The sequence below is a fragment of the Hordeum vulgare genome, chromosome 3H, assembly GCF_904849725.1.
Source record: "Hordeum vulgare subsp. vulgare chromosome 3H, MorexV3_pseudomolecules_assembly, whole genome shotgun sequence".
NCBI lineage: Eukaryota > Viridiplantae > Streptophyta > Magnoliopsida > Poales > Poaceae > Hordeum > Hordeum vulgare.
This window is the reverse complement of record NC_058520.1, coordinates 132009610-132081698: the sequence shown is the minus strand read 5'-3', so window position 1 is coordinate 132081698 and position 72089 is coordinate 132009610. Positions and strand designations below refer to the sequence as shown.

The 72089-nt window shown below is 46.6% G+C and overlaps 1 protein-coding gene, 1 long non-coding RNA gene and 1 pseudogene across 2 annotated transcripts; 1 reads left to right on the top strand and 2 right to left on the bottom strand.

Annotated features, from left to right (window-relative positions):
* Nucleotides 1-22512: 22512 nt before the first annotated feature.
* On the bottom strand, nucleotides 22513-23637 carry LOC123441570 (tubulin delta chain-like). Its single transcript, XM_045117945.1, has 4 exons — nucleotides 23467-23637; nucleotides 23166-23179; nucleotides 22930-23009; nucleotides 22513-22795 (listed from the first exon to the last, which is right to left on the bottom strand). Exons 1-4 carry the CDS (start codon nucleotides 23635-23637, stop codon nucleotides 22584-22586), a joined length of 477 nt encoding a protein of 158 aa, XP_044973880.1. The 3' UTR covers nucleotides 22513-22583.
* Nucleotides 23638-24085: 448 nt separating this feature from the next.
* Nucleotides 24086-25882, bottom strand: LOC123443240. Its single transcript, XR_006630591.1, has 2 exons — nucleotides 25766-25882; nucleotides 24086-24952 (listed from the first exon to the last, which is right to left on the bottom strand). It is a non-coding gene; the product is annotated as an uncharacterized LOC123443240 (long non-coding RNA).
* An 18899-nt stretch (nucleotides 25883-44781) lies between these two features.
* On the top strand, nucleotides 44782-52383 carry LOC123443239 (annotated as a pseudogene).
* The last annotated feature ends 19706 nt before the right edge of the window (nucleotides 52384-72089 follow it).

Genomic DNA, 72089 nt, shown 5'->3' with positions numbered 1-72089 from the left:
ACTTGGCCCTTACTAGAATGAGAAGGGGTCGGTCGAAACCTAAAGGAAGAGTCCACATTCCCACAAGGGAGGTTGACAACGTTGGAAGGACTCCTCCTTCCTTTCCTTTTAAAGGACTTTTGCCTTTTATATCCACTCCTAGCCGCATGGGGTTTTGAGAGAGCCTTCGTCCAGCCCACCAGGGGCTGGTTCACCTCCTCTCACAGCCCATAAGGCTCTTGGGTCATGCTATGGTAACAAAAGTCCTTCCTTGACACTAGGAATTCTTCTTGCTACTTCTCTTGTTCGCTTCGGTTTTTCCCTTGAAGAGGAAAGTGTGATGCAGCACAGGAGCAGTAAGTATTTCCCTCAGTTTGAGAACCAAGGTATCAATCCAGAAGGAGGGTCTCGTCAAGTCGAGAGTACCTGCGCAAACACAAACAAGCTTGCACCCAATGCTTCAAAGGGGTTGTCAATCCCTTCAAGATTGTTTGCAAAGTGAGATCTGAAGGCGGAAAGTGCAACGAAGTAAAAAGTGTAAGGCTGATTATATGGTGTGGAGTAGACCCGGGGGCCATAGTGTTCACTAGAGGCTTCTCTCAAAATAGCAAATATCACGGTGGGTGAACAAATTACTATCGAGCAATTGATAGAACCGCGCAAAGTCATGATGATATCTAAGGCAATGATCATACATATAGGCATCACATCCGAGACAAGTAGACCGATACTTTCTACATCTACTACTATTACTCCACACATCGACCGATGTCCAGCATGCATCTAGTGTATTGAGTTCATGACGAACAGAGTAACGCCTTAAGCAAGATGACATGACGTAGAGGGATAATCTCAAACCAATGATGAAACCCCCATATTTTTACCCTTGATGGCAACAACATGATGCGTGCCTTGCTACCCCTACTGTCACTGGGTGAGGCCACCCCACGGTATGAACCCAAAACCAAGCACTTCTCCCATTGCAAGAATCATAGATCTAGTTGGCCAAACAAAACCCACAAATCGAAGAGAATTACAAGGATATGAAATCATTCATACGAGAGATCAGAAGAAACTCAAATAAGATTCATAGATAATCTGATCATAAATCCACAATTCATCGGTTCTCAACAAACTCACCGCAAAAGAAGATTACATCGGATAGATCTCCATGAAGATCATGGAGAACTTTGTATTGAAGATCCAAGAGAGAGAAGAAGCCATCTAGTTACTAGCTATGGACCCGTAGGTCTATGGTGAACTACTCACGCATCATCGGAGAGGTCATGGTGTTGATGAAGAAGCCCTCCGTGTCCGAATCCCCCTCCGACAGGGCACCAGAACGTGCCCTAGATGGGATCTTGCGGAGACAGAAGCTTGCGGCGGCGGAAAAGTACTTTCGATGATCTCCTGATTTTTTTGGGATTTGTAGGGAATATATAGGCGCAACCCCTAGGGCAGAGGGCGCCCAGGGGGCCCACAAGCCCGTGGGCCGCGGCCTCCCCCCTGGCCGCGGGGTGGGGGCTTGTGGGGCCCCTGAGGCCCCCCAGCCTTGGCTATCAAGCTTCCCGATCTTCTTCTGTTACAGAAAAAATCTTTTCGGGGATTTTCTTCCGTTTGGACTCTATTTCAAAATCTCCTCTGAAAGGGGTCAAAAACATGGAAAAAACAGGAACTCGCACTTGGCACTGAGTTAATAAATTAGTCCCAAAAAATATATAAAAGGCATGCAAAACATCCAAAGTTTGACAAGATAATAGCATGAAACCATCAAAAATTATAGATACGTTGGAGACATATCAGGTCGTCACACCCCTCCTAGTGGTCTCCCGGCACCCTCCCGACATTCCCGGTACACTAACTTTTCCGGTGACCAAAAAAGGACTTCCTATATATCAATCTTTACCTCCAGACCATTCTGGAGCTCCTCGTGATGTCCAGGATCTCATCCGGGACTCCGAACAACCTTCGGTCACCAACACCTATAACTCAACTATACTGAAACGTCACCGAACCTTAAGTGTGCACACCCTACGGGTTCGAGAACTATGCAAAACATCCAAAGTTTGACAAGATAATAGCATGAAACCATCAAAAATTATAGATACATTGGAGACATATCAAGCATCCCCAAGCTTAACTCCTGCTCGTCGTCGAGTAGGGAAGTGATAAAGAATGAATTTTTTATGTGGAATGCTACCTAGCATAGTTCTCATTTGCAACTTCTTTCACGTGACATGAATGTTCAGATCCATAAGATTCAAAACAATAGTTTGCTATTGACATGAAAACAATAATACTTCAAGCAAACTAGCAAGGTAATCATGAACTTTCAAAATAACAAGGCCAATGAAAGTGATCCCTACAAAATCATATAGTCTAGCTATGCTCCATCATCCTCACACAACTAATGTAAATCATGCACAACCCCGGTATTGGCTAAGTAATTGTTTTCGCACTCTTACTTTCTCAAACTTTTTATAACTATCACGCAATACATGAGCGCGAGCCATGGATATAGCACTATAGGTGGAATAGAGTGTGGTGGTGGTTGTGAGACAAAAAGGAGGAGATGGTCACATTGACTTGGCGTATCAAAAGGATATGGAGATTCCCATTAATATATATCAATGTGAATGAGTAGGGATTTCCATACAAGAGATGCATTAGAGCTATAAGTATGTGAAAGCTCAAAAGGAGAACTAGTGGGTGTGCATCCAACTTGCTTGCTCACGAAGACCTAGGGAAATTTTGAGGAAGCCCATCATTGGAATATACAAGCCAAGTTATATAATGAGGATTCCCACTAGAATATGGTAGTGACAAAGCAAGAAGCTCTCAATCATGAAGAACATGGTGCTATTTATGAAGCACAAGTGTGGAAAAAGATAGTAGCATTGTCCCTTCTCTCTTTTTCTCTCTTTTTTCATTTGGGCTCTTAGGCCTCTTTTTTTCTTTTCTTTTCTTTTCTCCTCTTTTTTTGTTTTTGTTTTTGGGGTCTTTGGCCTCTTTTTTTATTTCTTCGCATGGGATAATGCTCTAATAATGATGATCATCACACTTTTATTTACTCACAGCTCAAAACTCACAATGATGACTCCATAGGAAATGCCTCCGGCAGTGTACCAGGATGTGCAACGATCTAACATGGCGTATGACGTTGAAACATCTCGCTAGCTATCTTACAATCATGCAATGGCAATATGAGAGTGATGTCACAAGTCATGAGACGGAACGGTGGGAGTTGCATGGCAATATATCTCGGAATGGCCATGAAAATGCCATAGTAGGTAGGTATGGTAGCTGTTTTGAGGAAGGAATATGGTGGGTTTGTGCACCGGCGAGAATTGCGCTGGCACTAGTGTCGTGGTTTTGTCACGGCAGATGTCCTCGTGAAAGGACTTAGTGTTGGAGCCATCGCACCTTGGTGGCGACTCAAAGGGGTTATGTGGGAGCGAGACAGAGATTTACCCAGGTTCGGCCCCTCGGGAAGAGGTAAAGGCCTACGTCATGCTTGGTGTTTGTATTGATGGTATTTTCGATTACAAGGGGGCGTAACTCGCCTGACCTATCACTCGATGATTTCTAACCTGGCCTCTCCTTCCCTGAGACCCGCCTTTATATACAGGTCGAGCCCTTAGGGTTTACAAGAGTCCTTTCCTTTACACAAATCGTGATTCTTCCTATCTCTAAGTCGCCATCTTTCCAAGATTTGGAGATCTTCCCAACAATGGACTTCTCCCGAAGGTCCCGAATCGTCATCCGACTCCCGGCCCCGCTGGGCCAAGGCCGGAACCACTTAGAGATGAGTCGCCAACTTGGGTGACCCGACCCAACTAGGGCGGGTTAGCCAACAAATAATACCCCCAACATTAGGCCCCAGATTGACTTGAATTTTTTCACGCCAATGTCCTCACTTAGTTAGGGGCGATTCATCTCACTCTTCTTATGCACCATGCACTTAAACCGCCATCTGTTGCGGAAAAACACAAGTCGCCAAACCACTTCTTGTTGGCGCCTTCTTATCCCTTTATTCTCGGAAGAGATGACGAGGTAATCTCCAACGGATCCTTCGGTATCGATATCCCGAAAATTTTGGGCGCCATCATGGCGAATCTTTATCTTTTGGCAGTTCCCGCTCGTGGCGCCTCGATCTCAGTGCCTGACCCAATAAATAGGCGGGAGGACGGGGCAGGGCGCATTTCCACCTACCCGTCTTGTCGCCCCCTTCTTCCTCGCCATCGCACCGAGAACCTCGTCACCACCCGAGAGCTTCGTCGCCGCCCGAGAGCTCTGCTGCTGCTCGAGAACTTCGTCGCCGCCCGAAAGCTTCGCCGTCATCCGAGCACTTCATCGCCGCCCGAGAGCTTCACCGCCGCGTCGAGAACTTCGTCGCCGTCCGAGATCTTCGCCCCCCGTCCGGGAGCTGCTGAACGCGCGACACTCGCCGCGAATCTTTCTTCGGACGCCTCCAGCCGCATTTACCAGGTCAGCCTCCCGCCATTGAAGGCAGATCTAAGCTTCTCGAGATTCATGTCCATCGTTTCTTTAGAACATCTCGAACAGCTTTGTAATTCCCGGCCAGTTGGTGGTGACGATAGTGAGTACGGCAACATTCTCCATACCCTTAGTTGCTTAGCCTTGATTTGAAGACTTAGAAAGGATTTCACGAGATCAACTGTACTGTTTTCATCTTAGTCATAGGTTGTTTTACCCAGACCTTTCGCATTCATTTCTGCATGTTCTGTGGATCCACGTATTACTGCCTGTCGCGTGAAACCTGTTTATAGATTCATACTTCGCCATCTTGGCGGATATTTCTGAAGCTCTGAACCATTTTTCCTTTAAGTAGTAAGAATTTCATAAGTCGCCCTGGTATTCTGACCCGGCCCTTTATCAGCGAGTCAAAAAACTCCCTCAGCCATCAAGCAAATTGTTTGGCGAGTCAAATGAATCTGTTTCACCATTTAGTAGGTGCTTGGCGAATTAATTTATCCGTATTTTTCCCTTTGTAGCATGGGCACCGTTTTCAAAAATGATTGGCTCCCGACCAAGGTTGATGATACTCTCCTTAACAACTGTGTGAAAACGGGGAATCTGGACCCTCAAGAGGTTATCGGTTGGCGTTCCGGGTTAGGAGAGGAGATCCCCAACCCGAAGGAAGGGGAAATAGTTGTTTTTGTTGAACACCTTGAACGGGGTTCTAAACCGCCCAGATCAAAATTCCTCACAGATGCCATGAACTTCATGAATGTCCGCCTCGAGGACTTAGGACCCAACTCGATATGCAATTTATGCCAGTTCCAAGTGTTCTGTGAGGCCGACTTGCGGATGGAACCTTCAGTTCCTTTATTTTGGTATTTCTTCCATTTGAATCGCCTGACAGAATTTTCCAATGGTCCTAGCTTGGAGCTTGGAGGTGTCAATGTTCAACGCCGTAGGGATAGTTCATTCCCGTCACTCGCCATGCCAAGCCATCCCAAAGGCTGGGGCGAGTCCTGGTTTTACTGCCAGGAAACTTCGCCTGAGGGTGAAAACAAGCTTCTTGGCTATAGGAAGGAGCATCTTCCAACAAATTTCAGACTCCCAGACAAGCTCACCGAAGAAGAGGAGTCAGATTTTATCCCAGTACTGTCCGAGTTAAGATCTCTGACAAACAACGGCCTTACTAGGGTTGACTTAATCCGATGCTGGGTCGAATGGCGTATCCTCCCCTTAAGTCGCCGGGACGGATTAATGTGTGATTTTGACGGTACCTTGGATCACCCCCAGTGCTATTTCCACACAGCACTAACAGAAAATGATATTGTAACCATCATCAAGAAATTGACCGGCGAGCCCATGGCCAAGTGAAGCCAAATAGGTCTTAAGCCGTTCTGCAAGATCAACCCGGCACCAAAGGTAAATAACTTAACCCACTTTTACCTTATTCCTTCCATCTTACTTGAGCTATGACCTCTTATAATAAAAAAATGCCTTTTCAGAAAGGTGACAAATTCTGGTCCAGGAGGCCAAAAAAGATGGCCTTGAAGCAAGCCAAGCCGCCTCCAAAAAAGAAATCCAAGGGCAAGGGCAAAGCCGTCGTTACTGAGCCATCTGACGCCGACGAATCCCAAGTCGGCAACGTACTTTCAGAGGTAAAAAACCATCTTCTTTAACTCGGCATTCATTGTTGATAATTTTGTGTTTACGCCTCTTGTATCTTTTGTGTAGAATGAGGACAATGAAAGCCAGGAAGACTCCGTAGAGGTAATTTATGTTTCCTCCGACTCATCTTCTCCTCCACCTAAGCCGACCAGGCGAATTTGTGGGAAAGTTCCCTTCTCACACCCACATGCTTGTTTGGATCCAAATTTCCTTTTGAAGAAAGCACAACATGCTTCCAATTGGAAAACTCGGAGTCATTCTGGGGACTTGGTGTCCAGGTTACCAACAAAAACCAAGAAAAGGCAAAATGAGGTATCTTTTAACAGCACCTCTTCGTTTCCTTTTGGATTACGTTTATAACTCGCTCACATCTTGAAGTGTTTGTTTTGCAGAGTTCTCCTCCTTCATCAGGCGACTCAGTAATGTCAGCACTTCCACCGATGATCCGCGTCCCCGGGTAAGTCTTTTATAACACTTACCTTATTTTGATGATGGTAATGTCTGTTTCTTTAAGCGCACTCCCTTTTCCTTTTAGGGCTCAGGCGAAGAACAGGAAAACTTGCGGGTCAACTCCCATTACAGCTTCGGAGCCTATTGAAAAATCGGCGCCGATCCAAGATAAACCTGAAAATCAAATGGATCTCCCAAGCTCGCCCAAGGAAACCATGGAAACGCCTAATCGGCCAAGTCCATTAAAAACAGTAGAAGACCCAGACGTTGTGGTCATCACCGGCACTCGCTTTTCTAAGCCGGCCTCAGCAGTTTTGTCAAAGCATGTATCATCATCAGCTCAACCTGCTATTGAGTATGAACTCTCCAAGGCTAAGCTCTCCCAGTATGAAAATATTGAATTCAGAGAACTTTGCTCGGGCTTTGCGAGTCGCCTGGAGGCGAGTTATGAAATGGAATACGAAAAGATGAGCCGGGTCTTAATAGTAAAATGAGTCTGTCAACCTGTAACCCCCAAGGGCCGGGTCATCTGTAAAAAGATGAGCCGGGTCTTGATAATTGAAGAAAACTTTCGACCTGTAACCCCCCCCCCCCCCAGGGCCGGGTCATCTGTAAAAAGATGAGCCGGGTCTTGATAATTGAAGAAAACTTTCGACCTGTAACCCCCAAGGGTCGGGTCATCTGTAAAAAGATGAGCCGGGTCTTGATATTGTATAATTTATCTAAAAAATTATACATTAGCCCCCAAGTGTCAGGGATGTTGCTTGCAATAATTCTGAGACTTGCCCCTTGACCATATATTTTGACACGAATCACTTACCCGAGCTGAATCAGCATTTGGTGATTTGAAGAAAAATTTAACCGATCAGCAGGATGCCCGGGCGAAATCAGAAGAGAAGTGTCAATTGATCTTATCTGAGATGGAGAAGCTAAAAGCCGACTTAAAAAAGGCTCAAGCTGATCAATATGCCCTGATAAAGCGAGCAGAAAAAGCCGAAGCTAAGTTGGATACTGTACAACAAGAGCTGGCCGGCTTAAAGCGACGTATCTCCAACATGGCACAAGCCGTCTTTGGTAAAAAAACCAAACCCTGACCTTGTATTTTGTAAATAGATAACTTAGTATGTAGAAATTGCTGACCATCATTACTCCTTATGCAGGTCTGAGAGCCGCCAATCTTCAGAATGATTGTATCCTGATGCTGAAGGCGATTTACACGTTAATGGAGCAGTTGTATACCGGAAGTGTGCTGACCGTGAAAGCAGTGATGGGTGCCAAGGAACCCATAACATCCATAAAGAAAATGCTTGGCTGCTTATCTACTCGTCCTCCTCAAATTGGTGAGCTAACTCGGTCTGCTGCCCGAAAAGGAGCACTGACTACTCTGAGTCGGTGTCTAGCGTATGCTCTAGAAATAAACCCTGAAGAGGTAGCGGCAGGCTTTCCCCAGCTCAAGGATGACGGGTCAGAATTCGCTGAAGAAGATTACCAGCGTGTTGTCAAAGAATCCCGTTTGGCAGCGACTCAGCTTGTAGCAAGCTTGGATTTATCAAAATACCAAGCCGCCTATGACAACAAGAACAAGAAAGTCAACCCGCCGACCTTTGTGACAACCAGCTTAACTCTGCGTCGACCCAAGAATCCTTTTGACTTGGAGGTGGATCTTTCATGAGTGCTGAACGATGAAGATGAGTTCACCGCGTTATCCAAGTGTAACTGGGTACTGGGCGACTTGCAAATTGAAGTCGGCCAGAGCTTGCAGCAGGCTGACCGAGGACATCAGTAGAATAATCCTTTATGGATTTGGCCATAAGAGCCATGTAATAAGTCCTTTATAGAGATCAAACTGCTTTTGTGATGTCTTGAAAACCCTTATGTCGCCTTTAAGGCGCCTTAGAATGCTTGACCGCCCTCAAGGCGTCTTTTTATGATGCTTGACCCGTTGTGGCTATAATGATTTTGATCATCAACCTGTTAGGCTTAAAGACACATATCAAATCATCTCAGTGAGTAATGGATGATAATAAATAATAACCGACCCAAGATATTTGAGGCGAGTCAGAAAAAAGTCTGAAAGACCTTGTGGCAGTGCCAGGAAGGTAAAAATAGCAATTTTGTCGGCTCATCAGGTCGCGACAGGATAGGACGAGTTATATAAACTCAAGTTCTACCCGAGGGAGACTTTTGTATAAAAAGCTCAAGTATTTAGACCGGCTGATCAGGCGCAAGTCAAGCTTCAGTGAAGCGGGTTCAGTGAACCAATGGTTTCTCTATTTTCCATGTGAGGCGCTAGCCGGTACCAGACATGTTTTAACCAAGGCGAGTTCAGGGTCCATAAGCGGAGTAACTCGCCAAGAGTTCATGGGTCCATATGGCGATTCGGCCAACACACAGTCGAGTATAACCATTTTTAATGCGGTAATTTTTCGCAGGCCAAATGGGTAGTAAGGCTGATCTCGGTGAGAGGAAGCCCCCAAGTGACCTATGATTAAGGGAAAGACCGTCATAGGATTGTAGAAGCGTATACGCTATTACCACAAAACGACTTGAGAACAAACTGCCCTCAAGTAAGCCAGCCTAATCCACAGAATCATATAAGGCGCCTATGTTTGAATCGCGCGCTTGTAGCGACTTCGATCCTCTTTGGCTTATCGATACCCAGTTTTGTAATAAGCGCATCGTGGCGACTTAAGCTCTTTGGTATAGATAGCGTCCATGCTTGGGCGACTTGTTGAAGAATAAAAATAAAGATCCATACTTTCAATAAGATGAATTAGCAGGAAAGCCCCCAAGCTGGGAGGCATCAACTTCATTGCTTCCTAAGAAATGAAAAACTTACAAAAGGCAGAGCTAATAGCTCAAGTGTAATAAGGCCGCAAGTGGACTATGTTCTAGGGGCGAGTTGACTCAGCCTCCGTGGTTGGCCGATCAGGCCGTAGGTCCACCAGATAGTAGGACCCGTTGAGAAGGCTTTTGCTGACGACGAACGGTCCTTCCCATGGTGGTGATAACTTATGCATGCCGGTACGATCTTGTATCAATCGAAGCACTAAGTTGCCCTCCTGAAAAGTTCGGCTCTTGACCCGGTGGCTGTGATAACGCCGTAAGTCCTGCTGATAAATGGTCGATCGGGTTGCAGCCAAATCGCGTGCTTCCTCCAAAGCGTCCAAAGAATCTTGACGCGCCAACTCGTTGTCCTGTTCCACATAAGCGGCAACCCTGGGCGAGTCATGCCTAATGTCAGTGGGAAGAATGGCTTCTGCTCCATATACCAGAAAGAAGGGAGTAAAACCCGTAGAACGGTTCGGGGTGGTCCGGATGCTCCATAGTACTGAAGGCAACTCCTCAACCCAACACCCCGGGGTACGTTCCAGGGGAACCATGAGTCGGGGTTTGATTCCTCGCAACACTTCCTGATTCGCCCGCTCGGCCTGTCCATTAGATTGCGGATGAGCTACTGCAGAAACATCAAGCCGGATGTGCTCACGATGGCAAAACTCCTGCATCGCTCCTTGAGACAGATTAGTGCCATTGTCAGTAATAATGTTGTGTGGATATCCGAATCGGAAGATCAATTTTTTCAAGAATTTGACCGTTGTCTCCGCATCGCAAGCTCCAACAGGTTCTGCTTCAACCCACTTGTAAACTTATCAACCACCACCAGCAGATGAGTTTTTTTGTTGGACGACATCTTAAAGGGGCCAACCATGTCTAACCCCTAGACCGCGAAAGGCCAAGTGATGGGTATCATCCTTAGTTCTTGAGCCGGCACACGGGCATGTCGTCCATAACACTGGCATCCGTCACATCGACGAACTATCTCCTCTGCATCTGCATGGGCCGTCAACCAGAAGAAACCATGACGGAACGCTTTTGAAACCAAGGAATGTGACCTGGCGTGATGCCCACAATCTCCGGAATGAATGTCGTTTAGAATTACGCATCCTTCTTCAGAGGAAACACATCTTTGGGAAACCCCAGAAGTGCTTTGTTTATATAATTCGCCATTGATGATCACCATGGATTTGCTTCGCCGAATGATTTGGCGAGCCAATACTTCATCCAAAGGTAACTCACCTCGGGCGAGATAGGCCAGATACGGAAGAACCCAATCCGGCGTAACATGGAGAGCCGCCACGAACTGAGACTCAGGGTCTGGTATTGCCAACTCCTCCTCCGAGGGTAACCTTACGGAAGGATTATGCAGAGTATCCAGAAAGACATTGGGGGGAACCGGCTTACGCTGCGAACTAGGACGTGAAAGGGCATCAGCTGCTTCGTTAAGGCGCCAGTCGATACGATTGACCTCATAGCCATGGAAGTGACCCGCCACATCAGACACAGCCCTCCTGTAAGCCGCCATCGGGGGTCCCGAGAATCCCAAGTACCTGAAACTTGCTGAGCCACCAAATCAGAATCGCCAAAACATCTGACCCGCGTAAGGTTCATCTCCTTGGCGAGTCGCAAGCCATGAAGTAAAGCTTTGTATTCCGCAGCGTTGTTGGTACATGGAAACATGAGTCGGAGGACATAGCCGAATTTGTCTCCTTGAGGCGATATCAGCACCACACCAGCCCTCGAGCCTTCCAACTGTCTAGACCCATCAAAATAAATAGTCCAGTATGTAAGGTCGGGTCTATCTTCCGGGATCTGTAACTCGGTCCAATCGTTGACGAAATCAACCAGGGCTTGAGATTTGATAGCCGTGCGAGGGGTGTATCGCACATGGTGCGGCCCAAGTTCGATCACCCACTTGGCGATTCGCCCCGTTGCTTCCCGGTTCTGGATGATGTCCCCGAGGGGGCGGAGCTAACCACCGTGATGGGATGCTCTTGGAAATAGTGTTTGAGCTTTCGGCTTGCCATAAAGATCCCATAAACTAACTTCTGCCAGTGTGGGTATCGTTGCTTGCAGAGAGTTAGCACCTCTCTAATGAAATATACTGGGCGTTGCATAGGATATTCTGTTGGAAGACTCCCGGCGGGTTATACCGCCGCTGGTGGTGCACCGGATACTGGCCACTGCTTGGCTGCGGGCCGCCCTGTGCCCCGGGTTCGAGGAAGCCGTCGAAGGGGTTCTGGCGTTGATTAGACGCACCAAACTGTTCCTGCCGTTGGTCCGGTTCGCCGCCTTGCCCTTTTTTGATCGCCTCCGCCCGAAACTCCCGCATCACGTAACAGTCCTCCCAAGAATGAGTCGCTGGCCCGTCTGCCATGGCGTGATGCGGGCAGGGGCCCTTGAGTAACTCATTATAGTTGTGTGGCTTTTTGCCACTGTAACCCCTATTCTTCTTCTGGCGCTGGTTGTCATTGTTGGCGTTGGTGTTGGCGACTAAGTCCGAAGGCTCTTCCTGCTGCCTTCTTTTGCCATTCGCTCCATGATTATGGCGGGCGCGTCCCTGGAACCGGGTGTGGTTTTTGGATGACTCGCCTTTCCTAGGCGAGTTGGCCTTACCACCATCTTCTCGTGGATCTTTGGTGTCGTCCTCCTCAGCGTACCTAGTGAGGGTGTCCATTAGCTCCCCCATATCTTGCACCTTTCGCTTGAGTCGTCCCAACTTCTGCACCAAGGGCTCATAGTGGCAGTTCTGCTCCAGGATTAGCACAGTCTGAGCCGCCGTGATACCATCCGACAAATGAATGATTTCCGTGACCCGCCGCGTCCAGCGGTGGGCCGACTCATCCGGGCATTGAACGCAGTGCTGTAAATCGACTATTGTCATCGGGCGCTTGCAGGTCCCTCGGAAATTTTTGACGAAACGCTCTTTTAATTCGGCCCAAGACTGGATGGAGTTGGGGGGCAAGTTCTTTAACCAAGTACGCGCCATCCCTTCGAGCATCATTGTGAAGTATATGGCGCAGACTGCTTCGCTTACATCGAGCATGTCCATGGAAATTTCATAACTCTCGACCCATGACGCCGGCTCAAGGTCCGGAGTGTAGTTAGGCACCTTTCTTGGTCCTTTAAAATCCTTGGGCATTCGCTCGTTGCGAAGGGCGGGGGCCAAGCATGGCACCCCCACTTGTCTGCCGCTTCCAACAAGAGGCGCTGGGGCGACTTGGGTGTCCGGGTGATCCCGACCTGGCGGGTCTCGGTGATCAGGCGAGTTGACCTGGGAAAGGGTCGCGGTCCGCTGGTTATGGCAGGCTGGTCCTCCGGTCGACTCCTGGTGCGGCTTGCCTGGGGAGTGGAGTGCAGCTGATCTAGGCTGTGTGAGAACTGGACGTTTTGAACCACCACCGTCTTCAACATCTCAATGGTGTTCCTTGCTTCTATCTCAGCTGGAGTGTTGCCATGAATCGGAAGGGATTCTAAATGGCGAGTTGCGGCAAGGACGTTGTCCACCGGGTTGGAAAAGTGACCTCGAGGTGTCTGGAATCGGGGAACGTGATCCACGGCTGGCTGAAACGGCGGGTTTGGTGGCTGGCCCGGCCCTCCCCCGGGGGCGTCTCCTACCCCGGGAGTTCGTGGAGTGTCGAACAGGCGGGTCGGGTTCAGATCAGGGGGTAAACGACTCTGATGCCTCCACTGATGGACGGCATCAGATGCGCGCTGATGCCTTTCGAGCCGCCAGTTTTCGGTATTCACGGCATCAGATGAGCTACCTCAGCGGTAATTTGAGCCTGCCGGGTATCGATCCTGGCGGCTTCCACCGCAGCGTCCCGCTGAGCTTTTGCCACCCCATCTCTTAGTTTTGTTAGCTCCGTGTTTATCGCGTCCTGGTTTTCTGACGTTATGGGGGTCGCCATGAGCCTTGTTATCTCCGCCGCTAACTCCACCAAGATCGCGGCCGGGCTTCTAGACGTTTCGCTAGCCTCATCTTCGCCTACCGGGTTTGGCGATGGCTGAGTCGCCCCTGCCATGTAAACGGCGATCTGACGGCGGGTCCGGTCAAGAACCTCGGGGTCCATGGCTAGTGACAAGCCCCCAAGGCAGCCCCCATGTAGTGACTGAATTGAATCTGAATCGCCCATGGATGATTCGTCATCAGTGTTGACCGGCGTGGTCTCCAGGGTCGCCGATTGTTCTGGTTCCTCAGATCCCTGCGCGAACCCAACAAAGACCGTACGGGTTAGGTTTGGCATCGCGACAGGGCGGACGTACCTGGCCGGCTCGACAATGTCGGAGGAGATGTCCGGCTCAGGCATAGGCAATTCAACCATGCCGACGAAGACGTTGATCTTGCTGAAGGGGATTCTGTAGCCGGATTCGATTGAATCGGCCTCGGGCCCCCATAGAAAGTGATTGATGTAGTACTTCCCGCGGCGGCTCCGAGTCATGAGCCCCGCTGCATAGCTCCCGGACCCTGGTAGGGATCCCTTTGAGAACTCAACTCCACCGTGCGCAGGCCCCAAGGTGGGCGCCAAATGTCGTGGTTTTGTCACGGCAGATGTCCTCGTGAAAGGACTTAGTGTTGCAGCCATCGCACCTTGGTGGCGACTCAAAGGGGTTATGTGGGAGCGAGACAGAGATTTACCTAGGTTCGGCCCCTCGGGAAGAGGTAAAGGCCTACGTCCTGCTTGGTGTTTGTATTGATGGTATTTTCGATTACAAGGGGGCGTAACTCGCCTGACCTAGCACTCGATGATTTCTAACCTGCCCTCTCCTTCCCTGAGACCCGCCTTTATATACAGGTCGAGCCCTTAGGGTTTACAAGAGTCCTTTCCTTTACACAAATCGTGATTCTTCCTATCTCTAAGTCTCCATCTTTCCAAGACTTGGAGATCTTCCCAACGATGGACTTCTCCCGAAGGTCCCGAATCGCCATCCGACTCCCGGCCCCGCTGGGCCAAGGCCGGAACCACTTAGAGATGAGTCGCCAACTTGGGTGACCCGGCCCAACTAGGGCGGGTTACCCAACAAATAATACCCCCAACAACTAGAGAGGCTAGCAATGGTGGAAGGTGAAAGTGCATCTATACCATGGACTCATATTAGTCCTGAAGAACTCACATACTTGTTGCGAAAGTTTTTATTAGTAATCTAAACAAAGTGCTAAACGCATACTCCGAGGGGAAGGGTTGGTAGGTGTTAACCATCGCGCGATCCCAACCTCAACACAAAGGATGACAATCAATAGATCAATTATGCTCTTATTTCCTAACATAGCGGTTCACCATACGTGCATGCTACGGGAATCACTAACTTCAACACAAGTATTTCTAGATTCACAACACCCTACTAACATAGCTCTTAATATTACCAAATCCACGTCTCAAAACTAATTGAGAGGAATCAAAACTTCTCTTTCTACTCAATGCACATGAAAATGGAGGTTTTTGCAACCTCTTTGGGTACCTATCACATTTGGGACTACTTTCATAGCATAAGCCAACTACCAAGTCACGCACCGCCGTGCTCTAAAAGATATAAGTGAAGCACTAGAGCAAAAGTATCTAGCTCAAAAGATATAAGTGAAGCACTATGAGCATTCTAGCAAAACCACGATGAGTGCATGTCTCTCTCTCTCTCTCAAAAAGGTGTGCACCAAGGATGATTGTGACACAAGAAAAGGAAAAGACTCCTACGATACAAGACGCTCCAAGAAAAACACATATCATGTGATGAATAAAAATATAGCTCCAAGTAATGTTACCGATGGATTGAAGACGAAAGAGGGGATGCCTTCCCAGGGCATCCCCAAGCTTGGGCTTTTTGGTGTCCTTGAATTTGGCTTGGGATGCCTTGGGCATCCCCAAGCTTGGGCTCTTTCCACTCCATATCTCTTTGTCCATGAGAACATCACCCAAAACTTGAAAACTTCACAACACAAAACTTAAACAGAAACTCGTGATAACATTAGCACAAGAAAACAAACTACCACTTCTTTTGCTACTATAGAAAACTTGAATTCCATATATATTTGTGTTGGGCTACTATATTATCACTTTTCCATGGCTAGTACCCCCCGATACTAACCATAGTTTCATCAAAACAAGCGACCAACTCAAAAAAAATAGAATCTGTCAAAAACAGACCAGCCTGTAGCAATCTGTATACTTCGTATACTTCTGGTACCTCAAAAAATCTGAACAATTACGACGGCATGGCCAAAAGGCATATCAACCAGCAGCAAAAATAATCAACTCAAAAGCTCTTTCTGAATAAAAATGCAAAATCATCTCGTGAGCGAAAAGTTTCTGTCTTTTTCTAGCAGGATCAAACAACCATTACCAAGACTAGTCATAAAAGTTTTGCTTGGCTCAAACGCAAAAAGAAACACAAAAAACACAATCACGACAGAATTATGAAAGTGTGGACGCAACAAAACAGAAAGAAAAAGATAAATTCATTGGGTTGCCTCCCAACAAGCGCTATTGTTTAACGCCCTTAGCTAGGCATGAAAGCGATAGAATCACGTATAGTCGTCTTTGGTGCTCAAACCATAAGTGACCCTCATCATGGATTCATAAAGCAATCTTATTTTTTTCTAGGAAAGTGTTCCATGCCCTTCCTTAAAGGAAATTGAAATCTAATATTCCCTTCCTTCATATCGATGATAGCACCGATAGTCCTTAGGAAAGGTCTACCAAGAATAATAGGGCATGTAGGATTGCAATCAATGTCAAGCACAATGAAATCCACGGGTACATAGTTCCTATTTGCAATAATAAGAACATCATTGATCCTTCCCATGGGTTTCTTGACAGTAGAATCAGCAAGATGCAAATTAAGAGAACACTCTTCAATCTCATTAAAACCCAGAACATCACATCAACACTAGCACCCAAATCACACAAAGCATTGCATTCATAGTTTTTGATTTTGATTTTGGTAGTAAGTTCCCACTCATCATGAAGCTTTCTAGGGATAGCGACTTCCAATTCAAGCTTCTCTTCAAGAGATTTTATCATAGCTTCGACGATATGATCGGTAAAGGCCTTGTTTTGGCTATAAGCATGTGGAGAGTTTAACATGGATTGCATCAAAGAAATGCATTCAATCAAGGAGAAACTGTCATAATTAAATTCCTTGAAATCCACGGTAGTAATTTCATTACTACTCAAAGTTTTAACATCTTCTACTCCACTTTCAATGCTTTTAGCATCAAGATGGATGGACTCCGAATCGTTGGGGCACTTTTCAACCAAAGTGGATTCATATCCAGCCCCATAATCATTAGGTTTGACAAAAGAAAACAAAGATTCAATGGGAGTCACACCAAGCACTTTAAGATCTTCGTGATTCTCATCACGAGTTTCAGGTTTAGCAGCCATTTTATTGACTAAAGTAGCCTTCTTATTAGAAATCTGGCCTACCAACTTTTCAAGACGAGCAAACTGAGAATTTAGCGCATGGAACTCTTTGGCCATATCATCAACTTCTCTACTCATAAAAGCCAGAAAAGGATTTTGCTCCTTCAGCTCTCTACGAAAGTAACTGTTGTATTCAAACTGCGTAGACATGAAGCCTTTAACACTAGTTTCAATCTCTTCTAACTTCGCATAGTGAGCATCAAAATCCCTTGGTTGGGCCATTTGGGTTTTAGCATGCAGGCAAGCATGCAAGGAGCAAGCGAGAAAGAGGGCGAACGAAAAGGCAAACGAAAAAGGCAAATTGGTGAAGTGGGGGAGAGGAAAACGAGAGGCAACTGGTAAACAAAGTAAATGCAAGAGATGAGTTTGCGACACCTACTTGGATGAGTTCTTGAATTGATCTTCCTCCCCGGCAACGGCGCGAGAAATTCTTCTGCTACGGTAACAAAAGTCCTTCCTTGGCGCTAGGAATTCTGATGGCTACTTCTCTTGTTCGCGTCGGTTTTTCCCTTGAATAGGAAAGGGTGATGCGGCACAGGAGCAGTAAGTATTTCCCTCAGTTTGAGAACCAAGGTATCAATCGAGAAGGAGGGTCTTGTCAAGTCCAGAGTACCTACGCAAACACAAACAAGCTTGCACCCAATGCTTCAAAGGGGTTGTCAATCCCTTCAAGATTGTTTGCAAAGTGAGATTTGAAGGCGGAAAGTGCAACGAAGTAAAAAGTGTAAGGCTGAAAATATGGTGTGGAGTATACCCGGGGGCCATAGTGTTCACTAGAGGCTTCTCTCAAAATAGCAAATATCACGGTGGGTGAACAAATTACTGTCAAGCAATTGATAGAACCGCGCAAAGTCATGATGATATCTAAGGCAATGATCATACATATAGGCATCACGTCCAAGAAAAATAGACCAATAGTTTCTGCATCTACTACTATTACTCCACACATCGACTCCTATCCAGCATGCATCTAGTGTATTGAGTTCATGACGAACAGAGTAACGCCTTAAGCAAGAGTAACGCCTTAAGCAAGATGACATGATGTAGAGGGATAATCTCAAACCAATGATGAAAACCTCATCTTTTTACCCTTGATGGCAACAACATGATGCGTGCCTCGCTACCCCTTCTGTCACTGGGTGAGGTCACTGCACGGTATGAACCCAAAACCAAGAAGTTATCCCATTGCAAGAATCATAGATCTAGTTGGCCAAACAAAACCCACAACTCGAAGAGAATTACAAGGATATGAAATCATGCATAAGAGAGATCAGAAGAAACTCAAATAAGATTCATAGATAATCTGATCATAAATCCACAATTCATCGAATCTTGACAAACACACCGCAAAAGAAGATTACATCGGATAGATCTCCATGAAGATCATGGAGAACTTTGTATTGAAGATCCAAAAGAGAGAAGAAGCCATCTAGTTACTAGCTATGGACTCGTAGGTCTATGGTGAACTACTCACGCATCATCGGAGAGGTCATGGTGTTGATGAAGAAGCCCTCCATGTCCGAATCCCCCCTCCGGCAGGGCACCAGAACGTGCCCCAGATGGGATCTTGCGGAGACAGAAGCTTGCGGCGGCGGAAAAGTACTTTCGATGATCTCCTTTTTTGGGGATTTTTAGGGAATATATAGGCGCAACCCCTAGGGCAGAGGGCGCCTAGGGGGCCCACAAGCCTGTGGGCCGCGGCCTCCCCCCCATGGCTGCAGGGTGGGGGCTTGTGGGGCCCCTGAGGCCCCCCTGCCTTGGCTCTCAAGCTTCCCGATCTTCTTCCGTTACGGAAAAAATCTTTTCGGAGATTTTCTTCCGTTTGGACTCTATTTCAAAATCTCCTCTCAAAGGGGTCAAAAACATGGAAAAAACAGGAACTGGCACTTAGCACTGACTTAATAAGTTAGTCCCAAAAAATATATAAAAGGCATGCAAAACATCCAAAGTTTGACAAGATAATAGCATGAAACCATTAAAAATTATCGATACGTTGGAGACGTATCAGGTCGTCACACCCCTCCCGGTGGTCTCCCGGCACCCTCCCGACATTCCCGGTACACTACCGATGAGACCGAAACTTTTCCGGTGACCAAAAAAGGACTTCCTATATATCACTCTTTACCTCCAGACCATTCTGGAGCTCCTTGTGATGTCCAGGATCTCATCCAGGACTCCGAACAACCTTCAGTCACCAACACCTATAGCTCAACAATACCGAAACGTCACTGAATCTTAAGTGTGCACACCCTACGGGTTCGAGAGCTATGCAGACATGACCTGAGACACTCCCCGGTAAATAACCAATAGCGGGGCCTAGTTTCCCATATTGGCTCCTACATATTCTACGAAGATCTCTATTAGTTGAACATCTATGTCAAGGATTTAGTTAATCCCATATGATGTTCTCTTTGTCCTTCGGCATGTTACTTGCCCGAGATTCGATCGTCGGTATCTCCATACCTAGTTTAATTTCGTTACCGGCAAGTCTCTTTACTCGTTTCGTAATACAAGATCACATGGCTAACTCCTTAGTCACATTGCTTGCAAGGATTATTATGATGTTGTATTACCAAGTGGGCCCCGAGATACCTCTCTATTAAACGGAGTGACAGATCCTAGTCTTGATCCATGCCAACCCAACAGACACCTTCGGATATACCTGTAGAGCACCTTTATAGTCACCCAGTAATGTTGCGATGTTTGATACACACAAGGTATTCCTCCGGTGTCCGGGAGTTGCATGATCTCATGGTCACAGAAACAGATACATTGACATGTAGAAAACAGTAGCAATAAACTGACACGATCATATGCTACGTTTATAGTTTGGTCTTGTCCATCACACCATTCTCCTAATGATGTGATCCCGTTATCAAATCACAACACTTGTCTATGGCCAGGAAACCTTGACCATCTTTGATCAAGGAACTACTCATCTAGAGAACAGTGTGTTGTCTATGTATCCGCACATGTATTTGAGTTTTCAATCAATACAATTCTAGCATGGATAATAAACGATTATTATGAATAAGGAAATATAATAATAACCAATTTATTATCGCCTCTAGGGCATATTTCCAACAGTCTGCCACTTGCACTAGAGTCAATAATCTAGTTCACATCACTATGTAATTGTAATGAATCTAACATCCACTACTAGGAAAAGGCCTGCTAGTGACGCACCTGTTTTGGCTACTAATGGCGCACTACAGGTGCGCCACTAGCATCACGCCATTAGAATTTTTTACTAATAGCGCACCTGTGGTGCGCCATTAGTATCTAGTATACTAATGGCGCACTAGGCAGTGCGCCATTAGTATAGCTCACGGTGCGCAATAAGTATCTGGTATACTAATGGCGCACCAGGCAATGCGTCATTAGTATGGTTCATGGTGCGCCATTAATATCTGGTATACTAATGGCGCACCAGGCAATACGCCATTAGTATGCCTCCCAGAGGCCATATTTACCCATATGCTCTGGCTTACTAATGGCGCACTAGTTGACGATGTGCCACTAGTGTGCTTTTGCAGTGCGCCACTAAAGTGCTGAGTGGTGTGCCACTAGTATGAATATTAGGTATTATTTTTTTATTTTTTTCTGATATTTGCATAGATTACAAAACATATTACTACACAGAATATAAAGAGCACAACATATAAACAACAGATTTATCGAATACAATAGAAGATTAGTCTCCGAATACAATTCATCATATTAATCTCCGAATTTAAAATACCGGACAAAGTTAGAACATTACAAGTCTCGAGACCGTGAGTAGCGAGTTTGTCTTCACATTACAAGTCGATATCGATCATCTAAACTACCATCACATAGAAGAGAGTTGCGATCATCACGAGAAAGACAGGCAAAATTATCTAAAGTACAACATCATCGACACCAAGCATGTTACTGAAGCCGTGCCTCGAGAATCACTTTCGCGTCCTTTGCCTGCTACCCCTGTCCTCGTCTTCTTCCACCTATTGCGGAAAGGTGAGGAACAAATTGTGCTTCGGCAAGAATTTGTGCTTAGTTTAAATTAGCGTATGGCACGATGAAATCAATTTGAAAGAAAAACTAACATTGTGAAACAAATGCATATTTTGGGAGAACCTTTACAATAAAGAAATCATCCAAAGAGCTTTCATAAAGAGAAAAGCATAATTACTGATCCCCCTAGGCCACTACTACTTTATGTGTTGGACAGCAAATCGTACGTGTCAACTGACAAGACAGACAGTAAGATGTGTTCGATTTTATCAATGTTTATAGGCGACATGGTGTATGATGACATCAAGAATATTCATACTCATGTCAAAAAAATCATACCGAGAACAATCGATTTACCTCGGTGATAACCTTCCTAAATTTTTGCCCAATCTTTGAACTTGAATCAAAGTCTGATCGCTTGGGTTTCTTTGTTACTCGCTCTTCCATATAATCTTCATCTCCATCATCTGCAATCATTTTGTATTTTGTATGGAGGTCAGATTTGCAGTTGGCACTACTATGCCAAATAACCATTTGTCCAAATAAATATTTCTACACGGCATACTTAATTAAACAAGTCAGAATGGAATTTCAAGGCCCATAATTTAGAAAATGTAAAGTTTCTTTACATTATCTAGTGAACACAGAAAAATGAAAAGTATCTTCGCAAATCGGAGCACTCTATAACATGCAAAATTAAAATCAGTAGAAACAAGGGAAATGTTTACCATCTTCATCACCAAAGCCTTCAAAATCTTCCATATCATCCATGTCACCCATCTCAAAGATGAGCAATCAGGCAATATCACTGCTCACAACACAATTTTGCACCAGAATTATCCCATGCTGAAGGGAGCAGATAAATACTCTCGTGGACTGAAGAAAAAGTACAACTCATATCTAAATGTCAAAGTTTGCATTTTGTTTGAGATTGTTAATTTTACCAAGGAACTCTAGCAAGGTGAATAGAACCGGCCAATCATACATCAGCAGCGCTTTACCAATTTATTCACTAATGAACACCTAGAAACTCAGAGCATTTCTTATCCCATTGTGGCAATTGTGTTTGTTTGCTAATGTTTGCAATGTAGGTGTGCCAGAAGTTGCCGCTCTTACTTTGAATCGCAATTTGTGTGATTTGATTTTACTTGGTGAAATGAAGCACACGGACTGTAGCAGATTCGCCGAACGCCACTGGAAGGAAGAAACACTTCACACATCAGTTTCAATACAATAGACCAGCTTTAAAAGCAAGGAAGAAACACTTCACACATCCATCTAATCAGTTTCAAAACTAGTTCAAACGCCACTGTAATTAGATGAGCATACAGGTGACCAGGAGCATGTAGCTGCCACGATAGGGCGTACTTACCAATTCTAGTTTCAGCATTGCTAAATACAGTATTAAACTTATTTTTGCATCACTAAATCGAAACTAAGATGTGGCGAGAGATGTTATAGATAGATCTTAACCTGTGTTCTTTGCCCTCAAATTAAGCTCATCGAGCCGCTCGAGCGGACAGTCAGAATTGGATGACTGAATATATAACATCTACTGTATGTATAACATCTACAAGTACTGGGGTTGGGTTGGAGTTGGTCCAGATTCATCCAGCATGTAGCTCCTCTTCTTTCTTCTTCCTCTCCGAGCTACCGCACGAGGCAGAAAAGAGCTTCTCTTAGTGACACAAGCAAAATCCTACTAAAACATATCCTGAAACAAAACAGGGAAATACACTCGGATGTATCATCGTCTTGTCAGTCGCGAGCTACGCAGATGATTATACTTGTAAAACAAAAAATAACAAACAACAAACTATCTTGTCTGATCTGAGGCTGCGGGCGGCAGTAGGGGAAGACAGACAAGGTGAGCATCATGCAGTCCAGGTACTCCTCCCGGATGTTGGAGATGAGCAGCACGCCCATGTTGGACCCCGTGCCGCCGCCCAGCAATTGGCACACCTGGAAACCTACACCCGCACATATCCGTCAGCCACCATTTCTCCTATGCTCCAGATCCACGCCGCCGATGCGGAGCACGGATGAACGGAACAGAGGAACATGAGAAGAAATAGGGAAAGGGAGAAGAGGAAAAAGCAGAGACCTTGGAGGCAGTCGCGGTTCTCGGCCTCCTTGCAGACGACGTCGAGGATGGAGTCAATGAGCTCGGCACCCTCATTCACTCTTCAGCAAAAGCTCACCCTATTCTATTCACAAAGAAATAAGCAACATTCAGAAATAAGAAAGAAAAATGAAAGTCAAAGCTAACATAGATGCAGAGCAATTCACACTGTAATCTTATTTTGTGTAATCATAGATGCAGAGCACAACATACTGTACCGCCAATGACAATTCTGAATGCAAGTATCAAATTTAACGACAGAGTGCCACCATTTCTAACTTTAGGAACAATGAGCTAGCTGCAGGTGTCTGAACATAGTTACTCCTGTATGATAAAACACATTCAGAATAAATCAAACAATGAATTGGTATTCCTCTTGATGGAATATTAGCAGTAGAACAAAATTTTGAAGAACCCCAACACAAAGTATAGACTACCTGAGGAGTTTGATTTGGATTCGTGCTAGTGGGAAGAACCGAGGGTGGATGGGTCAAGGGAGGGAGAGGGAGGGGCTGCTACCTGTTGCAGCATGCGGTGGTTGAGGATGGTGGCCTTGTCGAGCACCTTCATGTCGACGGGGACGCCCGTGTCGGCGTCGACGGTGAACTTCACCTTGGCGAAAGACCCGTGCCCGATGGTCCACCCCACCTCGTACCGCCCCACCATCTTCTTCCTCGGTGCGCCCGCCATTCCCTTCGCCTCTCCTCCCAGCTCCCGCGTCGCACCAAAGCCGCCGGAATCGGGGCCCCTGCAAGGTCCGTCTTGGAGAGCGCGCGCACTCCGCTCCTCTGGGCCGGACGGATGGACGGGCGTGCATGCGTGCGAGGGAGGGAACGAGCTGTGGTTGGGGTCCTACGGGCGGGCGAGATCGGCAGCGGTGCGGGGATGGGGATGGGATTCGCGGTGGCGCTCCTGCCCCTCTAGCTTTGGCCTTGCAAATCAGGGGCGGGGAGCGGGGGAGACGAGGTCACCTCGTCGGCGGGCGGGGAGGTGGACCAAAACTGAAGCGAGGGAGAGGGCCGGCGGCGGGCGCAGCAGAGGGGGGAGGGAGGGAGGGAGGGAGGGAGGAAGAGGGCTAGGGTTTGGGCTGCGGGTGGGGTTATCCTTTTTTCTTTTTTTTCCTGTAGATACATGGATGGATGGATGTGAGATGGTGAGATAGATGGATGGATGGATGGGCGCCATGTCATCGATCCGTGGGAAGAGTTCTGAGTAGATCTACGCATATCCGGAATATAGCTTCTTGAGATATACTCCTTGATATATAGACAGTAAACGTATGAGTATTTAACTCTAGCTTTTGTTGGTGGAGGAGATATCTGTGTAGCAAAACAATATGTTCAAGTTTGGAGTAATATCGTCGATGTTGTTCTTGGCAGACTTGAACATAACTGATGCAGGTTATCATCATGGGTTGGCTAAAACTCCAAATGTTCTTCCTCAAATGTAGTCTAGCAAAACACACACCACTTCTAATTTTGATGGTACAATTTGACGTATGCACAACAATCTATTGTTGTCTTCATTCTTGACACGTACATTCAGGGTGCTCCTTTAAGTGGAAACTCCCTTGCTACCAGTACGGATGAGATTGTCACTGTGGACGCCCCATCAGAAGTAGCTGGGGCAGTCATGGTCAGTGTCGGCAACAAAACCGCTACAACAGACCCCACCTTCCAGGCCTGTTTCGTTGGACAAGGCTAAAAACAGGTGACTGACACCCAATCAATGCAATGTTCCACATTAGAATTGTGTACAGGAACTACTGAAACAACATGTCATGTTTGAATTTCTGCAAGTACAGTAAATATATGCATCTTGAAAGGGAAGAGAATGGATGCAGGCATGGAGCTTATGGAAGGATGGGAACACAAAGGATTTTGTTGACTCGCCAATTGTGGGGAGCTGCTCACTGGATGAAACTTTACGGTGCATCCATATCGGACTCTTATGTGTTCAAGGCAGCCCAAATGCACGACCACTCATGTCATCAATTGTGTCCTTTCTGGAGAATGGAGATATATCACTTCCAACTCCAAAAGAGCCTATGTATTTTATAGAACATAACTATGGTGCCGATGGAGCAGCACAAAATACTGTGAATTTTGCAAATACCATGAGCATTACAGTGCTAGAGGGACGCTAGTACCTTGCAGTCAAATTTCTGCATATGTGAACTGGTATTTTTCTTGAAGAACAAGAAGCTTTGTTTTAATATAGACAATGTTAGATCATGCTTAATTTCTATCCCGAGAGAGCAGAAGTGTCAACATCATACACATAGGACATATTTTGCTTGGGTGTTTTCCATCAAACTAGTACTTACGAGTTAACAATGAATGGTATTATCACATACTAGAACAGAAGCACTAAACCTTTAACAAATACAGGGTCAAAAGGCAATAACTTACATTGAAAATATAATCCTACAGACGCAAATATATCATAGTTCCAGCAAATATATCATAGTTCCAGCAAATATATCATAGTTCCAGGACTAGGCCTACGACCAAAATCTTCTAGCAAAAGGTCGTGAATGTTTAACACCTACTGATTCGATTCAGCTACTTTTACTGATGTCTATAATCCTACAACAGTTCAGATTCCTAACTGAAACAGATTAGCAGCAAAAGGTTCTACAATCAGACTACTGTAAAAGGTTCAGGCTGTTTTTCAGATTAGCAGCAAAAGGTTGAGCAATCGATTCGAACACTGTTTCCCAAGCACGGGCAGATTAGCACAGACAAGTTGAAGACTAGTGCAAATATAAGAGTTTGTTGCCAAAGGAGAAGAGTTAGGAAGTGGAGGGGGCTCTCACGAGGCGTCCCGGCGACGATGACGACGATGTGGAAGCTCTGGCGTCCTCACCTGGTTGTAGCTGCGCTACTCAACGCGGAACCCACGGTGGCCTACCGGCGCCGGCCCATCCGTGGCGGCGAGGTACCTACCGTAGGCGGCACTGTGGAGGAGCAGGTACGGCACCTGCGAGCGGGGGGGGCTGGTACACGTGCACCGCCCAGGCCGCGTTCATCGACACCCGGCGGTGGTGGAGGGAGACGCCACGCCCGTCCTCCTCGGCGTGCAGGTACGTGCCGAGCTCGCGGCTCCGCAGCCGCACGTGCTGGCCGTGGTGGAACTGCTCCATGGGTCGCTTGAGCTGGACCGATGCGGAGGGGAGGGGGTGGGCTCTGCGCGGCGAGACGGATAGCGGGTTCTTGGTTTCTTGGCGCTCCGGCGACGGGGAGAAGAGGAGGAGCACGGTGGCCTTGCCTGGCAGAGGTGGTGGTTCGGGCCAGGGGAGGCCATGTTGCGGCGGCGATTGCGATGCAGTGGGGCGCAGGAGGAGAGGATGAGGACGAGAGAGGGCTCGCTAGGTTTGGGGTCGTGGGTGGCAGGGAGATATTTTTTTTTTTTAAAGGTTACTAACGGCGCACCAGCTGGTGATGCGTTATTAGTAGTTTTGTAAAAAAAAATTATAGTAGTCGCGCACCATCTACAGATGCGCTATTAGTAACCAGGGTTACTAATGGCGCACCAGCTGGTGGTGCATCATTAGTAGTTTTGCAAATATATATATATAGTAGTGGGGCACCGAGTGTGTGGTGCGCCATTAATATCCATCACACTAATGGCACATCTGCACATGGTGCGCCACTGCTATATAGTAGTGGCGCACTACTTGTGTGGTGCGTCATTAGTGTCTATATCATCTATAGCCCTTTTCCTAGTAGTGATCCATATAGTTATGGGGCTTGATCATGTCTTGCTTGTGAGAGAGGTTTTAGTCAAGGGTGTGAACCTTTCAGATCCGTGTGTGATTTACAAATCTCTATGTCAACCTATAGATGTTGCTACCACGCGTCATTTGGAACTATTTCAAATGACTGCTCCACTATACGAATCCGGTTTACTACTCAGAGTTATTCAAATTAGTGGCAAAGCATGCATCGACGTAACCCTTCACGACAAACTCTTTAATCACCTCCATAATCGAGAAAAATTCCTTAGTCCACTAGTTACTAAGAATAACTTTGACCGATGTTCAGTGATTCAATAATGGATCACTCTTTGTACCCCTTGACAAATTCATGACAAGGCACACATCAGGTGCGGTACACAGCATGACATACTTTAGAGCCTATGACTAAGGCATAGGGGACGACCTTCGTCCTTTCTCTTTCTACTACAGTGGTCGGGCTTTGAGTCTTACTCAAATTCACTCCTTACAACACAACCAAGAACTCCTTCTTTGTTGATCTATTTTGAACTCCTTCAAAAACTTGTCAAGGCATGCATTTTGTTGAAAGTTCTATTAAGCTCTTTGATCTCTCTCCATAGATCTTGATGCTCAATGTTCAAGTAGCTTAATCCAGGTTTTCCTTTGAAAAACTCCTTTCAAATAACCCTTTATGCTTTCCAGAAATTCTACATTATTTCTGATCAAAATATATCAACCACATATATTTATCAGAAATTCTATAGTGCTCCCACTCAATTCTTTGGAAATACAAGTTTCTCATAAACTTTGTATAAAACCAAAAACTTTGATCATCTCATCAAAGCGTATATTCCAACTCCGAGATGCTTGCTCCAGTCCATAGAATGATCGCTGGAGCTTGCATACTTGTTAGCATCCTTTAGGATCGAAAAAAAAATCTGATTGTATCACATACAACCTTTCCTCAAGGAAACCGTCGAGGAAACAATGTTTTGACATCCTATCTACAAGATTTCACAAATAATGTAGCAACTGCTAGCATAATTCCAATAGACTCTTAGCATCGCTACGAGTGACAAAGTCTCATCGTAGTCAACACCTTGAACTTGTCGGAAACATCTTTGCGACAAGTCGAGATTTCTTAATGGAGATACTTCCTGTCACGTCCAAGATGCGACCCTATCCTCAATTTGGCAGGAGGGCCTTGTCAGGGATAGAAGCGCATCTCGTCGTGTCACAAGAATGGATATCGTTACAAGTACATGTACTGAAAAGAAGAGATATATATATAATTGGCTTACACTCGCCACAAGCTACACCAGAGTCACAACAGTACAATATATCAACATCATGAATTAGAGCGGGGTCCGACTACGGACGAAAACAAACGAGAAAATAAGAACGATGTCCATCCTTGCTATCCCAGGCTGACGGCCTGGAACCCATCCTAGATCGATAAAGAAGAAGAAGAAGCAACTCCAAATGAACAATCAACGCACTCGCGTCGAGTAACCTTTACCTGTACCTGCAACTGGTGTTGTAGTAATCTGTGAGCCACAGGGGACTCAGCAATCTCATTTCCAAAGGTATCAAGACTAGCAAAGCTTAATGGGTGAGGCATGGTTAAGTGGTGAGGTTGCAGCAGTGGCTAAGCATATATTTGGTGGCTAAACTTACGAGTACAAGAAATAATATGGGAGATCTACGCATAACGGACGTGAGCTACTAATGATCAAATGAATGATCCTGAACACCTACCTACGTCAGACAAAAACCCCACCGTGTCCTTGGTCGGAGAAGGAACTCACGAAAGAGACAGTCACGGTTACGCACATAGTTGGCATATTTTAATTAAGTTAACTTCAAGTTATCTAGAACCAGTGTTAAACAAAGTTTCCACGTTGCCACATAACCGCGGACACGGCTTTCCGAAAAGATTTAACCCTGCAGGGGTGCTCCAACTAGTCCATCACAAATTACCACAAGCTGCATAAAAATCCTCAATCACGAAGCTCGCGATCTCGTCGGATTCCCTAGTGGAAAACCTCAACTCTGAGATTACCCAAAGCATCACCGGAATCCCGATGCACAAGATATCTCGTCAAAGGTAAAACTAATCCAGCAAGGGCGCCCGACGTGTCGACGATCCCGATAGGAGCCGCGTATCTTGTTCTCAGGACACGACGGATGAGCTAGACGTCGGGATCGCGAAACCTCCGGGTGACCAGAGGGGCGCCGGACATCGCTCAGGTGGGACCAACACTCATGAGGAGCACTGGCCCGGGGGTTGATTAAATTTCCTTGGGTTAATTACTCCATATGCAGTTCATTAGTTATTAGGCAAATGTAGTACCAAAGTTGGGCCTTGCCAGACCAGCTTTAATCTAAAACGAATTATCAAGGGGGTCCCCATAACAACCCCGATCGTGTTAGGAGCGCTCAATTATGGAACATAACACCGGTAGCCGAAACTAAGGGGGTAAAGGTGGAACAAAACACCGGGCTAGAAAGGCCGAGCCTTCCACCTTTTACCAAGTATATAGGTGCATTAAATTAAATATCATTTAATATGGTGATATGACAATGGACCCATGTTTTCACATGGAAGCAACTACACCTGCAACTAGCAACGCTAACAACAGGGTTAAGCAAGCGATAACATAGCCAATCAGTGGTTTGCTAGGTTGAACAGTTGAAGGTTTCATGGCATTGTTGAGAGGCTCATATATAACATGTGGTAGGCAATGAGACGTAAACGGTAGAAACGGTAAAACTAGCATGGCAATGATAGTAATGGTATATGGGGAAATGGTCATCTTGCATGAGATCCCGCTTGGAAGAAGAACAACTCCGTGAAGTCGGTGAACCAACGTAGTCGAACGGGTCCTCACATTCCGACACGCTTGCGGAACTCTATCGAGACGGAGCAAACCGGAAACAAACATCAACACATATATTCACCACACGATGCACAACATGATGCACAGCCTACTATGATGCATGATCAGTTCAATGATGCAAGACATGGCATGGAAATTCACCTCACGCAAACACTACACATTAAGTGAAGCTCGATATGCAACGAGTTGCATATCGACGAAACTCCATGTTTAATTGTTTAGTTCACTACCGTTAATTTACACAGCAATATTAAATTGTTGTTAACATGGCAAGGGGTGAAGCGGGTGATTCTATCAGTCATCCTAGTCGGTTGACACGCGGAACATAGAACGGGGCTACGTACAAGAGACATGCAACACAAGACGTTATGCCATGAATGTGTCATGCATGCTAGTTCACAACAACAAGGGAACCATGGCGACAAGACGGAAACGGTGCCACGACAACGTTCCTATCCTGATAACTCGTCGAGATATCGTGCCAACGTATAGGAAACGTGTGTGGGAACGTTAAATAAAGATGGGGTGATCCCGCTACCGGGTTCCCATGTGTCGAGGGCGCGACGAAAGAGAGACAACGTGCAACGGGCAACATAAGGCGCAAACATACAATACATCTCATACATCATATGCACACGGTTCACGACACGTTCCAACGGTATACCTTCGAAGCGTGCCTATCGGAGGGGTTCGGTTCGTAGCGGTGTGAACATATGTCGTCGTGGAAGTCGTGGTACTCAGGTCTCGTCGACGGTAGTCATACTCTGGCGTCGGTGCACGGGTCTTCTCGTCGGTAGTCGAACACGTTCCAAAGATGTCCGGGGGTCGTCGCGGACGTCGTGGACTCGGCGAACTTGTCGACGACCCACGGTGGGGGGATGGTGCACGCGGCGACGGCAAGCGGCATCACAAGCAAGCAACGCGACTACATCAGCAACAGCAGCAAGCAACGGCGACACAACGGAAAGCAGCAACGGCATGCATCGGCACAACAATCAGCAAGCCTAGCAACTAACAACAGCAAGCATTAGCAGCTAACATCTAGCAATCGGCTCAGTAGGCAAGCTACATCATGCAGCTAGCAAGCAGCAAAGCATCTACAACAAGCAACTAACAGCAGCTACAACTCTCGGCAACAGGCAAGCACAGCAAGCAGCAGCCGGATACGCAACAACACAAGCAACATGGCAAGCAGCAGCTCGGCAGCATAGCGGTAGCAAGACGCGGCAACAACAACAGGGCATCGGCAGCTGCGCAGGCATCAGCAGCTAGCCAGCATCTACAACCGGTAGCAGCAACATCAAATCGGCAGCAGGAGCAGCATGCGGCAACAGGGCGGGCACGGGGGCGCGTGGGACCGGCGACCAGCTCGGGAAGACGAGGCGAGCAACCGGCGCACGGGCTCCTGCCGGCGGAGGCCATGGCCAGGGCGATGCGGGGCACCATGGGGCCGGCGCGCGGGGAGACGAGCACCTGCTGGCGAGGCTAGCACGAGGGGCACAGCAGCGGGGGCAGGAGGAGCCATGGGGAGGACCTCGGTAGGGGAACGCGACCGCAAGCGGCAGGGGGGCCTGACCCAGGGCGGCGGACGGCGGAAGGCTGAGGCCGACGGCGGCGCGCGGCCATGGCGAGGCAAGGCGAGGCCGAGGGCGAGGCACGAGGGCGAGGCCATGGCGGCGAGGCCGAGGGGAGCACGACGCAGGGAGGCGAGGCCTGGCACCAGCGGGGAAGAGGGCCATGGCTAGGGATCGGGGCGAGGTCGAGGGAAACCGGGAGGAAGCTAGGAGGAGGGAGGAAGAGGGGATCGGGCAGGAGGACGAGGGCTGCGCTAGGGAGGAGATGGGGAACGAGGAGGGGAGGAGAAGGCACGCAAGGGAGACGAGAGGGGATCAGCTCCTGGCTGCGCTAGGGTTGGGCCAGTTGGGCCTTGGGCCTTGGCCGGGTGGCTCCTCTCCCTCTCTCTTGCGTTTTTGTTTTTTTTAAACAGAAAAACTCAAACAAAAGAAAAGCTTTTAACAAATAAAAAAATGCTTTTGGCTCCTTTAAAACAAACCCCAACTATAAAATAGATTGGGCATTTTTTAAAAGAATAAAAATGAAACCTTTTGAAGAATAAAAATAAACCCTTTTATAAATAAAATGAGTCTCTAGTTTTAAAAAAACAAAAGGAAAAAAATAAAGGAAACCCAAGGGTTGCCCCCACATTTAATGAAAGGGCTTTTTTTAAAAGAAGACGAATGTTTTGAAGGGGTTAAAACTGAAACTTTGACGCAGCCACAAAAATAGAATGGAGAGGAGAGAAGGGTTTTACGTCCACGGTGCAACAGGGTTTTGAAGTGGCTCTGTTGCACCCACTCTCATCACTCCAACAAAACAACGCCACTCACAAGCATAACACCCAACAACACGGAGCAACAAGCAACACTGACAAAACACAGTTGACATGATGCCATGCATGATGCCATGATGCAAACTAAATGATGATGCAACAAACAAAAATAACCACATGACGGAAACGGAAATAAAGGGGAATCTTCTGGGGCATCGGCATCGGGCTGTCACACTTACCATCATCATCCGTCTCCCTTTTAAAAATCCATCTGTACTCAACAGCCTTACGACCATCAAGTAGTTCTTCCAAAGTCTACACTCTGTTTTCATATATGGATCCTACCTCGTATTTCATGGCGTCCAGCCATTCGTCGGAATCCAGGCCCACCATCGCTTCTCCATAGCTCGTAGGTTCATTGTTGTCCGACAACATGACCTCCAAGATAGGGTTATCGTACCGCTCTGGAGTAGTATGTGACCTTGTCGACCTACGAGGTTTGTAGTAACTTGATCCTGAAGCTTCATGATCACTATCATCAGCTTCCAGTTCAATTGGTGTAGGCGTCACAGGAACAACTTTCTGTGCCCTGCTACACACTGGTTGAAGTGACGGTTCAATAACCTCATCAAGTTCCACCATCCTCCCACTCAATTCTTTCGAGAGAAACTTTTTCTCGAGAAAGGATCCGTTTCTAGAAACAAACACTTTGATTCTGGATCTGAGATAGGTGGTATACCCAACTGTTTTGGGTGTCCTATGAAGATGCATTTATCCACTTTGAGTTCGGGCTTATCACACTCAAACTTTTTCACATAAGCATCGCAGCCCCAAACTTTTAAGAAACGAAGGTTAGGTTTCTCCAAACCATAGTTCATACGGTGTCATCTCAACGGAATTATGTGGTGCCCTATTTAAAGTGAATGCGGTTATCTCTAATGCCTAACCCGAAACGATAGTGGTAGTTCGATAAGAGACATCATAGTATGCACCATATCCAATAGGGCACGCCTATGACGTTCGGACACACCATCACACTATGGTGTTCCAGGTGGCATGAGTTATGAAACAATTTCCACATTGTCTTAAATGCGTACCAAACTTGCAACTCAGATATTCATCTCTACGGTCATATCATAGATATTTTATCCTCTTGTCACAACGATCTTCAACTTCACTTTGAAATTATTTGAACCTTTCAATAATTCAGACTTGTGATTCATCAAGTAAATATACCAGTATATACTCAAATCATGTGTGAAGTAAGAACATAACGATATCCACTGCGTTCCTCAGCACTCATTGGACTGCATACATCAAAATGTATTACTTCCAATAAGTCACTATCTAGTTCCATCTCACTGAAAACGAGGCCTTCAGTCATCTTGCCCATGTGGCATGATTTGCATGTCTCAAGTGATTCAAAATCAAGTGAGTCCAAATGATCCGTCTGCATGGAGTTTCTTCATGCGTTTACACCAACAGACATGGTTCGCATGTCTCAAACGTTTAAAAATGAGTGAGTCCATAGATCCATCAGTATGGAGCTTCTTCATGCGTTTTATACCAATATGACTTAAGTGACAGTGCCACAAATAAGTGGTACTATCATTACTACTTTGTATCTTTTGGCATCAATATTATGAACATGTGTATCACTACGATCGAAATTCAATAAACCATTGAAGGTATTTATTCAAGCAAATATAATAACCATTATTCTCTTTAAATGAATAATCGTATTGCAATAAACACGATCTAATCATGTTCATTCTCAACGCAAACACCAAATAACATTTACTTAGGTTTAACACTAATCCCGATGGTAGAGGGAGTGTGTCATGTTTTGATCACATCAACCTTGAAATTTCTGTCAACACATCATCACCTCGCCTTTAGCTAGTCTCCGTTTATTCCATAGCTTTTATTTTAGCAACCGAACCGGTATCTAATACCCTCGTGCTACTAGGAGCACTAGTAAACTAAACATTAATATCATGTATATCCAATATAATTTGGTCAACTCTGGCAGCCTTCTCATGTGCCAAGTATCTAGGGTAGTTCCGCTTCAGTGACCGTTCCCCTCATTACAGAAGCACTTAGTCTCGGTTTTGGGTTCAACCTTGGGTTTCTTCACTACAGCAACAACTAGTTTGTCGTTTTATGAAGTATCCCTTATTGTCCTTGCCCTTCTTGAAACTAGTGGTTTTACTAACCATCAACAATTGATGCTCCTACTTGATTTCTACTTTCACGGTGTCAAACATTGTGAATAGCGCAAGGATCATCATATCTATCCCTGATATGTTATAGTTCATCACGAAACTCTGTAGATTGGTGGCAGTGGCTTTGGAGAAATATGTCAATCACTATCTTATCTAGAAGATCAACTCCCACTCGATTCAAGCGATTGTAGTACTCAGACAATCTAAGCACATGCTCAACGATTGAGCTTTTCTCCCTTACTTCGCAGGCTAAGAAACTTGTCGAAGGTCTCATACCTCTTGACGTGGGCACGTGCCTGAAATCCCAATTTCAGCTCTTGGAACATCTCATATGTTCTGTGACGTTCAAAACGTCTTCGGTGCCTCAATTCTAAGCCGTTAAGTATTACGCACTAAACTATCACGTAGTCATCAAAACGTGTATGTCAGATGTTCGCAACATCCATAGGCGATGTTTGGGGTTCAGCACACCGAGCGGTGCATTAAGGACATAAGCCTTCTATGCAGCAATGAGGACAATCCTCAGTTTATGGACCTTGTCCGCATAATTGCTACTATCATCTTTCAACTAAGTTTTCTCTAGGAACATATCAAAAACAGTTGAGCTACAGTGCAAGCTACAACATAATTTGCAAAGACCTTTTGACTATGTTCATGACAATGAGTTCAATTAATCATATTACTTAAGAACTCTCACTCAAATTGACATCCCTCTAGTCATTCGAGTGTCGCATGATCCAAATTCACTAACTGAAGTCCGATCATCACGTGAGATGAGTATAGTTTCAATGGTGAACATCTCCATGTTCATCATATCAACTATATGATTCATGCTCGATCTTTCGGTCTCTTGTGTTCCGAGTCCATCTCTGTACATGCTAGGCTCGTCAAGTTTAACCCGAGTGTTCCGCGTGTGCAACTGTTTTGCACCCGTTGTATGTGAACGTTGAGTCTATCACACCAGATCATCACGTGGTGTTTCGAAACGATGAACTGTTGCAAATGGTGCACAGTCAGGGAGAACATAGTTTTATCTTGAAATTAGTGAGGGATCACCTTATAATGCTATCGTCATCCTAAGGAAAAAAGGTGCATAAAAGGATTAACATCACATGCAAATCATAAGTGACATGATATGGCCATGAACTTGTGCTTCTTGATCTCCATCATCAAAGCACCGGCATGATCTCCATCATCACCGGTGCCACACCATGATCTCCATCATTGTGTTCCCATCGAGGTTGTCGCGCTAACTATGTTGTTACTACTAAACTACTACTAGCGATAAAGCAAAGCATCAACAAGCGCAAAAAGATTAAAGACAACCCTATGGCTCGTGCTGGTTGCCGTAGCATCGACGTGCAAGTCGATATTTAACTATTACAACATGATCATCTCATACATCCAATATATCATATCATGTCTTTGGCCATATCACAATTCATGCATACCCTGCAAAAACAAGTTAGACGTCCTCTAATTTGTTGTTGCATGTTTTACGTGGCTGCTATGGGTATCTAGTATGATCGCATCTTACTTACGCAAAACTAGAACGGTAATATGCAAGTTGCTATTTAACCTTCTCCAAGGACCGCCTCGGTCAAATCCGATTCAACTAAAGTTGAAGAAATAGACACCCGCCGATCATCTTTATGCAACAAGTTGCATGTCAGTCGATGAAACCGGTCTCTCGTAGTCGTACGAGTAAAGTTGGTCCGGTCCGCTTCAATCCAACAAAACCGCCGAATCAAGAAAAGACTAAGGAGGGCAGTAAATTGAACACCAACGCCTACAAACTCTTTTGTGTTCTACTCGAGATATCATCTACGCATGAACCTAGCTCATGATGCCACTGTTGGGGAACGTAGCATGGGAAACAAAAAAAATCTATGCACACGCAATACCTATCCATGGTGAAGATCATCTACGAGAGGGGAGAGTGAATCTACATACCCTTGTACATTGCTAAGCGGAAGCATATATAGCATGGTGGATGTAGTGGAACATCTTCGCGATTCAAATTGCAGCCCGTCCCGCGATCTCATCACGATCCGTCCCGCGATCCCATCACAGTCCTTCACGATCTAGTGCCGAACGGACGGGACCTCCGCGTTTAGCACACATACAGCTCGATGACGATCTCCGCCTTCTTGAACCAGCAATAGGGGCGGAGAGGTAGATGAGTTCTTCAGCACGGTGGCGTGGTGGTGGTGGTGAACTAATCTAGCACGGCTTCGCCTAAGCAGTGTCGAACTAGACTAGAGGAGAAACAAATCTAGAGAAAGAGAGGCAGTTGTCACTGATTTCTGTGTTGTCCAAAATCCCTCAATCCCTCTAGTATATATAGGAGGAGGGGAGAGGAGGTAGACTTGTCACCTACTCCAAGGAGAAGGGGTTGGACGAACCCTAAAGGAAGAGTCCACCTACCCACAAGGGAGGTGGACTACTTTGGGAGGACTCCTCCTTCCTTTCCTTTTAAAGAACTTTTGCCTTTTATCTCCACTCCTACCTGCATGGGCTTTTGAGAGAGGCTTCGGCCCGCCCACCACGGGATGGTCCACCTCCTCTCACATCTCATAAGGCTCTTGGGTCGTCACACCCCTCCCGGTGGTCCCCCGACACCCTCCCGGCACTCCCGGTACACTACCGATGAGCCCGAAACTTTTCCGATGACCAAAACAGGACTTTCTCTATATCAATCTTTACCTCCAGACCATTCCATAGCTCCTTGTGACGTCCAGGATCTCATACGGGACTCCGAACAACCTTCAGTCACCAACACCTATAACTCAACTATAACGAAACGTCACCGAACCTTAAGTGTGCAGACCGTGCGGGTTCGAGAACTATGCAGACATGACCTAAGACACTCCCCGGTCAATAAACAATAGCGGGGCCTAGTTTCCCATATTGTCTCCTACATATTCTACGAAGATCTCTATCGGTTGAACCTCTATGTCAAGGATTTAGTTAATCCCGTATGATGTTTCCTTTGTCCTTCAGTATGTTACTTGCCCGAGATTCGATCGTCGGTATCTCCATACCTACTTCAATCTCGTTACCGGCAAGTCTCTTTACTCATTCCGTAATACAAGATCCCGTGGCTAACTGCTTAGTCACATTGATTGTAAGGCTTATGATGATGTTGTATTACCGAGTGGGCCCAGAGATACCTCTCCGTTACACGGTGTCACAAATCCCAGTCTTGATCTATGCCAACCCAATAGACACCTTCAAAGATACCTGTAGAGCACCTTTATAGTCACCAAGTACTTTTACGACGTTTGATACACACAAGGTTTTCCTCCGGTGTCCGGGAGTTGCATGATCTCATGGTGATAGGAACAGATACATTGACATGCAAAAAACAGTAGCAATAAACTAACACGGTCATATGCTACGTTTATAGTTTGGGTCTTGTCCATCACATCATTCTCCTAATGATGTGATCCCGTTGTCGTGGTAACGATTCCGACAATAGAAAGAGGGTAGGATAACGGAGCATGATCTATCAAGATGCACATGGGTGACATGGTGGTTTTAGCGAGTTCAGGCCTCTCACAGTGGAGATAACGACCCTACATCTCGTGCTCCGGAGAGGCTTTGTTTTATCTGTCATGGACATGAGTTACATGGTGTAGAGAGAGAGAGAGACAGAGCTCGAGGGAAAGAATGAGCCCGAAGGAGGAGAAGAAGATGTCCCTAGCTATGTGGAGGGGGGTGGCTTATATAGAGTGTGCCACCTCCTCACCTCTTATGTTACAAGATGGGGCATTGATGCCATAATGTCAGCCCACTACAGATGTCTTGCCGACTGTTGGTATTTGCATGACCGAGTGAGTCATACGGCCGAGTGGTTGACTATCATCCGAGTGGATGGAATGTACTTGTCTGAGTGGATCCGTATCGAGTGGATTAGATGTTGTCACGATGCAGTAGGAATTTCCCTTGTAGTCCTTAAACTAATAATGAGGTGCCCTTGGGTAGGACGTACTGGTCAGACCTATGACCCTACCGTAGGGCTATATCCCCGTCATTAGCCCCCGAATGGATCAGGGTCCGAGTGGTGAAGGTGTCGATGTTAATCTTGTAGCAGCAGACCGAACTTGAACGTGCTTCAGGGCCTTGCAAAATTATGCGTTGATTGAAGTCTTCATCATTCGCCTTGATCGATTCCGCTGAGTAGTACGTCCGAGTGAACTTAAGAATTGAAGTAGATCCGAGTGACCAACAGGATCTTGAGACTCTGACTGACTGCTGGTAGTCGGTTGGAATCTGTTGAATCTGTTGAACTTGGATGTTGTTGGTGGACCTGACCAAGCAGAATGCTTCTTTTTTGTTCTTCTCTTCTAGTGGGGGCACGCTAAGTGCACCCACTGGGTGTAGTCCCCGAGCCTCTGTCGGACTAGATGAGTCCGTCAGAGGGTTTAAGTCATCCAATGCTCGTCATGTTGAATGTTTGTTGTATCTGCATTATATGATTTCTGGATCAAAGTCAAGTCTTCGAGTGTATTTTTTAACTTAGGCGATACGGGGTCGCAGCTAAGTTCCCGAGTGTGGAGCATGTCTGTACTCGGAGTAGTTTTAACTTAGGCGATACAGAGTCGCAGTGAAGCCCCCGAGTGCGGAGCATGTCCGCACTCAGAGTTGTTTTTAACTTAGGCGATACGGAGTCGCAGCTAAGCCCCCGAGTGTGGAGCATGTCCGCACTCGGAGTAGTTTTTAACTTAGGCGATACGGAGTCGCAGCTAAGCCCCCGAGTGTGGAGCATGTCCACACTCAGAGTTGTTTTTAACTTAGGCGATACAGAGTCGCAGCTAAGTCCCCGAGTGTGGAGCATGTCCGCACTCGGAGTAGTTTTGAACTTAGGCGATACGGAATCGCAGCTAAGCCCCCGAGTGTGGAGCGTGTCCGTACTCGAAGTAGTTTTAACTTAGGCGACACGGAGTCGCAGCTAAGTCCCCGAGTGTGGAGCATGTCCGCACTCGGAGTAGTTTTGAATTTAGGCGATACGGAATCGCAGCTAAGTCCCCGAGTGTGGAGCGTGTCCGCACTCGGAGTAGTTTTGAACTTAGGCGATACGGAATCGCAGCTAAGCCCCCGAGTGTGGAGCGTGTCCGTACTCGAAGTAGTTTTAACTTAGGCGACACGGAGTCGCAACTAAGTCCCCGAGTGTGGAGCATGTCCGCACTCGGAGTAGTTTTGAACTTAGGCGACACGGAGTCGCAGCTAAGTCCCCGAGTGTGGAGCATGTCCGCACTTGGAGTAGTTTTAACTTAGGCGACACGGAGTCGCAGCTAAGTCTCCGAGTGTGGAGCATGTCCGCACTCGGAGTAGTTTTGAACTTAGGCGATACGGAATCGCAACTAATCCCCCGAGTGTGGAGCATGTCCGCATTCGGAGTAGTTTGAACTTAGGCGACACGGAGTCGCAGCTAAGCTGAGCGGTGGCGCGCGGGGCAGCCGAATGATGAAGACGTGCCACACGGAGTGGCGATGCGCATGGCATCCGAGTGAGGTAGACGATTCTGGCTGAGTGGCAACGCGCGGGGCGGCCAAGTGATGTATGTCGAGGAGGCGTCCGACCCACTGACGGCACACGGGGCGGCCGTGTCCACTACGTCATTGCGGGGGCTTCCGAACACGTGAAAACGCATGAATGATCGTTGCGGCGACTGAGCCTGAGCAGCGACGAGGATGGCGCATGGATGCGTCGAGTAACCTGTGTATGAAAAATAGCACAAGCCAGAATAAAAAATTATCAAAGTAATATGATCTTTTCTAAAATAGTTCGTGTAAATTGCACCCACAGACACCCACTGGGTGTGCCACGTGATTGCTGGTTCGGAACCAGCAAGAGTCTAAAACAGTGAAGGATCCGACTGAACTCGTTTGAGTACTGGACCCAAACGAAGCGGAAGTGAAGTGTTCCCACATAAAAATAAACAACCGAGTGCAGAGGTACACTCGGTGGCGTGGCATCCGAGTGAACATCATGTGAGACTTCCTCGACACTCGATAATGCGGAAGCAACTATTTAATTGAATGAAGCGTATGGAGAATGACTTAGCTTTCTGACGGTGCGGGAGCAGCCGAGTGATGAAGGAGCGACCAACTGAGTGAAGGTGCGCGGAGCGACCGAGTGATGCAGGTCTGTCTCGCCCAGTGGCGACGCGCGGGGCGGCCAGGTTACGAAGGAGCGTCCAGTCAAGTGGCGATGCGCGGAGCTCCCGGGCGACGAAGATGCATCATGTTCGTTAGTTGACCGAGTGAAAAGGAGAATCGGCCGAATGAACCACAGCTGGGCCGCGATCCGGTCGCCACACCATCAGCCGAGTGTAATAAATGATGAGTCGGCTGGGCGGCGTTATTTGTCTCAGTAAGCCTGCAAGTTTAGCAAATACACGTACATCCAAAAATATTTTTTGTTGGACTAAAGTGTCCACATATGGATGCTATTTTGCAAGAAGTAAAGACCACGGATGGCTGTGCATGCATGCACGAATTAATCGGTTTGGAAACTGAAAGGTAAGCAATTTCAGACTTCATGATGAAATAACATCTACGTTACTCATTTTAAGAGCGTGCAATTTAGCGTGGGTGTTAATCACCACATAACTAAGACCAGCATGCTGCGTATTATACACATGTAATGGTGGGCCGGTCCTACCCAGGCACTCAAGCCGCGAGCGTTGCTGCATGCTTTCCTTACATGTGCACATCCTGCTTCACAAACTGACGCGATTTATGGGCAGAAATTGGTAGAATGGAGGAAGGTACCGTCCTGGTAGAAATTGGTGGAGCGGACTGTCCTGGTTGTGGCGTTGTGCCAGCCCTATGCCTCCACCGTAGAGGCGGCCGCTGGACCATCAACGTCGAGGACGCCGGTTGACTCTGTGCCTCCCCGGCGCGTGGGCCACTACGGCAGGGGAGACCCACGTACCGGTTGCTACGACCCGTCGCTCGAGGAGCCAGAGCGCCGGTCGGGCCGGCGCCGTCGAGCATTTGCCCAGAGGAAGGGAAGTGTCGCGGTTGAGCACGAGCGGCCAGCACCGGCACGCGCGCGCATCGAAGTCGTGTCTCTACCACAGAGATTACCGTCTGCAGTCGACCGTATGGGGAAGTGCCACGGTCGAGGACGCGACTAGCCTCGACGCCGGCGCCGCGTCGGATGGTTGATGCTATAGGGAGGATCTGCCAAGTGTAGATACATGGCAAGTCCCGACATTCGCACCATGTCGGGTCCACGCTCCCATCGAGGAATCCGCCATTGTGTAGTCGACTGGAGGAAGAGGCCATCGATAATGGTGCTTGGACGCTCGGGAGCTGGATCATCGATCAAGTTCCAGCTGATGGCCGGAGGTTCACTGATTGAATTCTTCGTTGACAAATGGCTTGTCTCCGGTGGAAAATACCGAATCATCGAGGTGTTCCTGTTCTTGATAGAAGTAAGATGCATCAAAAACAGAAAAAATAGATATAAGAGCGAACACAAACCGTATGCATCATGGCTCGATAGATGCCATGCCCCACGGTGGGCGCCAAATGTCGTGGTAACGATTCTGACAATAGAAAGAGGGTAGGATAACGGAGCATGATCTATCAAGATGCACATGGGTGACACGGTGGTTTTAGCGAGTTCAGGCCTCTCACAGTGGAGATAACGACCCTACGTCTCGTGCTCCGGAGAGGCTTTGTTTTATCTGTCATGGACATGAGTTACATGGTGTAGAGAGAGAGAGACAGAGCTCGAGGGAAAGAATGAGCCCGAAGGAGGAGAAGAAGATGTCCCTAGCTATGTGGAGGGGGGTGGCTTATATAGAGTGTGCCACCTCCTCACCTCTTATGTTACAAGATGGGACATTGATGCCATAATGTCAGCCCACTACAGATGTCTTGCCGACTGTTGGTATTTGCATGACCGAGTGAGTCATACGGCCGAGTGGTTGACTGTCATCCGAGTGGATGGAATGTACTTGTCTGAGTGGATCCGTACCGAGTGGATTAGATGTTGTCACGATCCAGTAGGAATTTCCCTTGTAGTCCTTAAACTAATAATGAGGTGCCCTTGGGTAGGACGTACTGGTCAGACCTATGACCCTACCCTAGGGCTATATCCCCGTCACCCGTTATCAAATGACAACACTTGTCTATGGCCAGGAAACCTTGACCATCTTTGATCAACGAACTAGTCAACTAGAGGCTCACTAGGGACAGTGTGTTGTCTATGTATCCACACATGTATTTGAGTTTTCCAATCAATACAATTCTAGCATGGATAATAAACGATTATCATGAATAAGTAAATATAATAATAACCGATTTATTATTGCCTCTAGGGCATATTTCCAACACCTCCACCACGTCGTCCTCGACCACGAGCTCGTCCATTTTGTTGTTGGAAATATGCCCTAGAGGCAATAATAAAATAGTTATTATTATATTTCCTATTTCAAGATAATAGTTTATTATCCATGCTAGAATTGTATTGAATGGAAACACAAATACATGCGTGGGTACATAGACAAAACACAGTCCCTAGTAAGCCTCTAGTTAACTAGCTCGTTGATCAAATATGGTTAAGGTTTCCTAGCCATAGACAAGTGTTGTCACTTGATAACGGGATCACGTCATTAGGAGAATGATGTGATGGACAAGACCCAAAATATTAACGTAGCATGTGATCGTGTTATTTTATTGCTACTGTTTTCTGCATGTCAAGTATACATTCCTATGACCATGAGATCATGTAACTCACTAACACCGGAGGAATGCCTTGTGTGTATCAGACGTCGCAACGTAACTGGTTTACTATAAAGGTGCCCATTGAATTAGCATGGATCAAGACTGGGATTTGTCACTCCGTATGATGGAGAGGTATAAACGTCTTATTCGGCCACCGGGCGGGGCCAAACCGAATGACTCCTTCCAAGTTGTATTGGAGGACTCCTCCCCCTCTCCTTGCGCCTGCCGAACTCTAGGACTTGTCCCTGGGGCGCCACCCCTCTACTCCCTCCTATATATAGTGGACGTGAGAGAGGCTTTTGGCACCTCAAGCCAAGGCGCAACCCTCTTTCCCTCCACCACTTCGTGACACCCCGTAGCTAGTTTGGTACGGTACGTCGAAGCCCTGCCGGAGTAGCTCCACCACCATCACCGCCACGTCGTCATGCTTCCAGAGAATTTAGCTACCTCTTCGTCTCTCTTGCTGGATCAAGAAGGTGGAGATTGTCATCGAGCTGCACGTGTACTGAACGCAGAGCTGCCGTCCGTTCGGCGCTAGATCGGGATGGAGTTCGTGGCACGCTTGCGATTTGGATCGCGAAGACGTTCGACTACATCAACCGCGTTTCTTAACACTTTCGCGGAAGAAATTGAATCACACTTTCGCGGAAGAATAAACACACTTTCACGGAAGAATAGACACACTTTCGCGGAAGTTTTTCCGCGAAAGTTTTTTTTTCAAATTATATAAAAGTGTTGGTGCAAAACTATATAAGAGGCCCATGTGTCACTCCGTATGATGGAGAGGTATAAAAGTATGATTGCAATTTCTTCCGCGAAAGTTTTTTTTTTTAAATTATACAATTTTATATACGGGGTCTATTCTGCAGCGTACAATTTCACAACGTAAAACATACCTTCGTCGAACTATAAACGTCTTATGCGGGTTGACATTATACGGGATGTGCTAGAGAGGTTCTTATATTGTTGCCTCCCACTCTAGACTCTCCCGTTTCGATGGATATTGCAAGGTTTGTCCTTTCAGGTATCTAAGCTATGCCGTGTGTTGGTATGGTTGAGGTCACTTTTACATCCACTGCATACTAAGTTACTCAAAGGATATATCACGTCCTTCAATCTTAGCTTCTCAATGTGACACGGTCATTGGTCGCGGCATATGGTTTTTTGACCTGGGCGATGATGCTACCCAACTACCCTAGTTGAGCTCCATGTGCGATTATGAAGATCATTTCTACAATTAATGTAATATACTCCCTTCATTTTTAAATATGTATTTTTTAAAAGATTTTACTAAAAGACTATATACAAATGTATATAAACACGTTTTAAAATATAGATTCACTCATTTTGCTTCGTACTTAATTTTCTAATAATTTTTTTAAAATAACTTATATTTAGGAACAGAAGAAGTACATGATTAATTATAATTAATGCAATACATATTTTTTTCCTAAATAAATTTATTAAAAATCGGTGTTATTTTCAAAATCAATCTCAATTAATGTTGTTTTAAAATCAATAATGTTTTTTTTGCAGGGGAAATCAACAATAATTAATTGAAACAATTAATGTTGTTTTAAAACCAATACTAATATTTTTTGCGGGGAAAATCAACAATAATTAATTGAATCAATGTTGTTTCCAAATTATCGCATGTGTATATCATTGAAGCGGCATAAGCTGTTGGATACGTGTGGTTGCATGTATGAGATTGTGGAAATTCACGCGTCTCATGCTGGTGATTGGCAAATCTGTTTTGGCTCGAGAAAAAGATTCCCCTTAACACCTACGGAACTGGGACTCGTGCCTCTGCAATATTTGCAGTCGGTAGATGGTGCTCCACCGAGTTGGTCCATTCACGCAGCGCAGTCGCCAGCGCTACGAGTACGGCGCCAGAACGCACGCTCGTCCCGACGACATGGCCGTCTCGCCTCTTGCACTCGTGCTCCTCCTCCCCGCATTCGCCGTATCTCTCTTGTACATCCTTCGTAAGCCCGCCCGTCTGCGCAGCGGCAGCGATGGAGGACGGTGGCAGCTTCCGCCGTCGCCGCGCGGCCTTCCTCTGCTCGTCCACTTACATCTCCTCGGCTCGTTGCCGCACCGGGCCCTGCGGTCCCTGGCCGCCGCGCACGGCCCGGTTCTGCTGCTCCGGCTTGGCCGCGTGCCTGCTGTGGTCGTGTCATCGGCGGCCGCCGCGGAGGAGGTGATGAGGACCCGCGACCTGACCTTCGCGAGCCGGCCCCGGAGCGTCATGGCCGAGCGGCTCCTCTACGGGCGCGACGTAGCGTTTGCGCCCTACGGCGAGTACTGGCTGTTGAGTAAATAGACAATTTTTCGAGTACATTAATCCATAAAATAATAACTAGCATGGCATTGACTAGACTAATGACATACTGATCTTGAGCTAACCTAGCACATACTATGCATATAGTGGATACATCTATGCAAACAAGTAGTACTGCTAGAATAAATACGAACATGAGGATAAACGAGTCATACCCTTCAATCGGCCAGTTGGCCGTAGCAGCAGCGGCGGCGGCAGCAGTATCCTCTGCCGTCTTCTTCTCGGCTTCCTCGCGGAGACGATCAGCTTCGCTTGGTGAAGACATGGCGATGACGAGGGTGACGCGGACGTAAACGAAGCAGACGGACGGAGGCGAGCAGTCGCGTGATCGCTCCCCAAAAACCTAATCGCCCCTCTCCCGTACAGGAACCGGAGAGGCGAGGTTTCGGAGGCCTGCTTTTCCGTCGACCGTGTACGCGGTAAACGGGACGGAGTCGCCGGCGGCAGCAGCAGTCAAGGAACGAAGGCGTGAGGCAGATGTGATCTGATTTTCGTGACGGCTAGGGTAGGCGATCGCGTGCTTATAAAGGCGGCTGGGTGGAGAGACGTGGGACAAGCCCACGTCCGAGTCGGTAACAGCCACGATCCGACGTCTCGGATCGTTCCTTGTCCGTTACGTATTCTCCGTTCCTGACCGGCAAAAATAAGCGCGTAGGTATGAGCTCGGCTCGGCTCATTCCCGCAATCCGCGGCGCGGCGCGTCGTGGCGAGGCGTGGCGGGCGGCGGAGGAGGAGTGCGCGAGGGCACCTTCTCTTCTCACTCTCCAATAGCATGTGGAAGAGAGACCCTTATAAAGGGGTCTAAACTCTCCTCCACTAGCGGGGTGGGACTAAACTCCCACCACCTTGCCATGCCACCACCTACATGGGCCCTTGTAGATTTTCTGAAATTCTCTAATGGGCCTAAGGCCCACCTCCAAATTTCAACAATCCCCCACCAGATCTCAAGGGCACATCGTGTTCCCTCGTTCCAATCACTGTTTTAATATACCAGCATTTCAGTGAAGACCTATTAAGGTTGAGCTTCACCTAGAACAAGTAGCTACACTCCTTTACAACTGAACAATGAACTATGCCTTGAATTGTCAGCTTGGCGTAAAAGAGCTTCACCACAAGTCTTACTAGTACTAGACTGCCGAAGGTGACCCCTCGGGTGGAGCATATTAGTCACACTCCTGGCCTATTCATGAGTTTACTAGAGATCACCCAAACCTCATAGACTGTGACCAGCAGTCAAGCTCATATAGGTGTGTTCCTCCAAAGATCGCTCTGTAGGACAGCAGCTTGCTTACATATAAGCTTTAGAACACATTAAGACAGTAGTCATCCTACCGTACAGTATCCGAGAGTATTGCATCTCCAACGGAGTGGGTTAGTAAAGTTACTCTCCTCAGTTCACCACTGGCTTGTTTTCCCAGGTCCTACTTCACGGGATCTCCGATCATATAGGTTGGGTTACTACCATGGCAACTCATGTGGGTCTCATACCCATCTCCCTCGATGCACTATCTATCACAACACGTGATAGCCCTTTAGTAAAGGGATCTGCCAGATTCTTAGCCGTTTGGATATAATCCAACGCTATCACTCCGGAGTTTCTCAAACGTCTGACAGCCTTCAATCTCATTCTTATATGTTTGTTGGACTTCATATTGTCCTTTGAACTCTTCACTTTAACAATAACCGTCTGATTATCGCAGTTCATAAGGATAGCCGGAACCGGCTTCTCAACCACAGGTAAGTCCATCAAAAGATCTCGAAGAAATTCTGCTTCGACACCAGATGTGTCTAATGCTGTTAATTCTGCTTCCATTGTCGATCTTGTTAAGATCGTTTGCTTGCAAGACTTCCAGGAAACAGCACCACCTCCAAGAGTAAACATATACCCAGTAGTGGCCTTCATCTCATCAGCATCAGAGATCCAATTCGCATCACTATACCCTTCAAGTACCGATGGGAATCCCGTATAGTGAAGCCCGTGGTTGACAGTACCTTTCAAGTAGCGCATAATTCTTTCAACGGCACGCCAATGAACATCGCCTGGGTTTGCAACAAACCGGCTAAGTTTGCTCACAGCAAACGCGATGTCAGGCCTCGTTGCGCTAGCTAGGTACATAAGTGAACCGATAATTTGAGAGAATCTCAATTGATCTATAGCTGTACCTTTAAACTTTCGAATAAGCACACTAGGATCATACGGTGTTTGACAAATTTTGCAGTCTGAATATCCAAAGCGACTCAAAATCTTATCAACATAGTGGGATTGCAGAAGTGTAATCCCACCCTCATCATCTCTCAACAGCTTGATGTTCAAGATAACATCAGCCACCCCAAGGTCCTTCATCTCAAAGTTTTTAGACAGAAAAGACTTAACCTCCTCAATTACTTTGAGGTTGGTTCCAAATATCAGTATGTCATCAACATACAAGCACAATATAACTCCTTCGCCCCCACCATGGCGATAGTATACATATTTGTCAGCTTCATTAACAACGAAGCCAACAGATGTCAGAGTTGTATTAAACTTCTCATGCCATTGCTTAGGTGCTTGTCTCAGACCATATAAAGATTTCAGCAACTTACACACCTTTCCTTCCTGACCTTCTATCACAAAGCCATCTGGCTGTTGCATATAGATTTCCTCATTTAGCTCTCCATTCAGGAAGGCCGTCTTAACGTCCATTTGATGAACGAGAAGACCATGAGAGGCCGCCAATGAGAGTAGTACTCTAATGGTGGTCAGTCTAGCCACAGGTGAATAAGTATCGAAGAAATCTTCCTCTTCTTTCTGGGCATAGCCCTTGGCCACAAGCCTAGCCTTGTACTTTTCAATCGTACCGTCGGGCCTAAGCTTCTTTTTGAACACCCACTTGCATCCCAATGGTTTGCAACCATAGGGACGATCAGTGATTTCCCATGTCCCGTTAGCCATGATGGAGTCCATCTCGCTACGGACAGCAGCTTTCCAGTAATCAGTATCTGGAGAAGCATACGCTTCTGAAATAGAAGTGGGATTATCATCCACGAGGTATACGAAGAAATCATCACCAAAGGTCTTTGCAGTCCTTTGTCTCTTGCCCCTACCACGGGCTTCCTCGTCATCCTCCTCAGGATTTTCATCATGTGTTTGTTCATAATATTCCATAGGAATGGCAGGCTCAGGAGTTATCTCAGATTCCTGTCTAGAAGTGCTTTGCATATCTCTCATGGGAAATATATCCTCAAAGAATGTAGCATCCCTCGACTCCATTATTGTACCAACCTTCACGTCAGGTACCTCAGATTTCACTACTAGAAATCTATAGCCTACGCTATTCTTAGCGTATCCCAAATTAACGCAATCCACAGTCTTTGGTCCAAGCTTACGCTTCTTGGGGATCGGTACATTGACTTTCGCCAAGCAGCCCCAAGTACGTAAGTACGAGAGTGTCGTCCTTCTCTTCGACCACTCCTCGTAGGGAGTGACCTCATTATCTTTTGTAGGAACTTTATTCAGGACATGACACGCGGTCAATATAGCCTCCCCCCACCATGCCTTGGATAAACCCGATGTATCTAACATGGCGTTAACCAAATCAGTTAGAGTACGGTTTTTCCGCTCGGCAACCCCGTTTGACTGGGGTGAATAGGGAGGCGTCCTCTCATGAATAATGCCGTGTTCCGCACAAAATGAATCAAATTCGTTTGAGAAGTACTCTCCACCACGATCAGACCGGACTCGTTTAATTTTCTTTTCAAGTTAATTCTCAACTTCTGCCTTATAGATTTTCAAGTAGTGTAGAGCCTCATCTTTAGTATTTAACAAATACACATAGCAAAATCTAGTGGAATCATCTATCAATGTCATGAAGTATTTCTTTCCACCTTTAGTCAACACACCATTCATCTCACAAAGATCAGAATGTATGAGTTCTAATGGTGCCAAGTGTCTCTCCTCTGCAGCCTTGCGAGGCTTGCGAGGTTGCTTTGCTTGCACACACGAGTGGCACTTAGAACCTTTGGCCAAAGTGAAAGTTGGGATTAAATTCAGTTTTGCTAGCCGCGACATAACACCGAAACTTATGTGACAAAGACGTGAATGCCAAACTTCAGATTCATTAACACTCGAATGAATATTGTTCACGACTTTATTACAAAAATCTGCTAGAGAAAGGCGGAACAGATCTCCGCATTCATAACCTTTTCCAACGAAAAGTCCATATTTCGTAACTACTACTTTATTAGACTCGAACACCAACTTAAACCCTTCTCTACACAGAAGGGAGCCACTAACGAGATTCTTCTTGATGGCGGGGACATGCTGCATGTTCTTCAGCTGCACGATCCTTCCCGAAGTAAACTTCAGATCGACCGTGCCAACACCAAGAACAGAAGCACTCGCGGCATTCCCCATCAATACGGACCCGCGACCGGTGGCCTGATAAGAAGAGAACAAAGATAAGTCAGCACACACATGAATATTTGCACCCGTGTCCACCCACCAATCGGTGGACTGACAAACTGTAAATACAGTAAGTAAATTACCGTACCCAGATGCACCACTTTCATTGTTGCCCACAATCATGTTTGCAGACTTGGAGTCCTGCGCCGGCTTCTTGTACTTGTTTGGGCATTTATTCGCCCAATGTTCCTCTGAACCACAAGTATAGCAGCCATCCCCCTTCTTATTCTTCTTGAAGGGCTTCTTCCCCTTCTTCTTGAAGTCGGTATTCTGTTGGACAAAGTTCTTTCCCTTGGGCTTGTGAGAATTGAAGTTCCTCTGATGTACCATATTGGCAGCAGAAGAGCTTTCCACCGCTTTTCCATTGGAGTCCTTTGCTCTTGAGTTCTGCTCAACACTCAGATGGCCGATGATGTCCTCTACTGAGAACTCACGCCTCTGATGTTTCAGAGTAGTAGCAAAGTTCCTCCAGGAATTAGGGAGCTTAGCAATTATACAGCCCGCGACAAACTTGCCCGGCAAATTGCACTTAAGAACCTCAAGTTCCTTAGCTATGCATATTATCTCATGAGCTTGTTCCAATACAGAACGGTTGTCAACCATCTTGTAATCGTGAAACTGCTCCATAACATACATCTCACTCCCAGCATCGGTGGCCCCGAATTTAGATTCGAGCGCCTCCCACAAGTCCTTGGCAACATGCATATGTAAATATGCATCAACCAGCTTATCTCCGATCACGCTAATGACTGCTCCAAGGAATAGGACGGTGGCCTCCTTAAACATCTTCTCCTGTTCAGGAGTGATAGTTTCCGTAGGAGTGACACCGGCTACCCAGAACACGTTCATAGCCGTGAGCCATAAGGTGGTTCTCGTTTGCCAACGCTTGAAAAAAGTACCGGTAAACTTATCCGGTTTCAGTGCAGCAGCAAAACCATTACTCGAAAAATTCCTACAGACATTAGGTTTTTGGATTGTTGAGTAAATAGGCAATTTTCCGAGTACATTAATCCACAAAATAATAACTAGCATGGCATTGACTAGACTAATGACATACTGATCTTGAGCTAACCTAGCACATACTACGCATATAGTGGATACATCCGAATCGGTAACAGCCACGATCCGACGTCTCGGATCATTCCCGCGGCAACCCACGGCGCGTCGTGGCAACCCGCTGGCGGGCGGCGAAGGAGGAGTGCGCAAGGGCATCTTCTCTTCTCACTCTCCAATAGCATGTGGAAGAGAGAACCTTATAAAGGGGTCCAAACTCTCCTCCACTAGCGGGGTGGGACTAAACTCCCACCATCTTGCCATGCCACCACCTACATGGGCCCTTGTAGATTTTCTGAAATTCTCTAATGGGCCTAAGGCCCACCTCCAAATTTCAACACTGGCGCCAGGCGCGCCGAGTGTGCGTGGTCCACCTCCTCAGCTCGCGTCGCATCCTCTCCTTCCGCGGGCGTCCGGGAAGAGGAGGCCGCCGCGCTAGTCGAGCGCGTCCGCGGAGCGGGGGCGGGCGGCGCCGTCGTGGACCTGTGTGAGCTCCTCATCGCCTACGCCAACACGGTGGTCTCGCGCGCCGCGTTCGGGGACAACAGCGCGCGCAGCCTGTACGAAGAAGGCGACAAGGGACGCGAGCTGAGGAAGGTGTTCACCGACTTCCAGGAGCTGCTCGGCACGGCGCCTTTTTGGGAGGTCGTGCCGTGGCTGGGCTGGTTGGACGCCGTGAGGTGGGTGGAGGGGAAGATCAGACGGACTTTCGAGGCGCTCGACGGCGTGCTCCAGAAGGTGATCGACGACCACCGCCGGCGGCGTCAAGCCGGCGGGCAGACGGGAGTTGACGCCAACGATCACAGGGATTTCGTGGACGTGTTGTTGGACGTGAACGATACTGACAAAGAAGCTGGCATGCGGCTCGACACGACCGAAATCAAGGCCATCATCCTGGTACGTGTTTTCATCTTGGTGCCGTGCAGCTGTGCTAGTTGTTAGTTGCTGACATGTTCCTTGTACATACGTGCATGCGCAGGACATATTCGCTGCGGGCACGGACACCACGAGCACGGCAATGGAGTGGGTCATGACGGAGCTCGTCACACACCCGGACAGCATGCGTAAGCTCCAGGACGAGATCAGGGCGGCCATCGTTGGCTCCGTGCAGGTCATCACCGAGGACGACCTGGACAAGCTGCACTACCTCAAGGCCGTGATCAAGGAGACCCTACGCCTGCACCCACCGGTTCCGCTCCTCGTGCCCCGAGAGCCACAAAATGACGCCGAGATACTCGGCCACCACGTCCCGGCGCGCACGCGGGTAGTGATCAACGCGTGGGGCCATCGGCCGGGACCCGGCGACGTGGGAGCGCGCGGAGGAGTTCCTGCCGGAGAGGTTTCTTGATAGCGCGGTGGACTACAATGGGCATGACTTTGAGCTGATACCATTCGGCGCCGGGCGGAGGGGGTGCCCTGGGATCGGGTTCGCCGCGCCGACCATGGAGGTGGCGCTCGCGAACTTGTTGTACAATTTTGACTGGGCGCCGGCGGGCGGGACGCCACTGGACATGCGCGAGGTGAACGGGCTCTCCGTGCGGCTCAAGTCCGGCCTGCCACTTGTCGCTAAACCCTGGTTTCCTTAAATAAACTTGTTGCGTATGTCGGGTTCTATTCATCTCTGTTGCAAAACACATGGTGTGCTGTTTGTTTTGAAGGTCTAAAAAAAAAACTTTGGTTCCTTTGAGAGCATGTATAATGATTGATAAGATGGTTCTATCCTAGGTCTTGCATGTAATTCAAAAATGACAAAAAAATGTGTTACAATGGGTCACCTCTTAGCATTATCTTCAATAGCTAGTTATTCGTAAAAACATTGTGAGATATATTGTGCTAAGAGGTCATCTCTTGTTCTCTCTTAAATAAGAGAAGACAAACCTTATCTTATGAGTTCTCTCTTACGAAGCACCAATATTTCAGAAATCTGTGTATCGCCGTTCAGTACTTTGTCGATACTTCGATACGCCAGATACGTCTTCGATACGGGTATCCCCGAACTATCGCCTTTTTCAATTAAAAAAAGGAAAAAATGGTGATACAGGTATCGTTGAAGTATCGCCACTGAGTATTGCTCATAACATGATGTATCGTTGATCTGTTTATATAGATAGTGTACTAATATAGTAGTTGGATAAAAGTGTTTCCTAAGAATGTTGTTTGTTGGATAAAATTGCTTGTTGATGCTGTTGGCTTGTTGCTTGTTGATTTTTGTGGCATAAAATTACTTGTTGATGTTGTTGCTGCCTCCTATTGCTAGTGAAGAAGATACAAGTATAAATCATGGCATCTTTTAACTTTCTCCATCACCCTTTGAGCATTATTGATGTGTATTGCTTGCTGATTTTAATTATCGTCACGTTCATATGTGAGAGTTTTTATATATTTATTGTTATGAGAATAAAGAGCTCAATGAAGATTGTGCTCTCTATATCACCATTAAGAAAAAACTTTTAAAATGTTGGAAGAAGAGTAGTACCCCCTCCATTATTTGGTCAACTCGTGCAATCTAAGGTTGCTCTTTATATATGTTTGTCATTTGACAATCTTAAGTTTTTAACTCTAAAAGATTTGTTGATTTTATGTTGTCATGTTAAGATGTATTACAGTTCAAATTAGATTGTGGCAGTCTATGACCGATTGGCTGTGTTACCCCATTGATGATAGTGCGATTTTTAGAATGAGAAACACGAAGGTATGGAATCAATTAGACAACCAATGATGCGGTATTTTGATCTCATCTCATACATTTTATTATGTTAGCTTTTCTATATGTCATTTTATCATTATTTATATATGCTTGACGTATCGTCGTATTGCTGTTCTTATAAATTGTTGTATCCCTGTATCGTCATACCTGTATCGTCATACCCGTATCGTCGTATCAGTGTCGCCGTATCGGTGCTTCGTAGGTTCTCTCTCCTCCACTTTGTCATTTATCCTACATAGCATTACTAAAATAACATCATTGTACATGCCCTAAAACGCATCTAGATGTGCTTTAAATCCCTACTAACCAAAGGTTCTGTGCGTTATAAGGAGATTTTTTTATAATCTCAAATGGCCATGACTCTATTTTCTTGCATCACCGAAATATACTATCACTCTCAATTTCACGTAATCATGAATAATTTTTTAAACTCATACACATATTTGAAATCATAAACATTTTTGAACTCGTGAACATAAGAAATCATGACCATTTTTCAAATTCATGAACACTTCCAAATTTTCAAACATTTTCTGAATTCATGAACATTTTAAGCTATTTGCAAACTTTTTAAAAAATAGTGAAGATTTTTTAAACAACTTCCTGAATTGGCAAACACTTTGTAGAATCGACGACATTTTTTTGAAGATTGGTGGAACATATTTTTAAAATTCACAAACATTTTTTTGATTTTATGAATTTCTTTTTGATTTAAACAAAAACAAATAGAAATGCATTATAATTTTTAAAGTAGCTAACATTTTATGAATGAATAAATTATTTTGCAAGTCATGACATTTTTAAGAAATGTACGATAATTTTCAATTCATGAACATTTTTTGAATTGGCGAGTTTTGTTCGATTTCATCAAAAAACATTCATACACGAACTTCTTAAAAACTTATGAACACTTCTAATTTCTTCAAATTTTGTTTTCAATATTTTAAAAAAATTAAATAATAAAACATTTTATAACGAAATCACGAATATTTTATAAATCTACAAACACTTATGATTTACTAATTTTTTTATTTCAATGTGCACATTTAAAAAAATCTGAACTTTTTTTAAGACCCAAATTATTTAAAGTAGAAAATACGAAAATAAAATAGAAAATATAAAAGTAAAAAGGGAAATTTAAAAAAGAGACCGCAGGACATGGGCCAGCCAAACGGCACATTGTGTCTCCTCCCAACGCATAGAGTGTAGTATAGGAGATCTATACATGGACGGTCGGTCAGGGGATTTTCTCGTGTGAAACGTTTCTTCATCATTTATAGATGACATATGTGGGTAATATTTTGTAACTTTGAGGGCAATTTAAATAACGTACCGTCAGAAGCAGTACCCTCTTTATTATTAGGTATAGACTCATAAAGGGTGTGTTGGTAGCCGGCGTTTCACGGTTTATTTCATTTCTCCTTTCACCTTAGTCTGTTTCTTTCGCCTCTTCACCCACAATCCTCTCTCATCTTGATGCATCGGTTTATTTTTTCTCCACTCTTTATTACAAACAACATTTCTCTAACGTATAACAAATCAGAGATCTAAATTTCTGATGTTATCCAAATCAATTGATCCTTCTCATTAGTGCAATTTGTTTTATGGAACATTTCTGAAAACAAATACCAGTTTTTAATCTAACTTTCCTAACTTATCTGGATCAACTAATCCCTCTATTATACTTGCCTCAAAAATTACTCTCTATCATACTTAATACTCTATGTGACACCCCTAATTAGTAGCTACAGTAACCCCTGTAATCAAGCTACAGTGATCACATGATCAAGCTTAATTATTTTGCTAAACAATGCTTGACCACTTTGAATTTCATATCTCATTTCAAATACCACCGCCTAAAGCCATTGAATTTTATTGTGACAAAATAAAACCTCAAACAACAAAGAGAAAATGTTGCGCACTTGTCAAAAATTCCAAAACAATTGTTGTTAAGGAAAACAACATCATCTTAATGATGTTGTGGACTCCACCATCCAAAATAGATCCCAACTGCAATTTAAAAACATTTTAAATTAATGGAAAATATTCTGACATATTCAAATGGGTCCAAATATTTTCGTGGCAGTGCATAATAATGCATGTGTTATAATAAAGCAAGTCACACATTTTTGCTGAAGGAAAGTTGGTCTAAAAATACATCGAACAAAAACTATAAAAGGAAAATAGAAATGAAAGAAAAAGACCTACTGGGCCGTGAGGCCCAAGTGCTACAGGATGGCCTGGCCCAAGTCGGCCAGCCTTTCTCCTTCCTCTCGCCAGCAATAGGAAAAGGCCGGCGTGCCATGGCCGCCGACGCTCGCGCACAGACATCGAGCACCAAACCTGGATAAGAACGAGCCCCCCTAGAAACCTCTATAGCCCCCCTCTATCTCTTCCCTCCTCGGATTCGAGCTCGCCCGAGCGCATCCATGGTGGTGTCGTGGTGAAGCTAGTGGCCACTTGTGTCCCGACGTCCCTTTGCTGTGTTGTGCAGCTCCGCGGGCCTCCCCTTCGTCTACCTCGTGCACCAATTCGAGCCGTGTCTCGTTGCGCCGTCATCCCCGAGCACTTCCCCCTTCTAGGTCCCGGCGGACATCTCCGACCAATCCACTCGACTCAGACCTCCTCACGCCTCCCCGGGCCTTCCCTGCAACGATGTAAGCTCCCCCTCGTAGTCCCCTCCCTCGTTGCACTCCCATAGGCCCGCTAGCTAGCTGCCGTCGTTCCGAGCTCTGGCCGCCGCCATGGTTGGCCACCTCGAGCTCCCGAGTGTAAAACGTAATGTTTGGGAAGTGCTCGACACCCTAAACGAGGTGTGGCTATCTCATTATATAAGGGTATCCAATGGGTAGAATACAATGTACAGTATATGTATATAGGGCTACGTATATACAGTCTAACACCCTCCCTCAATCTTAACTATGGCCTGAAGTACAAAGCAAGTTAAGATTGCGTCTACAGCCTACAAACTGTGGTTGTGGAAGAGGCTTCGTGAAGATGTCAGCAAGTTGATCCTTTGATGAGATGAACTTGATAGAAAGTAGCTTCTGTGCAACGCGTTCCCGAACAAAGTGATAGTACACTTCAATGTGTTTAGTCCTAGCATGAAACACCGGGTTGGATGAAAGATAGGTAGCACCGATGTTGTCACACCACAGAACCGGAGGATAAGCTTGAGTAACATGCAACTCTCTCAATAGAGACTGTACCCATATAATCTCAGCAGTCGCGTCAGCAACAGCTTTGTACTCAGCTTCAGTACTACTGCGAGACACTGTTGCTTGCTTACGAGCATTCCAGGCGATCAAGTTAGAACCCAGAAATACCGCATATCCCCCCGTGGATCGCCTGTCGTCAGGACTACCAGCCCAGTCCGCATCAGAGAAAGCAGACAACTCCAACGAAGGTGCCGGCTAAAGAAGCAAGCCATAGGAAGCAGTAAGGCTGACATAGCGCAAAATACGTTTTACTGCTGACAAATGAGATGTCCTGGGCGCATGCAGAAATTGACACACACGGTTGACTGCGTAGGAGATATAAGGCCGAGTAATGGTGAGTTATTGTAAACCACCAACAAGGCTACGATACTTAGTAGCATCATCAGAGGATAGAGAATCACCATCAAGAGCAGACAACCGATCAGTGGCAGACATCAGGGTGATAGCATGGTTGCATTTGAGCATACCAGCACGTCGCAACAAGTCCAAGGAGTACTTCTTCTGAGTGAGAGTCAGCCTAACAGAATAACGTGAAACCTCCATACCTAGGAAAAAATGTAGAGCACCTAAATCCTTGACAGCAAAATCAGCACTAAGGGCAGTCACAAGACGATCAGCAGCAGAGTCAGAGGAACTAATGAGAATGATGTCATCAACATATACCAAAAGATACATCGTAACCTCAGGGCGCTGGAGTAGAAAGAGCGACGTATCAGCAGTGGAGGGAGTAAACCCAAGAGCCCGAAGAACAGATCCAAGGCAAGCATGCCACACGCGAGGAGCCTGCTTGAGTCCATACAATGCCTTAACCAGACGACAGAGATGATGAGGGCGAGCTGGATCAACAAAACCAGGTGGCTGACGCATATAAACCTCCTCCTCCAGAACTCCATGAAGAAAAGCATTCTGTACATCAAGCTGACGAAGGAACCATCCTCTAGTAACAGCAAGAGACAGTAGCAACCGAATGGTAGTGGGCTTGATGACTGGACTGAACGTGTCTTCATAATCAAGACCATACCTCTGTTTGAAGCCCTTGGCAACCAACCGTGCCTTGTAGCGTTCAATGGAGCCATCAGCATGTCGTTTGACTTTAAAAACCCACTTGGAATCAATAACGTTGACAGCAGAAACTGGAGGAACAAGGCGCCAAGTGTTATTCTTGTGGAGAGCCTGAACTTCCTGTTCCATTGCCATATGCCAGTGTGGAATACTGAGTGCAGCCTGAAAATGACGAGGCTCGGCAGTGGGATCAGCAATAGCATGAGCCATACACGCAGCCAGCCACGCAACCATACCATCCGTGCGTTCCTTTGGACAAAGAACACCGGATTGGCTACGTGTGCGAGGATGATGCGTGACAGCAGGCAGTACAGGCGGTGTTGGTGCAGGAGATGATGGAGCCGAGACCGTCGACGCAGAGCTGGTCGGCAGCCCGGGATCCGGCGAAACAGCAGCCAACCCAGGTGAGGCCGGCTGGGAGCCGGGCGTGGCAGCGGCCGACATAGGAGAGGCCGGCTGAGCACCGGGCGAGGCAGCCTCGGCTGGCCCGGCGAGACCAGCATCGTGGAGCCACGCGTCGGGGTGACGGGATGGCGGGCTCCACCCGCTGTGCATGGCGCAGGCACGTCGCGCAGGACGGAGGCCACGAGCGAGGCGCAGTCGGGCTGGCGGGCGGGGCGAACGCCACCCACGATGCATGGCCCATGCACGTCGCGCAGGGGAGCCACCACGGGCGAGGCAGGAACGGGTGGGCGAGCGGGGCGTACTCCACCCGCTGTGCATGGCCCATGCACGTCCTGAGCAGGAGGCTCGTCCGAAATCCTCTCCTCAAGTAGTTCCAGGCGAGGGCCACGTCCAATACCTGCAGCATGATTAGGAAGCAACGCAGGGGTATATGCAACATCAACAAATTGGTCTGGCGAAGGTATAGGCATGGGCACTTGTGAGGGAGGACAGGTAGGGTGGGTCGGAAGTGTGCGAAGGGGGAACACGTTTTCATCAAACACAACGTCACGAGAGATGTAGACGCGATTGGTAGGGACATGTAAGCATTTGTACCCTTTGTGAAGAGAACTATACCCTAGAAAAACACACTTCTTGGACCGAAACTCGAGCTTATGTTTGTTATACGGACGGAGGTGAGGCCAACATGCACACCCAAACACTTTGAAAAAGGTGTAGTCTGGAATTTCATTAAGTAGGAGTTCAAGCGGGGTTTTCATTTTTAGAAGTCTCGAGGGAAGCCTATTTATAAGAAAACAGGCTGTGGAGAAGGCATCACTCCAACAACGAAACGGGACAGAAGCATGAGCTAGTAGGGTTAGTCCTGTTTCAACAAGATGACGATGCTTAAGTTCGGCAGTTCCATTTTGCTGATGTGTATGAGGACTTGACACACGATGCGAGATCCCAAGCTTGTTAAAGAACAAGTTGAGGTGGTGGTATTCACCCCCCAGTCGGATTGCACATGAATGATTTTGTGCTTAAGGAGACGCTCAACGTGGGCTTCAAACTGAACAAAGACATCAAATACATCAGACTTGCGCTTAATAAGATATAGCCAAGTAAACCGACTTTAAGCATCAATAAAACTGACATAATAATTGTGACCACTCACGGACGTCTAGGCATGACCCCATACATCGGAAAACACAAGCTCAAGAGGATGTTTCACAACACGACTAGAATCTGAAAACGGAAGTTGATGACTCTTGCCCTGCTGACAGGCATCACAGATAGTTTCAGCATTTTTATTGGACGCAACTGGTAGATCATGACGATGCAATATATGTCAAACTATGGGGGCCGCCGGGTGACCAAGGCGTGCATGCCAGTGTGTAGACGGCACACGTACACTAGTGAACACCTGGGGAGAAGACGACGTGGAAGATGGTGGCAGCGCATCAAGAGCATATAGGCCATGCCGAAGGCGACCGCTAAGCAGAATGGCCCTCGTTTCCCAGTCCTTGATAAAGAAACAAAAAGGGTGAAACTCAGCAAGGACATTATTATCACGAGTAAGTTGAGGAATGGACAACAAACTGCGTGTAGCGGAGGGAACTCGAAGGACATTGGAGAGATGCAATGGGCGAAAATTATGTGTAAGGAGAGAGGCCTAACCAACATGTGAGATGTGCATACCTGCTCCGTTTGCAGTGTGAACCCGATCATGACCGCGATATGGCTCCTGAGTAGAGAGCTTGCTCATCTCGCTGGTGAGGTGGTTGGTGGCGCCAGTGTCCATGTACCAAGCAGGATCAATGGAGTAAGATGGCGTGCGTCCAGAATCATGACCCGTTACCGCAGCAGCAGCCTGCTTGTCATTCCCTTTGCCATTGTTGCCAAGGCCAAGGAAGTCTTGCTTGTAGCGTCGATGGCAGCGAGAGGCAATGTGCCGCTCAATTCCACAGAGCTGGCAGGCGTGCGGGGCGCCACAAGAGGAGCAGCATGCCACCGGCCGATTGCCGCCCGTGATGGTCGGAGCATTGCCCCGTGAAGCCGGTTGTGGGGACGACGCCGATCTGTTGTTGGAGGAAGATGACCGCGGGGGCTTGCCACGAGTCGCGGGATTGGCAGAGGCGAAGCCAGGGGAGACGCGGCGCGCCTTGATGCGCTGTTCACGGCCAAGGAGCCGTGCATAGAGCTCACGAGATGGTAGCGGATCATCACAGCCGTGGACATTCTCAATAAGATTGTCATAATCATCATCAAGCCCGTTAAGCACAAAGGTGGTGAACTCCTCATCCTGTAGTGACTGACCAACGGAGGCCAACGTGTCGGCTAGACCTTGCATCTTGTTGAAGTAGTCCGTGATGCTGAGGTCACCAAGCTTAGTCTCACCCAGCTCGGTGCGTATAGAATGAGCACGCGCCTGAGACTGGGAGGCAAAGCTTGTGTGAAGCGCCGCCCACGCCTCCCGGGACATAGCGGCGAAGATGACCAGCGAGGAGACGCTCGGGGTGAGCGAGGACTGGATGGCGGAGAGGATGGCTTGATCCTGAGCCACCCATGTGTGATACGCCGGGTGATGAGGCGGCGGACACGGGATAGAGCCATCGACGTAGCCCTCGAGGTGGCGACTCCTTAGAAGGGGCAGCACCTGGGCACGCCAGGACAAGTAGTTGTCCATCGCAAGCTTCACCGGCAGGAGATGCGAGAAGTAGAACGGCGATGGCAGCGCAGCCGGGTCAGCATGCACCGGTGGCGGGGCATAGAAGCCCATCGACGGGGCCGCCCCGGGATGACCAGCAACCACCGAGTAGGGCGGGGCTCCAGAGGAACCGATCGCGGGGGCACCGTAGGGTTCCACGGCAGGAGCCCCGTAGGGAAACGCAGCCGCAGCTCCCTGGGACGGCTGAAACGGCGCAGGGTAGACCGTCGGCGGCGAGTAGTGGTGCGGTGTAGACGTGGCGCAGATCGGCGGCGGCGGCACAGACTGGTACGGCGAAGGCGTGCCATAGTAGGGAAGAGGGGGCACAGCGTAGTGCTGCGGCACAGACGGCGCGCCGTAGGGGACCGGCCAGGACGACGATGGCGGCGGGGCGCCATGGACGGGTTGAGGCGCGCCAGAGGGGGCAGCAGCCCCAGGCTGGGCGGTGGGATCCGATCCAATCGGATGGCGGGGCGATGTCGGGTCCCCATAGGCCATCGCCAGAGGCCGGGAGGCGAGGAACGGCGACGCGGGGGTGAGGGCCGGTGCCACGGCGGTTGGAGCGGCGCCAGAGGCTGGTGCGGCGCCAGAGGTCGGCGGCGGTGGTGGCGGCGGCGTAGCAGCGGAAGACATCGTAACCTAAACTGATACCATGTAAAACGTAATGTTTGGGAAGTGCTCGACACCCTAAACGGGGTGTGGCTATCTCATTATATAAGGATACCCAAGGGGTAGAATACAATGTACAGTATATGTATACAGGGCTACGTATATACAGTCTAACACCGAGCCCCTCCGTCTCGGTTGGGAAGCACCAACGTTGTCCTGGTGAGCTTCAGAGCCTGCGTCGCTGTTGCTTTGCTCATTTTGCTTGATGTAGACGCGCACCCATGTGGGTCCGAAAGCAACCGCCGTCGCGGCTCGTCGCGAGCTAATGCCATCATTCGACGCACCATGCTTGGCTCGTTCGAGAGCACCCAACCACACGCGAAATGATGCCCCATAGCGCGAGCCCGAGCAACTCGGTGGACTTTCGTCGCGGATTTGGTCGTCACAGGCCAAGTCCGGCTACAACTGATGTGTCCAACATCATTTTCCACTAATGACACCCCTAATTACCCTCCCCTTGCGTGTAGCTGACACACGGGGCAAGGCCATTAGGTTAGTCTACATAAACGGGGGTTAATTATAATCCCCCTCTGTGCCCGTGACAAGTGAGTCCCACTAGGCCCACTAACGAGTCAACAGTAGTTGACTTGCCCCATCGGTCTCGCATACCCCGCTAGGTGGACTGGATTGGGTGCACCTAGCACTATTGTTTTTTTGTTTGAATTAGTATTAATCATAGGAAATTTCAAAAAATCTTGAAAACTTTGAAAATAAATAGAAAATACACTCTAAGTTACATGAAAAATAATTTATATATGAAAATTGATCAGAAAAATCCCACAAATCCGAATATGCTATCCATTCAGCTCTCACATGCTCCTAGCATGCTGAACATGGAAATTTGCTCCCTGATTCATCTGTCCACTAGTAGTGAGAGACCCAGGAAATATCGTGAGATATTTTCCCGGTCCATCCATGACGTGTAGTACTGCGTTAGCTCGTGCCTAACACTGCATATTGCCATGTCATGCATCGTGATGCATGTGTCTGCCTTTATTTATTGTTTCTTCCCCCTCTTCTCTCTGGTAAATGCCGAAGCTGACGCTACTGCCAAGTACGACTACCCTCCTGACGACCAGCCTTTTGCAGCAGAGCAACAAGGCAAGCAACCCCCCTCTTGACCATTCCTATATTGCCCATTCTTTCTCCCTCATGCTTGCATAGATTTCGCTGCTGTTGTAGATAGCTCCTATTCTGATTCATAACCTATTTTTGTTGAACTCCTATTATACTCTATTGCACATTAAATGCTTAGTATAGATGGAGCAGTGATCCCCATTGACCCCTTATTCCAGTTTCCCCGCTTTATCATGGAACTATCGATCAAATGATCGACGGGCCAAGACCCGTCACATCACTTCACACCCCCTTGTTGTATGACACTGTAGAGCTACTATCGAGTACCGAGGGTGACACCTCGTTACATAGTCCTGATGTTAGCTTTGTAGTGTAGTTAACCAGCGGTGGCTTATCGAGGGTGATTCCTCCTTCACCACCTGTGTTAACGACCATGTTGTGCAACCCCTCAAACATGGACCATCAAGGGTGATTCCTCCCTAGTCACCTTGATGGTTACATCATTCGGAATCCATCGAGGGTGATACCCCGGATCCCTCTGATGTTAAGGCCACAGGGTTACTTGACCTTACTACTGGGAACATGATGACAAGTGTGTTGCGGGTGGATTCGAGCGTGAATGTGATGAGGCGCGGCCGGGCATTCTTGGACCTTTTCACACATCCTCGAGACGGGGCGATGGGACCACATATCGTGGATTGCTGATCGTCGCCGGAGTGTTAATTAAAATTCTAAAGGGATTTCGGTATTTGATCTGAGTTTGTCGTTGACCTTTTCACACTAACCTTCACGTGGGAGAAGTTATGGATACTCGACATCGTGGTATCAGCTGAAGCTCTTGAGACGTTGGCAATGGAGCGACGCGTGCCGAGTGGTCTGCGGAAGAATTGATCTTGTATAAGAGGTGCCAAGACTAACATCATCGGCCCTCACATAGTGCAGGAGTGCAAAGATTGATGGGCCCATGACCCCTGCGCGCTTAGGATTTAGACCGACGGGCTAGCCCCTGTGTTGAGCTTAGGTAGGGCTACGACGTGTCGATTTTCCGAGGCCGGGCATGACCTAGGAATGTGTGTCTGGCCAGAGTGTGATTGAGCGTGTTGGGTACTATGGTGCACCCGTGTAGGGATGAAATTAACCATTCGAATAGCCATGTCCACGGTCACAAGACGACTTGGAATTGTATCCCAATCTAATACAACTAGAAGAGTAACTTAACTGGAATGTTTCAGCTCCGAGATTGCTTTCTCGCAGGGAGTCGAGGAAGAATATTTGTGCGTGACTTAATTAAATTTGCTACAACAATATGACTATATATGTGTTACTGATCTCTATTATAGATGGCACCACCCTTACTTCTCTTACCCACATGGTGAGCCGATAACCTACAGTTCCACAAGATCGAAACCTGACTCTCCTGTACATTCTTTGACTCCAAAGTATCCTTTGCACTTGGCTTCGTGTGAAATTCCCAAGCCACCGTCCAATGGGACGATCTATTCTTATATCAGACGCAATATTTATTTTCGTTGCTCTAAACCCCCTTTCACCTCTACATAGGCATCAAGCGATTGCCTTAACGTTTGAAACATTGGTATCATCGCATGTTACTCTTAATGAATTTTGTGAGTTACAACTTTAAGAATAATTCATGTCCTCTTCCTTGAGTTCGCAGTTAGATGCCCAACTTTGTGTATTACGTTCTTCCAGAATTTTCCCTCTTATCGCATTTGTAGGGCGATGAAGATCCCGAAGGAAGGATGACGACTCCATGAGATTGACCAGAATCAAAGTATTGAATACATCAATGAGTAGGACCAACCTCTTCTGTGAGAGCAACAAGTACAAGAAGATTCAATAGATTTTCATAACCAAATTCTTTTCCGCCTTATTTCCACCTCTTAATTCTGAGGCCGAGAATTTCTTTTAGTGGTGGATAGCTGTAACACCCCCTCATTACCAGCTATAGTAACCCATGTAATCAAGCTATAGTGATCACCATGATCAAGCTTATTCATTTTGGTGAATAGTGCTTGACCACTATGAATTCCATATCTCATTTCAAATTCCACCACCTAAAGCCATTGAATTTTATAGTGACAAAATAAAACCTCAAACAACAAAGGAAAAAATGTTGCACACTTGTCAAAAATTCCAAAACAATTGTTGTTAAGGAAAACAAGATCACCTTAATGTTGGTGTGGACCCCACCATCCAAAAGAGAGCCCAACTGCAATTTAAAAGCATTTTAAATTCATGGAAAATATTCTAAGAGATTCAAATGGGTGCAAATATTTTCGTGTCAGTGCCGAATATAGCGTGTGATTTAATGGAGCAAGTCACACATTTTTGCTAAAGGAAATTTGGTCTAAAAATACATAGAACACAAACTACAAAAGGAAAACAGAAATGAAAGAAAAAGGCCTGCTGGGCCCTGAAGCCCAAGTGCTACAGGAAGGCCTGGCCCAAGTTGCCTAGCCTTTCTCCTTCCTCTTGTGAGCAACAGGAAAAGGCCGGCGCGCCATGGCAGCTGACGCTCACGCACGACCATCGAGCGCTAAAGCTGGATAAGAACGAGCCCCCTCACTCTCTCTCACTCTCGCAAACCCTATAACCCTCTCTAACCCCCCATGTCACTTCGCCCCCTCGGATTCGAGCTCGCACGAGTGCATCCATGGTCGCGCCATGGTGAAGCTCACGTCCACCTATGTCACGGCGCCCCCTCACTGTGTTTTGGAGCTTCGAGGACCTCCCCTTCATCCACCTTGCGCACCAATTCGAGTTGTGGCTCGCTGCACCATTGTCCCCGAGCACTTTCCCCTTCTCGGTCCGAGCGAACGTCTCCGTCAGATCCACTCGACTTCCACCTCCTCACGCCTCTCCGAGCCTTTGCTGCAATGATGTGAGCTCCCCCTCGTAGTCCCCTTGATCCCTCGCTACGCTCTCGTAGGCCCGCTAGCTAGCTGCTGCCATTCCGACCTCTGGCCGCCGCCATGGTTGGCCAGCTCGAGCTCCCGAGCCCCTCTGTCTTGGTTGGGTAGTACCAACTTCCTCCCGGTGAGCTTCAGAGCCTGCGTCACCGTTGCTTTGCTCATTTTGCTTGTTGTAGACGCGCTCCCGTGCAAGTCCGAAAGCAACCGCTGCCGCGGCTCGTCGCCGGAGCCCTTGCCAAGCCCCCTGCACGAGCTAACACCATCATTCGATGTGCCATGATTGGCCCGTTTGAGAATACCCAACCGCACGTGACATGGTGCCCCGTAGCGCGAGCTCGAGCAACTCCGGCAGACTTCCGCCGCGGAGTTGGTCACCGCCGACCAACTCCGGCTACCGCTGACTTGTCCAGCATCATTTGCCACTAATGACACGCCTAATTACCCCCCCCCCCTTGTCGTTGACACATGGGCCCGAGGCCATTGGATTGGTCTACATCAATGGGGGTCAATTATAATCCCCCTCCATGCCACTGACACGTGGGTCCCACTAGGCCCGTTGAGCAGTCAATGGTTGACCCATCAACTACTGCGTCAGCAGTTGAGTGGCCCCACCGATCAGTCTTTGGTACCCCTTTGGGTGCACTGGACTGGGTGCACCTAGCACTACTGTCTATTTTTTGAATAAGTAATAATTACAGGAAATTTCAGATAATCTTAAAAACTCTGAAAATAAATAGAAAATAAACCGTAAGTGAGATGAAAATAATTTAGATATGAAAGTTGATCAGAAAAATCCCACAAATCCGAATACGCTATCCGTTAACTTGTGACATGCTCCTAGAATAATGAACATGGGACTTTCCTCCCTAATTCATTTGTACGACAGTTGCAAGAGACCTTGGAAATATCGTCAGATATTGTCCCGCTCCGTCCATGGCGTGTAGTAATGTGTTAGCTCGTGCCTAGCACTGCATATTGCCATGTCATGCATCGTGATGCATCTGTCTGCCTTTATTTATTGTTTCTTCCCCCTCTTCTCTCTCGTAGATGATGAAGCCGTCATTGTTGCCGCTGCTATCGAGTATGACCACCCTCCTGACGACCAGCCTTTTGGAGTAGAGCAACAAGGCAAGCAACCCGCCCTTGATCGTTCCTATATCACCTATTCTTTCTCCCTCATGATTGCATTAGATTTTTCTACCGTTGTAGATAGCTCCTATTCTGATGCATATCTTATTTTTGTTGAATTGCTACTATAATCTATTGTACATTAAATGCTTACTATAGGTGGAGCAGCGATCCCCATTGACCCCTAAGTCCCAATTACCTCGCTTTATCATTGAAGTCGCGATCAACTGATCGACGAGCCAAGACTCGTCACATCACTTCACACCCCCTTATTGTACGACACTTCAGAGCTACTATCGAGTACCGAGGGTGACACCTCATTACGTACTCCTGATGTTAGCTCTGTAGTGTAGTTAAACGGCAGTGGTTTATCGAGGGTGATTCCTCCTTCACCACCTCCGTTAATGACTCGATTGTGTAACCCCTCAAGTGTGGACCATCGAGGGTGATTCCTCCCTGGTCACCTTGACAGCTACATCGTTCGGAATCCATCAAGGGTGATACCTCATATCAATGTGATGTTACAGCCACACGGTTACTTGCGCTTACTACTAGGAACATGATGACAGGTGTGTTCCGGGTGGATTCCCACGTGAATGTGATGAGGCGTGTTCGGGCATTCTTGGCCCCTGCCATACATCCTCGAGACGGGGTGATGGGACCACATATCGTGGATTGATGATCATCATCGGAGTGTTAATTAAAATGCTAGTGGGATTTGGGTATTTGATCTGAGTTGGTCGTTGACCTTTTCGCGCTAACCTTCACGTGGAAGAAGTTATGGGTACTCGACATCGTGGTATCAGTCTAAGCTCTTCAGAGATGAGCAATGGAGCAACGTGCGCCCGAGTGGTCCGCGTAAGCACTAATCTTGTATAAGAGGTGCGTGCTACGTCGACAGAAACCTTCTGTCGTCTCTTGAGCTTGCGTTGGTTTTCCCTTGAAGAGGAAAGGGTGATGCATCACAGGAGTAGTAAGTATCTGCCTCAGTTTGAGAACCAAGGTATCAATCCAGTAGGAGAATCTCGTTAAGTCCAGAGTACCTCAAAACACAAAGAGCTTGCACCCAACGCTATAAAGGGGTTGTCAATCCCTTCAAGATTGATTGCAAAGTGAGATCTGAAGGCGGAAAGTGCAACGAAGTAAAAGTGTAAGGCTGAAAATATGGTGTGGAGTAGACCCCAGGGCCATAGTGTTCACTAGAGGCTTCTCTCAGAATAGAAAATATTACGGTGGGTGAACAAATTACTGTCGAGCAACTGATAGAACCGCGCAAAGTCCTGACGATATCTAAGGCAATGATCATACATATAGGCATCACGTCCGAGTCAAGTAGACCGATACTTTCTACATCTACTACTATTACTCCACACATCGACCGCTATCCAGCATGCATCTAGTGTATTGAGTTCATGACGAACAGAGTAACGCCTTAAGCAAGATGACATGATGTAGAGGGATAAACTCAAACCAATGATGAAAACCCCATCTTTTTACCCTTGGTGGCAACAACACGATGCGTGCCTCGCTACCCCTTCTGTCACTGGGTGAGGTCACCGCACGGTCTGAACCCAAAACCAAGCACTTCTCCCATTGCAAGAATCATAGATCTAGTTGGCCAAACAAAACCCACAACTCGAAGAGAATTACAAGGATATGAAATCATGCATAAGAGAGATCAGAAGAAACTCAAATAAGATTCATAGATAATTTGATCATAAATCCACAATTCATCAGATCTCGACAAACACACCGCAAAACAAGATTACATCGGATAGATCTCCATGAAGATCATGGAGAACTTTGTATTGAAGATCCAAGAGAGAGAAGAAGCCATCTAGCTACTAGCTATGGACCCGTAGGTCTATGGTGAACTAGTCACGCATCATCGGAGAGGTCATGGTGTTGATGAAGAAGCCCTTCGTATTCGAATCCCCCCTCCGGCAGGGCACGAGAACGTGCCCCAGATGGGATCTTGCGGAGACAGAAGCTTGCGGCGGTGGAAAAGTACTTTCGATGATCTCCTGATTTTTTCTGGGATTTAGGGAATTTATAGGCGAAAGACCTAGGCCAAAGATGGCCCAGGGAGCCCACAAGCCTGGGAGGCGCGGGCCCCTGGTCGCGGCTAGGGGGCTTGTGGGGTCCCTGGTGGCCTCCTGCCCTAATTCCGAGGCTTCCCGATCTTTTTCTGTTTTGGAAAAAAAAATCTTTTTGGCAGTTTCGTTCCGTTTGGTCTCCGTTTAAAATGCTCCTCTGAAAGGAGTCAAAAACATGGAAAAAACTGGAACTGGCACTTGGCACTGAGTTAATAAGTTAGTCTCAAAAAAGATATAAAAGGCATACAAAACTTCCAAAGTTTGACAAGATAATAGCATGAAACCATAAAAAATTATAGATACGTTGGAGACGTATTAAGCATCTTCAAGTTTAACTCCTGCTCGTCCTCGAGTAGGGAAGTGATAAAGACTGATTTTTGATGTGGAATGCTACCTAGCATAGTTGTCCTTTGCAACTTCTTTCGTGTGAAATGAATGTTCAGATACGTAAGATTCAAAACAATAGTTTGCTATTGACATGAAAACAATAATACTTCAAGCAAACTAGCCAGGTAATCATGAAATTTCAAAATAACAAGGCCAAGGAAAGTTATCCCTACAAAATCATATAGTCTGGCTATGCTCCATCATCCTCACACAACTAATGTAAATCATGCGCGACCTCGGTATTGGCCATGTAATTTTTTTCGCACTCTTACTTTCTCAAACTTTTTATAACTATCACGCAATACATGAGCGTGAGCCATGGATATAGCACTATAGGTGGAATAGAGTGTGGTGGTGGTTGTGAGACAAAAAGGAGGAGATGGTCATATTGACTCGGCGTATCAAAGGGCTATGGAGATGCCCATTAATATATATCAATGTGAATGAGTAGGGATTGCCATACAAAGGATCCACTAGAGCTATAAGTATGTGAAAGCTCAAAAGGAGAACAAGTGGGTGTGCATCCAACTTGCTTGCTCATGAAGACCTAGGGCAATTTGAGGAAGCCCATTATTGGAATATACAAGCCAAGTTATATAATGAAGATTCCCACTAGCATATGGTAGTGACGAAACGAGAGGCTCTCAAACATGAAGAACATGGTGCTATTACGAAGCACAAGTGTGGAAAAAGATAGTAGCATTGTCCCTTCTCTCTTTTTCTCTCTCTCTTTTTTTCTTTTTTTTTGTTTGGGCTCTTAGGCCTCTTTTTTTTCTTTTTTTTATTTGGTCTCTTTGGCCTCTTTTTTTTTATTTCCTCACATGGGACAATGCTCTAATAATGATGATCATCACACTTTTATTTACTCACAACTCAAAGCTTAGAAATGACTCTATAGGAAATGCCTCCGGCAGTGTAACGGGATGTGCAACGATCTAGCTTGGCGTATGACGTTGAAACATCTCGCTAGCTATCCTACGATCATGCAATGGCAATATAAGAGTGACGGCACAAGTCATGAGACCGAACGGTGGGAGTTGCATGGCAATATATCTCGGAATGGCTATGAAAATGCCATAGTAGGTAGGTATGGTGGCTGTTTTGAGGAAGGCATATGGTGGATTTGTGTACCGGCGAAAATTGCGCGGCACTAGAGAGGCTAGCAATGGTGGAAGGCGAAAGTGCATCTATACCGTGGACTCACATTAGTCATGAAGAACTCACATACTTGTTGCGAAAGTTTGTATTAGTAATCGAAACAAAGTGCTAAACGCATACTCCTAGGGGAAGGGTTGGTAGGTGTTAACCATCGCGCGATCCCGACCTCAACACAAAGGATGACAATCAATAGATAAATTATGCTCCGAATTCCTAACATAGTGGTTTACCATACGTGCATGCTACGGGAATCACTAACTTCAACACAAGTATTTCTAGATTCACAACACCCTACTAACATAGCTCTTAATATTACCAAATCCACGTCTTAAAACTAATTGAGAGGAATCAAGACTTCTCTTTCTACTCAATGCACATGAAGATGGAGGTTTTTGTATCCTCTTTGGGTACCTATCACCTTTGGGACTACTTTCATAGCATAAGCCAACTACCAAGTCACGCACCGCCGTGCTCTAAAAGATCTAAGTGAAGCACATAGAGCAAAATTATCTAGCTCAAAAGATATAAGTGAAGCACTATGAACATTCTAGCAAAATCATGATGAGTGCATGTCTCTCTCTAAAGGTGTGCAGCAAGGATGATTGTGACACAAAAAAAATAAAAGACTCCTACGATACAAGACGCTCCAAGAAAAACACATATCATGTGGTGAATAAAAATATAGCTCCAAGTAACGTTACCGATGGATTGAAGACGAAAGAGGGGATGCCTTCCCGAGGCATCCCCAAGCTTAGGCTTTTTGGTGTCCTTGAATTTGGCTTGGGATGCCTTGGGCATCCCCAAGCTTGAGCTCTTTCCACTCCTTATCTCTTTGTCCATGAGAACATCACCCAAAACTTGAAAACTTCACAACACAAAACTTAAACAGAAACTCGTGATAACATTAGCACAAGAAAACAAACTACCACCACTTTTGGTACTGTAGCAATCTTGATTTCTATTTATATTGGTGTTGTGCTACTGTATTCTCATTTTTCCATGGCTAGTACCCCCGATACTATCCATAGCTTCATCAAAACAAGCAACCAACTCAACAAAAATAGAATCTATGAAAAACAGACCAGTCTGTAGTAATTTGTATACTTCGTATACTTCTGGTACCTCAAAAATTCTGAAACATTACGACTGCCTGGGAAAAAGGCATATCAACCAGCAGCAAAAAGAATTAACTCAAAAGCTCTTTCTTAATAAAAATGAAAAATCATATCGTGAGCGAAAAGTTTCTGTCTTTTTCCAACAGGATCAAACAACCATTACCAAGACTAGTCATAAAGGTTTTGCTTGGATCAAACACAAAAAGAAACACAAAAGACACTATCATAACAGAATTATGATGGTGCGGACGCAAAAAAACATAAAGAAAAAGATAAATTTATTGTGTTGCCTCCCAACAAGCGCTATTGTTTAACGCCCTTAGCTAGGCATAAGGATTTCAATGATGCTCACATAAAAGACAATAATTGAAGCACAACGAGAGCATCATAAAGCATGTGAAAATCACATCTAAGTCTAACATACTTCCTATGCATAGGCATTTTATAGGAGAAAATTTGGCAAGACAACCAATAGTTACCAAATGCAAGGAAGAAGAAAGAGACAATAGCAATCTCAACATAACAAGAGGTAATTTGGTAACATGAAAGTTTCTACCACAATATTTTCCTTTCTCATAGCAATTACATGTGGGATCAAAATCAAATTCAACAATATAGCTATCACAAAGGATATTCTTTTCATGATCCACATGCATGCAAAGTTGACGCTCTTCAAAAATAGTGGGATTATCATCAACTAAAGTCATGACTTCTCCAAGCCCACTTTCAATATTATTGCAAATATCA

Coding starts and splice junctions, on each gene's coding strand:
- LOC123441570 (XM_045117945.1), bottom strand. CDS start 23,637: ATGGCGGGCGCACCGAGGAAGAAGATGGTGGGGCGGTACGAGGTGGGG. Junction 22,796..22,929: donor GAACCGCGACTGCCTCCAAG/GTCTCTGCTTTT, acceptor GTGCGGGTGTAG/GTTTCCAGGTGTGCCAATTG.